Source organism: Phaenicophaeus curvirostris, chromosome 1, assembly GCF_032191515.1.
Source record: "Phaenicophaeus curvirostris isolate KB17595 chromosome 1, BPBGC_Pcur_1.0, whole genome shotgun sequence".
NCBI lineage: Eukaryota > Metazoa > Chordata > Aves > Cuculiformes > Cuculidae > Phaenicophaeus > Phaenicophaeus curvirostris.
In genome coordinates, this window is record NC_091392.1 from 175886012 (window position 1) to 175958100 (window position 72089).

The 72089-nt window shown below is 41.6% G+C and overlaps 1 protein-coding gene across 3 annotated transcripts; it reads right to left on the reverse strand.

The window, feature by feature from the left end:
- Nucleotides 1-14411: 14411 nt before the first annotated feature.
- On the reverse strand, nt 14412-38042 carry OLFM4 (olfactomedin 4). 3 transcript variants are annotated; one of them, XM_069880638.1, is made up of 6 exons: nt 37932-38042; nt 35816-35893; nt 31901-32053; nt 25585-25797; nt 24484-24637; nt 14412-15862 (listed from the first exon to the last, which is right to left on the reverse strand). In XM_069880638.1, the coding sequence occupies exons 1-6, from the start codon at nt 38037-38039 to the stop codon at nt 15069-15071; spliced, it is 1500 nt and encodes a 499-aa protein (XP_069736739.1). In that variant the 5' UTR covers nt 38040-38042; the 3' UTR covers nt 14412-15068. The 3 variants fall into 3 exon arrangements, with proteins under 3 accessions (XP_069736739.1, XP_069736745.1, XP_069736751.1); XM_069880644.1 differs by having other exon boundaries at nt 35816-35854; nt 37932-38040; XM_069880650.1 differs by lacking the exon at nt 35816-35893 and having other exon boundaries at nt 37932-38031.
- Between the last annotated feature and the right edge of the window lie 34047 nt (nt 38043-72089).

The following is a 72089-nucleotide window of genomic DNA, read 5'->3' on the forward strand; positions in this document are numbered from 1 at the left end:
CACTCTATTGTACTTGTTCTAAACTCCGCTTTGAAGAGCTTTTCCATTTACTGAAATACTACAGTCACAACAATTTACTTGCACTTCTATTGTGCTTGTCTCCCCTCAGAGAATATCAACACAAATTACAAACATCAGTGATTTTAGCCCCCATTCATTCCAGCAATACAATCCCCAGCGTACAGATGAGGAAACTAAAGCGTGACTTGTCCAAAGTCATATAGGAAATTCACTCCACAAATTAGTGGTGTCTTAACGATGCTGGAGGCCATAGGTTGTGTGAGCATGTGCAGCAGAGACTCTCTGTAAATGCAATAAGACCAGCTTCTGAACAAGGGAAGTTGCACATCCGAGTCTCCGGACTCGCAGGGACACTGTCCAGAAAGTCTCACCTATTTGGCTGCAGGGCTGCTTTGGAAGGAAAGGCTAAGAACCTGAGCCTTATGGTGCCATGATTTAAGACAGCACTGCCAAAAAAAAGAAACTAATTCCTACACAATTCCCTGCCTGCAGAAGTTTCAGGCCACAGTTAAGGAAGGAATGTACTCATCAACAGAAACTTTTCATTTGTATCTTTTCCCCAATTTCAGCAACATCACATCATGCAAACAATTCACTTGCACCCTGCAAAGCTTCTAATGCTCCCCTACAAAAGATCCCACAGATGAATGCTGCACTTCCACTGGGTTTGGGGTTCTTTTAGAGCAAGGAGAAAAAGTGACTACATGAACTATGGAAGACTCAGCTACCATTACAGGACCAGGTATGATATAGGAAGGTGTCTATAGTCCTTCTACCTCTAACGCTTACCAGCTGGCTGGAAACAGTATCGTTAGGCTGTGAGAGTAGAATCCATCTTGCTCCTCTTAAACCCTAATTTAAGCTTTAAATATTAGCCTTGTGGTGAAGCAGTCCTCCTAAATGAAGTGTTTCAGTACCTACACAGCAAATATAAAAAAGTGAAGGGAGATGACTTGTCCTACTCAAATGACCAAATGCAGAGGGAATACATTACCTTTCAGAGTTTTTTTCGGAAACACTTGTAATTCCCAAATATCTACACAAAGGGCACTCATACGAAAACTTAGGGAATTACTGTGGGTTGATCATTTAACAAGCAGCTTAAAATTTAAGATGAATTTAAATAGATAAGAAGGACCAAACCTTACCTTTATCTTATATGCCAAGTTTGGTTTCTTTTTGTTTTCAATTCAAGCAAAAACATAGTACAAAATTTTTTTTTAAGTCAAAATTAGTTTCCACTCATAGTCTGATCAGTAAAAGTCATTATATAGGCAACTTTTTTAAAACAAATATTGTGTGAACTGAATTTTCAGTCATTCTGACAGTCACAGAGAATTAATTGTCCTCTTCTTATGACTGAGTTCACGCTGTGCTAGTTTTATAAGTTGTCTGCTCACATATCAGAAACAGAGATATCCTGAAAATATAGGTGAATAACAGATTTGATAAAATATGTTGTTTTCACATGATAGAAACTATGTAAATTTGATTAGCATTTATTTGACATTTCATCTGAAAAAACAGGAATAAAACTTTCAAAATGGCATAACATTTCATTTCAACATTTTCAAAAGGAACCTTTTGCATTTTTTATTTTGAAATGGATTTTTCATATCAAAATTGACCTAATTTAAAAATAAGGGGATTCAACCATATGTGGAACATGTGGTTTTAATTGACAATACATTTTAGTTATGCCAGTATGGAGCAAATCATGTTATTTTTGGGTCTCCGCATTTCCCACCCCCCCAAAACAAAAAGGAGAAATGCTCCAGTTTGATGTGAGCTGAGCTATTTTTTATTCTCATAAATTTTTTGGCTCAGCTTTCAAGTTTTGAGCTTGTTATTTTCTCATTAGAAACAAAACCCTTGGGTCACCTTCATCTCATCCAACTTAATTTCCCTCATATACGATGGTGGAATTCAAACACACATAGATGTCCAGGATGCAGGTCTCTACAGACAGAGTGATCTTCCTCCAAAAGGCAAAATGAATACAGCCAGCAGAGTCTAGAAAGGTCCTGAGCACAACCTAGAGAAACACATACATCTCATCACATAAAAAAATCTCTAGTTTTGTTGACCGTGATGACCAAGGGACACATGTTCAGGGATTCAGTTGCTCACAATGTTAGCACCTGAGCCTATTTGAGATGCCCTAGAAGAGGTACACATATTACACAGTGGCTTCCAGAAATGTACCTCACTAGAGCGAATAGCCCTAAAAATATCAGGGTGGGCCACAGAAGCCCATGTGTTTAATCTAATCCAATTAACATGTTACAGTAATCCAGGGTATTATCCAGCCTATCTATTTTTGTTATTACATGTTTTTCCTAGAGGTTGGACTATACCTAACTCTTTCTATGGGTAACACATACACAACCAGCTTAGTGTAAATACATCTCATTGATTGATAAAGATGCATAAAATAAATTCCTCTCCACCTGATTCCTCTGGCTTTGCAGTGTAAGAGCAAATACGGACTTCAAATATCCACAGCAAACTCATCACATTGTGAGGACCATGAATGAAACACAGTCTGTCACAACAAGTACTCCATAAACTATGTTCTAACATTTTTCAAAAAGAAAAAATGGGTTCAGTGCTATAATTAGAACATCCATGCTGAATCATTTGCTCTGATAAAATGAAACTACTTGTTATAGTGTCATAGACAGCACTTAGTTTCACTTGTGGAAGCCCAGGCAGTGTTCTAACTGGCACCTGGGAGATTCACGTTGCCAGCTTTAGACATACCAACAAAGTGCCTGAATTAGGAGGCCAATTTCCCTGAGCTCCCTGCATAATCCACAGAGAAAGAACAAAAGGAAGTAGTTTCCCTAAATCTCAGAGAGCAATCCATTCTGCTGGCCTTAGAGCCCTTCCAGCCCTACAAATGCTTAAAATTGTCAATAAATTCACTTTCAATTGCTCTCATGGGGGTATTACAGACCATACGAGATACCCTTGGATATCATGGCTATCCAATAGGAAGCTGAGACCCCTCTGAAACATCTGTGGACTCAGGCACAGTACTATTATGCACTTTAGACAGCTCTAGACCTAAATTACATTAAGGTCTCAGTCTAAGTGACTTCCTCAAAATTCCCAGAAGTTTATCTTTATTTATCCATGCACACTGAAAAGGACCTCTGTTTTGAGGCTAAGCATTTATTGACTGCCTAAAGCTCTATTGCAATCCAGGATTAGGCAGACAGGTGACGTTTAAGAGACTAAGTCTTTTGGAAAGGCTCAGTTTATTCTGGTCTGGCAGAAATTCCATGGGAAGCCAAACATCCCTATTGCTGAAAAGGCTTTTTGGTGCAGCTGAGAAAGGTAATGTAACGATTTAACGGTAATATTTGAAATTCACTTCATTTCACTGTGTTTGGACTCATTCCCCCCACAGTTGCCTCCCCCTTGTCTGGACTGAACAATCCCCTTGATGTCACTGTGGAGGTCCTTGAGATGTGTACCATATTTGGGACAAAATAATGCTATTATCATACAAATGATGCTGAAGAGCTGCCTCTGTTGTGCAGGCTATACTAAAATATGAATGAAAAAAAGATTAGATTCTGTGAGATCCTTCCTTGCAGGAACAATGTATTGTAAAGCAGATTTGCTTCATTTCCTTCAAAATCCCTCAGATAATGCAGGACAACCCCTTTCAATGGTTCCCACTATAAGCACTGCGTGTCTAAGTAAATGGGAACATGGTACATTTCAGAAATCATTGTAAAGAATTACTGTTTATCTGGATAAGGAAGGGTAGTCTTGAGACCTGATTATGCCTACTGATCCGAATGTATTGAAAACTCTGTTCTCATTTTCACATTCCTCGAGTAGCAAAACTTGACATCTGTGCAAAAACTGTCCCACTAAACAAAAAATATGGCTGCTAGTGCATCTAAAAGGGCTTGAGTTTGTTGCTACTGAAACTTTCACCACATTTTTATCTGTCCTTCAGAGGAGTTTGCAGTTATTGTTTTTTTAAAGTTCCCACAGGAAATCTCAGTGGTTTTATCTGTACTTTGAGGGTCATGTAAAAGGTTGGGGTGTGTTTGAATGCTGAAGGAATTATTCAGAATGCAGATTTGTAAACGAGAGCAATTATTTACTCAGAACAATTGAGCCTGGGCATAAAAACCAGGAAGCACATATATATAGCAAGAGCTTTATGTTCTCACTGCCTGTCTGGGTTTCTGAGCAGCCATATCCACTGACGACATTAATGAGGGATGAAGATTTTCAGCATCACACAGGCATGACTGCTGTATGGCTATTTGCATAGACAATCCTGGCATCTGCGTGCTTGCTGTAGTTCATGGATAAATGGTAGCAGGGATATATCACCTTGCACCTGGACCTTTGCTCTAGCCTTAAATATAAGGTACTGGTTCTGACTGCTGATATTTGGTCATCTCGTTAACATTAAAGCTGCCACAGTCGCAGTTATCCTGTAAGACTTGACAGTATCCTGGCAACAATTGTTGTTAAGGGACGAGAACACTGAATTTTTCTAAACAGCCTTTCTGCTCACTGTATCCTCACTCACAAGCACAGAACATGATTGATATCTCCCTGGGAGTTTTTTACCTGTTTCTTGTAGAGAAATGCTGAAGTAAATCATTTGGTCATTTGTGTAGTGAAATCAGTCATCGACCACAGTAGGAAGAAGGCTGTAAACAGTGCTGATTTCATTATGCACAAAGAGCAGGTATTGAAATGATGGAGCATTCAGCTCTGCCTCCTAAAGATTCCCCACCACACAAAGCAGAGTAATATAGTTGTTAAGAATGGAGGGGTGCATTTTCAGAGTGCTTTCTCAGCAGATAATTCTCCTGACTCTGATTAAAGTTAATGGAAGTGATGCAGCTGAAACCCCATGGATTGTACATGGTGTGAAGACAAAATACAGCTGCAGACGAAGGCAAGATTGTGAAGATTCAGGTACAAAATGGCAATTTTTGCTCTGTTTAACCATCATCTCTTTTCTAGCTCTCAACACATTAACCACTTTTCTGCTGATTGTGTCTGCAATGTCTAAACGGTGCCCTTTGGAGCGCCCCATTTCAGAAGTAAAACTGAGCCCTTGTCAATGCAGTCACTAGTACCTATGGTACCACTTATCTTGCTCTTTGTTCCCAAAAGTAGAAGCTTTTTTACAATGTGGGCTAGTACAGGATGGTTTTCATCCTGTTGCAGAATTCTAGTATTTCCTCACCAAGATACAGGAGGGATTAACTCCTCGGAATGCTCTACAGGTGCTACCACTAAACCCTGTTGAGTGCATTGTTCGATTAAAAACACTTTTCACTGTATGAAATAAAATTGTGTGGTTTCTGAGTACTAAATAATTCTTGGCCAAAAGGTCATTGTGAGTGTATTTTACAAGCTGTAAACACACACTATTTATTTAAAGGAAAAATGTGCTAAAATCTTCTTTTATAAAGTATTTAAAAGTCAGGAAATTTTGGTGAAGCACTATTTCCCTAAAAGACTGTGAATTCAGAAACCCTGTTATCCATCCTTGTTATTTGTTCACCCCAGAATCCTTTCAAAGCCAAGCCATTCAAACCCCTTCTTTCTGTTTTGGTAACTTCCCTGCATTTACAGCTTTCACTTTGATCTTGTTAATACTTTGCACTGGTGAGACCGCACCTCAAATACTGTGTTCAGTTCTGGGCCCCTCACCACAAGAAGGATGTTGAGGCTCTGGAATGAGTCCAGAGAAGAGCAACGAAGCTGGTGAAAGGGCTAGAGAACAAGTCTTACGAGGAGCGGCTGAGGGAGCTGAGGTGGTTTAGCCTGAAGAAGAGGAGGCTGAGGGGAGACCTTATTGATCTCTAGAACTACCTGAAAGGAGGTTGTGGAGAGGAGGGAGCTGGCCTCTTCTCCCAAGTGGCAGGGCACAGGACAAGGGGGAATGACCTCAAACTCCACTAGGGGAGGTTCAGGCTGGACATCAGAAAAAAAAAATTCACGGAAAGGGTCATTGGGCACTGGACCAGGCTGCCCAGGGAGGTGGTTGAGTCACCATCCCTGGAGGTATTTAAAAGACAAGCGGATGAGGAGCTGAGGGACATGGTTTAGTGATTGATAGGAACAGTTGGACTCGATGATCCAGTGGATCCTGTCCAACCTATTGATTCTATGATTCTATGATTCTAATACCATCTTCAGACTACTTTGGTCACACTACTTAGGACATCAACCATAGACTAGCAGTGAAAAAACTTCTAGCTGATGTTTTCCTGATATATTTCACATGGAACCTGGTTTCTCAAGCTGTGATAATATATATCCATGACCTGCCTGTGAGTCATAGAAACCAACATACTGCACTAGCTGTGCACTAAAATAAGATACATACTACTAAAATAATAGAGGATGAGGAACCATGCTGGACTGCTGATCATCCACATGGTGTTTCTTTAATCCCTGCCTCCGTTCTGAACCTCTCTAACTAGATTTTTTCAAGACTTGGCTATGGAAGAACAGGAATTCTCACCAGTATGGACTAGTGTGAAGCTGTGCCACCTGGACTCAGACCTATTTCCATTACAATATAGACAGCGCCAGTTATTTTTCTGAGGGCTGCAGAGATGCATTTTTGTGATCTACTTATGAATCCACGATTCCATTTCCAGGAGGTGAATAGCTGCACTTAAAAGCCATTGATTTATGAATCTAACTATATATAAATGCTTTTGGAGAAGTTTCTTTGCAATGACATTCCTTGCTTATATTTCTCCATATGCAAACATGAAGGGTTAACACTGGATAAAACTCAAAATCAACTGAAAATCATTTTTGTGTCTTCAAGTTCTTATGCTGTGACCATCACAGCACTTATGGACCTCACTCCAGAAGATCAGAATAAGAAAAATAATTGCTGTCCTCCTTGAGCCTGATTCTGTGACTGCAGATACACCTCTGAATCTCTCTGGGCCATTTCTTTACTGCCAATACAAAGGGAAAAGCAGAAATTAGTCTGAGCTAGGGAAAAAAAGAAAATAGTTCCCATCTCCCACAGAGAACAGACACATAGTTAAAACCCCCAGGCTCTCAATAAGAAGACATCAAAGAACCACTTCCGAAACATAATCTGGTTCCCAAAGATTTGCACTAAGAAATCCCTGCAGAAACTGTCAATGCCAGAAGCTGTACCAATCCCCCTCCCATTCCTGCCCTGTGTGGCAGGCTTTAGTGTGAAATTGCAGAGACTGCACCCCAAAGTTTTTGAGGGAGTGAGGCTGTTTGAAGGGAAAAGACTCACAGTATTCAGAACAGAGATCAAGGTCCAGGTCTATGCATTTTGTTTGCCCTACAGAAACCTGACTGTCCCCCATTCTGCAAGACTACATATTCCTTAAGGGGAGGGAAGCTATAAAAGAAATGCTTTACAGATAAAGACATCTTTCACAACTTCCAGCTGACTTTTTGTCTTTCCTCATTTATAAAGGCATAGATTTTACCATGAATATGAGGAGTATCATTATCTTTCCTTTCTTCACATTCAGATTTCCATGCTAAATTACTGATCGTGAAAAACTCCGAGCCCCACAGATAAAAGACACCATACGAAGAGAGAGCATTATTATTCCCATTTAAAAAGCCAAACAAATCTCTTCCCCTCCCCTTTAAAATACACCAAAAAGGGAGATGAAGAAAATGTTAAATCAAGCTGCATTTGATGACTCCAAACTTTCCTGAGTTCCAAAGACCCAGCATCTTTAACGTCACTGTTTCTTGGGGGTATTTTTCATCATAATAAAACAATTCAGCAGAGAATGTTTCTATTCAAAATGTTTCCAAATTGCTTTCCTGTCAAATGTATAAAATGTCCTGCATTATGCATAAGAAGGATTTGTACCTCAGCTTTGCTAACATAAACACTATTTCCAGTATAGGCAACTAATAGAACAGGTTAATGCTCTGGGGTCTGTTCATAATACAGATGGTAATGATTTGTGCATTTTATATATGTGCTTGCCCCATAAACATCAGGAATCTGAGTTCTTTTACGCCAGTCTTTCAAATGCTGATCTTCAGTTGTACAGGCAATGGCAACAACCCTCCATCATCTTAGTCTTTCCAGAGCCGCCTTTGGCCTACCCTGATTACAGATCAGGAGCTAATTAATTGAGTTGCACAGATGCATGTAAAATTAGCCAAGTACTCAGCAGGTTAACAAAGCTATGACTTAGTAGGTAAAGGCACAAAAGGCATTGCCACATCCAGTTTCAGAGTGCCCATCACTGAGAAAACTGCCTGTCTATATACCCATATCACACCACACAGAGGAGTTTTTCAAGTATTTCTAAATAAGCTGGATCATTTCTACAGCACAGTGCTTGCACTTTGGAGGCAAGTTAGTCGCATTAGCATTGCATGCTAGCCAAGAGCTCATGTTAGCATCGTGCTAAACCAGCTATCCTGGTTTTCAGCTTAAAGAAGGTGTCCATACTGCCAAATGAAAGATGGCAAAGAGATATCTGTCCTTGGTCCAAGAGGCACTGCTGGCTTTACATCATGTAGGCTTAGGGCAACATTCAAGTGACATTGTAAGGAGTTGCACCGCTGGGCACAGACATATCTTTGGTTCTCCATGCGATCTGGTGAGAGACCTGATCTTCTAAGAGGAGGATGCAAGAACAACTAACACTCTGAGCCAGCCAGAGGAAATGCCAAAGACTGAAATCTCCTAGTCAGTTGCCACTACAACACTCGGAATCAGAGCCAAACCTTATACAAATCCATATATCCCTCAGCTATCATTACAGCAACAGCAGGGAATAATACAGGGCCTCGGGGTCAGGAGTGAGTGCAAATCTTCCATCCCTGCTCTGAAAACTGCTTTACCATGCAGGCGAAAATGGGACTGGCTTATGTACCATAGACAGCTTATGTATATGACACCATTCATGAACATGGGCATGACCTTGGGAGTCTCCACGTTCAGGGAAGTTGCTTGACCCAAGGTGTTACTTCTTCCTTTTTCTCCTTCCTGGTTCCTTAGTGTGTTCCTCTCAAATCAGATGGAGCCCAAACCCATCAGCAATAGAAAAGATGGTGCCAGTTCAAAGTATTATACATGAGATTTAGAGGTAACTGGTACATTCTCTTCAATAATAATGAAAAGAGTTGTAGGTCAACTGAAAGGAGAGATCAATATAAATTGTACAAGAAAACATGACCTAGGAGGAACTAGGAAAACTAGGGAAACAGAGCTTTCTTTATCTAGAAAATAGATGATATCACATATATATGAAAATGATTTTCCACCACGTAAATCGTTCTTACACAGAGGAGAGTTAACTGTGCTTTGAATCTGTCACAGACAGACCAGGAAAACATTCACAAACTTAAGACTAAGGAAGTCCAGTGGCAGGATTATCACTGCATCCTTCCTCTGCTCCTATATCTTTTTCTGAAGCCTCTGCTATTAGCCATTGTTACAGAATACTGGGACAGCTGAGCCTTTGGTCTCAGCAACACAGCTAACCTTCTTAAGTCCACTTAATTTGCAGCAGAGAAGATTTATGAAAAATTTCCTGATTTTGAGGGTAGTTAAGTGCCCAAAGAGGCCACCTAGGGAGACTGTGAAATCTCCATCATTAGAGGTTTTAAAGATCAGATTACACGAACAGCTGTCAAGGGCAGCTCAGACATCTGTGATCCTGCCTTCAAGCAGAAGGGTGGACAAGGAGATCTCCTGGGATCTCTGTCTAACATTCTGCCACTCTTTTGCACAGACCCAGTGAAAAGCAATGCACTCAGATGTCTTCTTCCAGTGCACCTTCTGGCATTGGTAGATCCACTAGCTGGATAGCAGTACTGCCCATCTCTTTCTCTCTCAAGCATAATGTATGCACCAAAGGCAGAGAGATGTATGTGGCATGAGGTTATGTCCTGTTACTCCCTAGGAATCATATATAGCAGGCAAAAGATAAAGAAGTTTCTGACTTGCTGAGCTGGGGACTAGGCCACCACTTTCCACACTCATTGCTGAGGAAGAGCAATGGTTTAAAGTCAGATTTTTCCCTCACCCATGGCCCAAGGCTAAGTACAGCCAAACTAGCACAGAGAATGCAGGCTAGTGGCAGGAGCCATTCCCTGAAGACTCACAAGAATGATTGCCCATGCAGCTTGCCTCACTTCATTTGCTTTCCCATACATGGCTAACAGATTGCAAACTGGCAACAAACCAGCAAGCAGAGGGGAAGAAAGGATTCCTGCTAGACACACACATTCACCCTCACACGTGCTCACTTTTACAAACATAATGTGGTAATTCCTTAATTCTCATCTCTTCAAACCCAGCTCAGCTACAAAGCAAGCATTTCATCCCATTAGAAAGAGAACTCCTAGTCCTGCAAAATCACAGGTGGTTTGGCAATATGAAATCACGGCCACAGGCTCTGAGCATGATGCTGTTTTGCTGTTGGTCTCTGGCTTTCAGGGAGCAACTGTTGTGCAGTCACAGAAATGCAAAGGAAGAAAGGAAAGACATAAAATATTTACAAGAAGAAGAGTGATCCTACACCACATGGAACAAATTTAGGGATGCATTGTAGCTACATTATGTGCACATAGCTACTGAAACGGTTTCCAACAGAATGTTTACACAGTTGTCTGAAAGCATATTGTTTGCCTACATTTCAAAGGCAATTTGTATGCAGCACACATAGAAGCATGCATGAAAATTCAGACAAAAACACAGATGCATGCAACAATCCCCGGACAGCTCTTGCTTCTTTTTATTGCTTGTTGCTCAGAAGTACCCAGGAGAGATGAGGAAGGTGGCAGTCCATTGTGCTAGGCAGTGTACTACCCCAAACTAAAAGACAGGTGTTTCCCTTGAGAAGCCCACAATCTCTGCTTAAGGCAAGATACAACAAGTGAATGTAAGAGAAAATGAGAGTGTGACATACGGGAATGAATAATAAGAGAATTTATGCATGCCAGCTTCATGTTCTCACGTGCCAGCTAATTAAATACATGATGAAAATAAATACCAGTCTCCTACCAAAGGCAACAAGTTAGCTGTAGTCAGTGGCAATTTATCAGGAGTTTCACAGAAGAATCTGGCCTTTGTGAGAAATTTGGAGCCACTTAGGGAAGCAGATAGATCTGTTTGGAGAGGGCATCCCAGACAAGTGTCAAATGGGAGAAGGAGAAGAGTGTGGGACGAGGGAATAGGAGGATGAAGGAGGCTGCATCACTTAGGCAGCAAAGCAGGAAGCCTTAGGTAACAGGGTTGCCGAGTTGGAAGGATGTGAAAGCCCGGGAACAAATGAAAAAGACCTTGTACCTAACTTGTTAAAGAGAAGGTGGGACCAAGAAGCACTGCAAAAAGGCAAAGGAGGATGAATTTGTCTCTGCAATTTGGGGCAAACAAGGTCAGTGGGTGCCAGGAAAGACTAGGTGAAAAATATGTATTATGTCTCTACAGGCAAAAGCTACATCTAAGAAATGGTGTGTAGCAACCAAAACAGTAACAGCCCATGCTGGAAAGCATCAGGATGAAGGCTTCTCCATGTTCAAGGAGGAAGGAGAAAAGGAAACTCCCTCCAAAGAAAGCAAAGGTAGAACCAGCTAGAGGAGAGGGAGCAACAGGGACAGAAAGTGAAACCTGCCCGAGGCTGTGTGCAATGACCAGCTCAAGAACATGCTTTGAATTTAACAGCCAGCTCTACTAAACCACCTTCATTCAAGGCTCACAAGGACATGTCTAACGGCAGAAGTGAAAAGATGTATTGCTTCTTCTTCTGGTAGTGCTCCTTTGCAAGAAAGTCCCTCTCTCCCCTTGTGCAGTCATTGCACAGACCAAAGTTGACTTTCCTACTTTAGGTGTCTCGAATTAGGTGGTGTGAAATCCACTCATCAACAAAATCGCATCAAAGTCCCTGTACTGCAGTTCCCTGCGTCGCCGCACTGACAGATGTCGTCTCCTTCAGGCTCTGTGGCGGGCACTATTTATGTTCAATATTGTTTATATACTCCAAAACCTTCCCAGGGAGATGCCAAATCAATAGGCCAAAAGCTGAAATACAATCATTTTGTGCCTTTTTTTTTTTCTGTTTTAAAAAGGATAAAGATCTTTCTACAACTCTGCAAAGCCTCTTATACCATTGACAGAAACACTGCCAGCTGCCAGGGCCCCACTGGCAATGGGGCTGCCCAGGACCCAATGTCAGGTCCCAGGGCTGCCAGCCTCTGCCCCAGCGAGGACTCCAGCTTCCCACAGCCCTGCCCACCCTGGTCCTGGGTCCTGCCAAGCCAGGTTCATCCACAGGCCCATGACCAAGCCCGACCTTGGCATGTCCTCATCCCCAGGGAGCTGCCCAGTGCCTTGGACTGGGGTTGCCTTCATGCCTCCCAACTGCCCTGCTTCTTGACGGGACAGCGAGATGGGACAGGCTGCCAGTCTCTGTCTTGAGAGACCCCAGGGGAGCCCCAGCTGCACCCTGGCACCAGCTACCCGAGAAATATTAGCACAGAACAAAAATCAAAGGACAAGCTCATCCTTGCCAGGATCGAAGCATAATGACCCAGCCTCACTACCTGACATATTTTGAGGTTTTATAAGTGCAGGGACATTTCTGCTTTCTTTATTGTACTAAGCTAAGTCTAACGTCTTTGTGGTTTATCTCCTCTGCAGCAACATCATGTAGTACCCTGAAGAGACGTCCACTGCCACTATCTTCCCACCCCTGGGCCACCTCTAGTGAGGTCCAGCTGGAGCCCAGTGTCATGTCACACACGGCCTGGGCCACATCACAACCAAGTGTGGTGGGCAACCATGGCATCCCCACCTCAACCACTGCTGTAGAAACCTCCAGTCCAGGCTGACTGCTGTTTACAAAGGGGAGAAATCTAGACCACAAGAATCTGTCCCCAGGGAGGACTTGAGAATCACAGTCAATTCACCAGAAGTGATCACATGCTAACATCAACTCCCATCCTAAACACTGGGGACCTGAGGAGCTTCAGGGCCCATGCTGATGGATAGCATTTCTCAATAATAAGTGGAAAGCTGCTCATCTTCCATGAAACACACACAGGTGTACCGGGGCAAAAAAAATTTTGCAGTATTTTCTTCTTCCTTTCTCAGCCAAAATCTTACCTGGACTGTTATGGGTTATTCACACAGCAACCCTGTCTGTGCTGACTGATCAGATTACTGCAGCAATGCCTCCACAGCTTTCAAATTCATTTCACAGGTTTCCAAGAAACAGATGCTGATACCTGATAGGTGGAAACACCTGGCTTCAAAATGTGTCATCAGTTCATCAGCCTTAGATATCTCGAGTAACATCTCAGCTTGGTGGAGAAATGTTATCCTCACCAGCCAGCATATTTCTGTGTGGGGAAATACAGCTCTTCTCATGTATTTGTTGAAGTACTGATTCACACGTTTGCATTGTTCCTGAAGCTGTTTAAGCATGTGGAGCCCAAGGGAGTGTAATGACCCTGTTTCAAACACTTGGTGCCACAGCTTCTTGTTGCACCCCAAAGGTTACCTATTTGCCACAACCAGCTTTGCAAGGTTCTATAACACAACAGTCATTCTTTGAAATTTTCTTTTTATTAAAAGAAAAACAATCATTTGCATATGTATTCATTTTGATTATCAGAGGACACAGACATGATTGTGTAGGTAACAGAAGAAAATGAACCACATGAACAGCTTTCTTCATCACTGTAGAGCTCCAAACTGCAGTATTTCAGCCTGCTGACATGATGAAGGTACATTGTGATGTTGATACAGTGCACAATTAAAAACTATTACATGATACACATTTTAAAAAAACCCAAAAAAAACCCAAAAACATGCATATCCAAGTAGTATAACCAGACTTCTGTTTTCCACAAGATCTGCTGTAAGACAGAATGACCCAGGGAAGAAATTGGATCCTACATTAACAAGACACTCAGGAATCTAATTGCAGAATGACAAAAATGCTGAATAAAGGCACATTAAATAACATGGCTGTCATTCTGTGGCAATGCATGATATATACGTAAAAGCCTTCTGTGGCAAATAAAGTCAATGAGAGGATTTGAAACAGCTTACAAAAGCATAAAGGAAAACAATGGGTTTTGCACTGCACTGCCAGGGAAATGGAGCCACGGTGACCATAAAACATGACTAGATTGCAGTAAGACCATTTGTAAGGCCAGTTCTAGGCAGAAGGAGGTGCTAATGGCAGCAGAGTCGGGCAGAAAGGAAATTGGTGAGAACTCTTCTGCCCAGCTTTGCTCTCAAAGTCACTCTGACAAGCCAGCCTGCTGCTGGGGCAGCTTGGTAGAGGGCTGAGCTGAGGAGGCACAACTGCAAAGGGAGCCCCAAGGGCAGCTGTCCCCACTGCATCCGTGTTGGCAAGGGCAGTGGGTTCTGTCCCTGCTCCAATGCCAGCTCTCCCTTACTTGTGGTAGAATTTCAAAGAGCAAAGAGCAAAGTGCATTTCTACTCTCTTTCCTGAAGTCTTGAGCCAGATACAAATGCTTCCACCTAAACCGGGCCGCTACCCTCTGATCAAGTCTACCTCCTATACTATTTTTGTCCTTTGCATAATTTCTCTGAGACCTCAGTACATTCTGATGAAGATCAGTGGAAATTCATTCTCAGCTTCTGGGTGACTTGCCTCTGTTACATTGACAAATATTCATCAGTGGGTAATTAGCTTCTCAGTGAGTAGACTGGCTGTGACCATCAATTTTTGTGAACAGAATGCTCTAAATCTATGTAATACATTTACTCTTAGAGGCAGGACAATTGTAAAGCACTGAACACTAATAAACACTAATCAAAACCTAAAGAACTCAGTACTGCCAGACACTGCTGCCAGCAATACTGCTGACCAGAGTGAGCAATTCCTTTAAACACTAAAAGCAATATATATGGCAGCCCCAGATACAGTACATCAGACCAAATAAACTCTAAACAGACAGTAGCATTGTCTAAAGGCATATCAGATCTCTCATTTTAGTTTCTGCCAGTTTTATCACCTGCTTATGTGACTGTGATACTAAGACTGAAGGGCCACATCGTATCTTAGAAGGTAACCATCATTGTAAACATACAATTTCTGATCTGCAGGACTATAATCAATACTCTGGATTGTATCTAACTTTTTATGCATAATCACACTAGTTCTACCTTCTTGGCCAGTACTTGTGTCATACATGTAGAAAATTTCCTCTTCCCTAGTGTTTACTGGCCTTGTGGCATACAGAACACCACATAACATGAAAGCGTTGGAAACAGATGGCTTGTACTGTCTTGTCTGCCAAGTATTTAGCACATCAAGTGTGGTCTCATTGAGTTTGCTAATCACAATGTTTCCCATGTTATTTTCTGTGGAATATATTACCCATAGTCCACTTTCATCCACGGCAAAATCTATACTTTGCCATGATACACCTGCATAAGAGAAACGGTTACCATAAACAGCATCTGGAAGATTCTTCCTCAAAACCATGGTGTTTGTTTTTATATCATGCTTCACCATATATCTTGAACCATAAGCATTATAGTACAAATAATTATTATAAAGGGCAGCACCACTGCCTTCACCATATGTTATTCTACTTTCATACGTGGGTTTAAAGAGCAGCAAATCATCAAAGGAACTATAGATTCTGTAGTATTCCAAGTATCTCCCATCTGTGTTCAATGGTGCAACCCAATAGACTTCTGCCTCTGGGTTAGAGGGAGAGTAATCTCTACCCCAGGAACCATATTTGTAGGAAAATCCTCTCCAGTTCAGCTTTACAACATAGGGCTGGCTAACATTCAGCAGCCCACGGTGAATGCAGCTACCTGCAATTAAAGAGAAAAAAAAAACAGGGTTTTCAAACATCATCATTAGGAGAGAGGTTTTGCATGCTGTAGTCTTTAGAGTCTGCTTACTAAGATTAGCTTTGTGGCAAAGCACAGATGTAAATGTATAGTTTCATGTGTAAAAGGCTCATTTTGGGCCAGTAACTGGAGTCACTAAGGGTTCCAATTTGACTCAGAAAGTTAGTTTAAAAAAAAAATCATATATGTTGCTATATTATTATACGTATTGTATTACATTATTATACATATTATATATTTTAGGGGAGGGGTGAAGGTGAAGAAAAGATACGGACATCCATCCTTACTCAGGAATAAGTCACAGAAAATAAATGCTCACTGTGCTGTTCCAGACAAGGGACAGATTTCTGTTTCTACCTGTGAGATGCATGCCAGCCTGGTGCATTAGGAAATCCCTTGGAAAATACAATTTCAGAAGCATTTTAGGTTATTTTCTACCTCACTGGAACTGCAGTCATGGGAGATGGGGAGAAAAGAAAGAGAAGCATCTGATTTCTGTGTATTTCACTGAGGAAGGGAAGGAAGGACCAGCAGCAGTAATTCCAGAGTCACATTTCGGATTAGCATTCTGCTGTCAGAATCACAGCTTTACAACAGTGCGTCACAGCCACATGGTGCCTTCTGCCTCAGGCCCTCAAAGAAATCTGCAGACAGCAACAATCACAGTCTAGGAAATGTTGACAGGTATTACTCCAAGTTTTCATGTGAAGCCACTCGAAGAGAATATAACTGCACGTTGAGCCAGAACAGCTCTGTTCCCACATATCAACTACAAAGCTGTTTTCAGGATCATGGAAAAAACCTTTTGCTACCCAACATCTTTAGCTTTTTGCACCTACAGAACATTTTTTAAGATGTACTGCTAGGCTGAGTAGAATTTTTTCCACACTTACTAGGAACAAACAATGAAGCAAAATGAACATTCAATTATGATGTTCACTCTTTGGAACAAAAAATTCAAATTAATTTAGACACAAGAAATACTTTTTCTTTACTCATGTTGAATTGTAGTGACATTCTTGTTTCCTGATAAATTCTCAACTTTGTAAGTCACCCGTGGAAAAAAATCCTCCATATAAATGTCCTTGGGCCTCTCATGAGTTGGAAGCTGCCACTGGCTAAAACCAGTAAAACGTTTCCAAGTTTAAAAATTAGCTTTTTGTGTTACTGCCACAAAAGTGTCCAAGACTTTTCATTTTAAGGATATGTTCACCTGAGGTAATGGAGACAGGTATCAAGTGACTGGCACTAGCTCACAGGCTTAGTGGTACTCCAATATTTTCCAATTCAGTGAGATGTTCTAGTCACTAGACAGCTTTCCTTATTAAAGACAGAGTATAGTACAAATAGACCCAAGTCTCATATGACAGTTAATGGATAAATTAATGGTCATGACTGTTTGATGCTAATAATACTTCCCTTAGCATAGGAACTCCATGCACCACCAGCTATGGCATCAATGGGGAAAGCCAAATTTATCTTTTGAGGTTTTAAGATTTTGCACAAGTATCACATCATAATTGCTTAGACCCTATATGACAAGAATGGCTGTTCATAAGGTCAGTCATATGAAGGAATGTCTAGCCTATAAATAACACTTGTCTTAGCTAAAAGAAGTAAAGATAAATACAGAGATAGAATTTAACTTTTGCCCTTAAAGCTGGTCATCCCTAAGAAAGGCCTGAAAATATTTTCAGAGCTGAACTGGAAACTCCTAAAGCCACTGACAGGAAAAGCCCAGGAAGTATCTTGTGCTCAAAGGCATCCGAGTCTGGCCCACAGATAGTGGGAAGTGTGGAGACAGACCAATCTGAAGTACTCTACTTGGAAAAAGACTTGGCAAGAAGGTATGTGGTGAAAATAGGCTGCTGCAAATGCAGAGAAATCTTCTTCTGATCTGCTTTGCTGGGGAGGATGGGGTGTGCTCTGCCTTTGGAAGAAGGAAACCTGTAGCCTGAACGTTAGAAATGTCCAAGCAAGAGGGTAACATTTGTGCCAATGTATAGTCAATTTGGGCAGCGAAGATCTACATCTCTCTTCCTTTCTCATAATGCAGAATTTCTCTCCCTTTCTCAAAATGTAGTATTTTTCTCCTTTCACTACATAACACCTTCACCCCTCACAGCCTTGTGCTGTCTCACGTTACTTACTTGAGGGACGTGATTTTCTTGCAGCCTCACCTCAACATCTATGAGGAAGCTAGGGAGCAGCTCTATAGTAAATAGAAACCACTAGGCTGAACTAAATAAGTGTGTCCCCAGGCCTCATTACCAAATTCCTTGGGGTAGGTATTGCCCATGGGAGCAGCTCTGCATCACTGAGCTCGTGGCAGAGACGATAACACAAGCTGTGAGAAACTCCATGTCAACCCCCAGTTCCTTCTGGATCCTGGAATTCTCGCAACTGAAACATAGGACGACCCTGGTTGAACGCTGCTTCCCTCCCTGCCACCCAGGATCACAACAAATCGGCATTCCTGGCTCAGAGCAGAAAAGCATTTAAGCATGCACTTAAGTGCTTTACAAAGGACAAGGCCCTGGAGCAGAAACCTCATTTCCAAATATAGCATAGAAGGAAGGCAACTGCTGTATGGCTAGCCAAGCTACATCTGTGGAAACATCATGTAGCATGGCTAGTAACATGGCCTCAGCACTTGGCACAGATACCTATGTTTGGAGGTGTTTATACCTCAGCTTATGCAAAGGGAGAAAGGTAATGCCGAGAGTACAAAATGGCTTGCAGCCTGGCAACTCCATAAATCAATTTGAATTGCGTTTTTTCTTATATCTCCATTAGGTATTGTTACCTCCAGCATGAGGGCTTCTTTCAAACTGGTGACACATTGAACATATTACTGTACTTAAATCACAATAAACTTATCTCAGAATTAAATGGCTATTAAATGCTCTAAAACTCTTGATTTGTTTAGAAAAACATGGCACTGAAGCTTGCAGGTAGTGAAGCACTACTAAGCTCATCTATATGCGACCTCAAATAATTTTTCATGTCATTAAGCAGAACACAATTCCAGATTTATTTTAATAATTCATACACTGTTTCATAAATAAAAAACAAACTTGTGTTCAGCAGAGAGACCTTTTTTTACAAAAGAAATAATAAATTATTATTTCTTCCCTTAAAGAGATCTCTCTGCTGAACACTTGTTTGGTTTTTATTTATGAAACAATGAATTATTAAAATAAAGTTAGAAGCGTGTTCCGTTTTAATGACATCAAAAATTTTCTATAGAGTATGTGCTTGATTTTGACTTCCTTGAAAACTCTCCTAGAATTACTATTTTTCTTTTACCAAAAAAACTTTGTGGTAGTCAAGGGGTGATCTGTCTTCTGCACAGGTTCAGAAGAATTCATTGTTGTTTATTTAATCTAAACTTGCCTCTCTGTCTGGATCTTGTGGGGAAAAAAATGCACAAAGGAAACAAAGTGTCATGTAATTTTGTAAATATTAGAAGGTACTTGAAATAAATCCATATGCATTATTCAGACTTTCAAGTTTTTAACTCCTTTCTCCATTGTTTTTGGGCACTGATAAATGATGTCCTGGTATTTTTGCCTTCCTTTGTTTAATGCTTATGTAGCAAATAGGCGAGGGGAGGACTAACATAGGCGCATACACACATACTACTTCTCTCCCTGCATAAAGAACCAGTATCTCAGCTCAGCTGTTTACTAATCCTTCTGATTCATTAATAAAGGAGCTGGCACTTAGCTGCCAGGATGGAAGGGAGCCTGACTTGCTTGGCTAACAGGCTACAGAACTGAGCATGAGATGCATCCTGTTGGGTCTCGCTTCACCCACTTCGCTCTGAAGCACTCACAGAGCGCATCAGCATCTCACTCCAACAATGTGGGTTTCAAAAAAATTCCATCAGCCTCCCCCCACCGAAGAGCTGCATCTGATTGCAGAAGAGAAGGGAACACAGCTACGCAGTTGGGGATCGTGAGACAGGGTGGGACCCACACTTAAAGGAATTCTCATGAGGCGCACAGAGACCAGGAGCAGGCTAGTGCTCTGCTCTCATACCATGCTCTGAAGCACCAGATGTGCACCCTCATCTCCCATCTGCATCCAAGTGTGTGAGCCTTTCTATAGACTGAGACACAAGAGACAGAGCTGCTCAGGGAAAGGCTCATCTTGTCTCCTACTGTCTCACTGACGCAGAAAGATCCACACAGACACTTCAGTTTTCACCAGTATCATGGGGCACAGACATAGGCTGACAGCTGCATCAGAGAAGACTTATGCTGTCAGCATCTAACAGGGGGTGAGGTGGAGGGCCAGAGTGCATCTGATCTACCTTCAGGCAACTAAAAATTCCAATGCCTCACCTAAGCTTCCTTCATTGCCAATGGAGAAAGCGTTTGTCTCCAGGGGCAGTTCAGGCAGTCCTGGTGAAGAGGCTCTGGCCAGGTCTTTTCAGGTGCATATATGTACACCTCTCTCTTTGTGTATGGACATACTAATTTCAAAACACAACCCAAACACTTGAAAAATGCAGACATCTTGGGTACATAAGAGGTAAAATAGAAGATAAAAGTGAAATCACTGTAAGACTATAACAGGATTGCCTGAGTTTCAGCATTGGGCTTCATCAGGTCTTCCTCCTGCTGAGACCTATTCACTAGTAACCTGAAATCCTTAATTTCTAAATGTGTAAAAGCCAGGGGAAAAAAACAGCTTTCCTCAGTTTTTCCTTTCTTTCCTTTTTTGCCTTTGAGAGTTTCATCTGACTTAGTTCTCCCTGCTGCCTCTCTTAAATCATTTCAGTGAGATGTGACAAAGAATCTGCTGCAGAGTCCTCAAAGAACCATTCTGCAGTCTTTTCTCTCTATACCTGTCCTGATGCAGCCAGACGAGATCAGCACACAAGAAAAATGAACAGGTAAATATTTCTTCCCACTGGATCAGTGAGGAAAGAGATAGAAGGAACTGTTGCAGATATGAAAGCCAGTGATGGCGATGAGGATTATTAAATGTGTATTTACTACACCCCATCATCAGACACTCGATCACCTCTCCAGTCAGAGAGAAAGGCAAATGGAGTCCAGTGATTTCTTTCTACTATGTAGTTTGAGAACAGGCCTGCTCACTGTGAGAAATACATCAGCAAAAGCCTTGGGAGAGAGAGTCAGAGGAGCTGTGTACTACAGCACTGAGAAGCAAGAATCTTTAATTAAACTTGCCTTTAGACTCATGGTCTTAGACAGCTTGGGGATTAGCCAAGCTCTCTCTAGTTCATGTTGCCTACCCAAAATATGCAAGAGAGAGGATGAAGGGGGAACGAAAAATCAGTTTGAAAACAGGACAAAGAGTCAGTTTAATACAAACATTATAAATATAAAATGAACTAAAAGCAGGGCAAGGCCAAATGGTTTGGCAGGAATTCAAGGCATTCAAGCTTGCAAAGAAAACGTATGGAAATTGTGTTCAAATGTGTAAATGACTACTAGAGATCTTCGGAGTCCTAGGTGTGAGCATCCATGCAAAGCCTCCAAAATGACCATCTAGAAAATGCAGCTCTCTCAGCTACTTACTCCATCTTCATAAGCAATAACATCTTCCTACTATTGTTTGTTTTCAGATGCAATCTACAGGACATGTAATTACTCTACAAAGTTCTCTGCCCACAGAATATTTGCTCCCTGCCAGGCGCACAAAGTCAGGATATGCCAGGCCTGCATGGATTAGCAGGAATCTGAGCCTACATAACACCTGGGTTATCTGTGTAGCCGGCTTTTCCCAACAGGCAGGAAACTTGCCGTCTCTCCACAGTTGCTCTGCCATTCCTTTGTGCCAGCCTCAGCAACCACCCTCAACCTAAGGATGTCCATGACAATGTGACCACACACATCCTCCAACCCCTCCAGCATTCCTGTTGCTGTGTGCAAGAGATAAACTCTCAGATAAAACCAGAGGATGTCCTCAGCTTATGTCAGTGGTGGTAATTCTCTGGAAGTCAATAAAGCTATCATTGTTCATACCATCTGGGGTTTTTGGCCTTCTAGGTTATTTTCTGCTTTGTGGTTCCCACACAATGCAGTGACATTCAAAGGTGCCTGAGGCAGCTGGCACACCAGTCAGGAATAAGGCAACACTAAAGTAATACCATTTTGGTCCCAGATAAACTCTAAGCATCTCCCTATCATGCTCTGAGAAGCAATGCTAAAAAATTCTATTGCAGTCACAGTCCTACGCTGTTACATTTATCCATCCCAGAGCTATCACCCTGCTCTAGGCATGATTTGCCTGTCCCTGCATGGAGCTGTACTGTGAAGCATAGACCTCTCTTTTCCACTCCATGAAGCATCCTACATCCCACAGACGCTCCCCTCAACCACCCAGACACAAAAGTAGCCCCTTTCTCCATCTCTCACAGAAGGACACGGTATTCTTGTTACATATCTCAGTACCTCTTCACCAAACAAAGGCTTGCTGTAGGCTTGAAGAGAAAGAGGCTGTTTCTTTCCACACACCATCACTCTCAATAAATCAACAAGATGCCCTTCAAATTCCTACAAAACATAGGTTTTTTTAATTGAAACTTTTTAAGCCCATCCTTAAGGAGCGGGAAACAGCCTTGAGATTTTGCAGTGCAGGTTTTTGTTTCAGATTTCTCTCCTGCGTGACTCCCTAGACAAGGTGTTATTTGTGCATCCTGTCAGAGAAGTGCGGTAGCTGCCTGCACCACCATGAAGCCCAAAGGAGATCACAATAGGTAAGGCTGCTGACCCACCAGAATCTTCTATTCCTGCCTCTCACCTTTCAAGAGACATTTGACCTAGCTCACCCCAAGGTGGTGAGAGGTAAATGCTGGTAGGTACAATATCAGGCTCCTTGAAAGCAGGACAGCGCTCCTCTTTTTTTTTTAAACTCCTCTGGATGATAGCTAACCAGCTTATGTGAGAAAGCAGGGTCCTTCCCCTGGGAACTGTATACAACAGAGCACTTTCTCTCTTACAATACTCTGTCTAAAGGAATCTCTTGTGTATAAAGCACTTAGGGGATCAACACAGTTTTATAAAATCTTCTGTCTGTTAGCAAGTGGCTTGTTTGTTGTGGCATACCTAAACTAAAGTTTCCTAAATGGCTTGCTTCACTGCATCATATCTGACAATCAAAATTTCTCAAACTGTGATTCACTCACAGTGTGATTTTTTTTTTAACTGAGCACATTATCAACATAAAAATTACTCCAGTTGTAAACTAATTACCACACACTATGTGACTGTTGATACTTTTGTATGTACTGCACTCTGGGAATCAGTGATCTAACCCCTGGAATGTAACCTTTCCTGGTTAAGAAAATGGTAAAATCATAGTTCTGCTGAAATCAGTAATAAAGCTCCCACTTATTTCCCTGAAACTAGAATTTCCCTGAAACTAGAATTTCCCCCCAAGATTCTTGACTTTCTGATTTTGAAGAATTTTTTGCCTATGAAGCAAAAGCAATCTTCGTGCAAAGCTACCTTCTGGAGTTCGCATACCGACAGCTTTAGTACATCAGGTGGCCAAGAAGGCCAATGGCATCTTGGCTTGTATCAGAAATGGTGTGACCAGCAGGTCCAGGGAGGTTATTCTCCCTCTGTACTTGGCACTGGTGAGACTGCACCTCGAATCCTGTGTTCAGTTCTGGGCCCCTCACCACAAGAAGGATGTTGAGGCTCTGGAATGAGTCCAGAGAAGAGCAACAAAGCTGGTGAAGGGGCTGGAGAACAGGCCTTACGAGGAGCAACTGAGAGAGCTGGGGTTGTTTAGCCTGGAGAAGAGGAGGCTGAGGGGAGACCTCATTGCTCTCTATAACTACCTGAAAGGAGGTTGTAGAGAGGAGGGTGCTGGCCTCTTCTCCCAAGTGACAGGGGACAGGACAAGAGGGAATGGCCTCAAGCTCTACCAGGGGAGGTTCAGGCTCGACATAAGGAAAAAATTCTTCACTGAAAGGGTCATTGGGCACTGGAACAGGCTGCCCAGGGAGGTGGTTGAGTCACCTTCCCTGGAGTTGTTTAAGGCGCGGGTGGATGAGGTGCTGAGGGGCATGGTTTAGAGATTGGTGGGAATGGTTGGACTCGATGATCTGGTGGGTCTCCTCCAACCTGATGATTCTATGATTCTATGACTCTATCAGCTGTTACTCATACATTTCCTAAGCAGTATTAGAGAAAAATTACCATGACACAGGTCACTTTCACAGGAACAACTAAAAATCAAAACTGGTCAGACAAAAAAGCAGTTTCCCACAAAAAAAAATTTAATATTTCTTCAAAAATAGTTTTGAAAAAGAGAAGGAGGGTAGAGATTCCTTTTTCACACTGCAGGTGAGAGGAAGATTACAACTTTTTTCAGTTGAAAACAGCTACTATTTCTGGAAGAGTTTGTCTCCTGCTCTCATTTTCCTTTTGAACCCACTGATGAAACATTAGGAGCTGTCTGCTCAATTTTTCAAGAGCTAAGTAGTAGTAGTATTACAATTGTATTTGTAATTTTAACAAAGAGAAATCTGTGCATTTGCTGTTCTATGCATGTATTGTGTTATCTCCTATCTGATATACAAGAGAAATGCTTACCTGGTGGGAAATAAGGAGGTTCTGTAGTTTTGTTTGAACTCTCTTCACACTCTTTCAATCGGGTCTGCAGAGACACAATTTGTCGACGAATTGCGAGGACATTGTTTTTGTCCAGTGACTCCAGTTGATTTACTAGTAGAGTCAGATTTTTGATCTAGAGGAAAAAAATAAAAAGAGAGAGACAGGGCAAGTTTAAATTTCTATCAACTTTTTTTTAGAGATATTTTTAGGCAGGGTGGACCATACATAGAAGAAGCTATGGAAATGGCTTTAAGAAATATCCCCAAGAATAGACCTTATCCTGCTAGCCTGAACTTTACATTTCCAGCAGAGCTATGTGACCACAAGGAAATTCTTTAACATTCATCTGTATTTCATAATGCAAAAATATAGCGTTATTTTATAAATAGTACAAAACTATCCAGTATGTCTTAGGCAAGCACTACCTATTATACATAAAAAGTACTTATTCCAACCCTACAAAAGGATCTGCAAATTTTATTTGCAAAGATAAATAAAGTTCTCAATCACCTATTTGATGATCTAGAGGACAATGGAAAAAAATGATATTTCACTTTCCACCTGAAGTAATTATTCTCTCTAGGTGAGTGATTAATTACAATTTTGAAGACGTGATTTATAGTCTGCAGGGAAGGTGATAGTCTTCCCCACTTCTTTATTTCATATTGATTGGGCCACTGCCCTAGCAACCAGAAGTGAATTTTTTAATTATCTAAGTTAAAGTACAGAGGCTTTCGAGCATCAGGGTCTATAAATTAATATATATTATAATAACTTAATCAGCTCATGTAATTAACACTATGCAAAACTGTTAACTTTCAGGCAGATAGTTGGCAAAAATAAAGAAGCTCCCATTTGTTTTCAGATTTCTTTGCTTTTCTGTGTTCTATATCAAGAAAAAAAAAAAGATGTTAATACATTTAAGGTCAAGCTTTCTTTTAATTTATGCTGACAAAATGCTAAAATAATTCCCCTGGCTGCAGTAGAGACCGGCTATATTTCCTAAACCTAAATACTAAAGAGAGAATAAACTATCTGTATATTTTAACTGTTTGTGGCTAATTAAAACTCTGGCAATACCTCCACATATATTTGTTCAACGATGGCATTGCTTCCAACAAGGCTGGATTTCAGCTGAATGACCAGTCTCTCTAGTTCAAGGATTTCCACTCTCAGTATCTCGAAGTCCAGCTCTGTGTAAGATACACTGCTCTTCTCCATATATTCCACTCTGACAGTTAGATTATGGATTTGCAGCTGATATTGTGCAATCAGCTTTGAGTACTCTCTGACCTTAAAGAAGAAAAAAAAAAAGGTATGTATTCAAATCCAGGTTAGCAAAAAAACCCAAGCCTGTTTGACATCTTTATCATATTTCTGAGTACCCATGCGTAACTTCCACATACTTGACATATATATGCTTCACGTAAACTACATAAATGGAATTCTCATCACATACATAACAAATGTTAAGTTTAACCTTCATTTATAGTTGGCAGCTCCACAAAGTCCCCTCAGGAATGCCTGGGGATAACTGAAGGCAGAATTTTACTCACAGTCTTCCATTTTTTAAGTTCTTTGCCAATATTGTCTCTGTGAGATAATTTTATCCTCAATATGCCAAGAACTTACATTGGTGAAAATTTTATTAGGAAATCTGCAGTGTATTATGTCACAAAAGCAACCCAAAGAGGCTGCAAAAGATAAAGGATTTCCAGTTTTTCAACTTAATTTCCTATTAACTCTGAATCCAAATAGGATCTTACCCTATATACATTTGAGTTGGGTCAAAATTTGGCAGAAAGGGTTTGGTGTTTGTCTTTGGGCAGGGGGGAATGTTTAAACACAGTGTTAAAAATCAAATCTATTTAAAATTAAAGTGAAAAATTTATTGCAGGCTTTTGCTACAGTAATTTACATAGTAGCCTTTTCAGCCTTTGAATCATTAAACAGTTGTCTGGATAAATATATTTTCGCACATGTATCTGCTGAGGTAAAGGTCACAGCACAAGCATTGTGATGTGGAACGTTAAGAATATTATATGGATTCAGAACGTTGCTTGGAAAATGTTAGTTCCCTGTAATTTAACACTTTGGGAATGATACATAATTTCTCTCCCATTCGCTTCATAAAAGCCATGTCTGTTTTCTCCTAAATCAATATAATTATATCACAAAATCTAAGAACCGAGAATACATATATTTCGTTTATTGCACCAGCAACTCCGTATTTATACTCTCAGATGATATTTGTAGTATAAGTCCCTCTCTCTACAGCACTACAATTTACATAATTTTTACTTCTTTAACCAAAATATTTTTAGACTACATCATCTCCACCATTCTTGCATTATCTTAACATAAAATGAAAGACAGTATCTTTCCCCGTTGGCTCTGGAACGTCCTTTAAAATCCTGTCATTGTGTGAAGACCACGAACTCCCTCTTCTTTTCTGGCAGCAGCACCTGGAACAAGGATCTCAAAAAAACACTCTTATCATGTAATTACTTTTAATTTTGATTGAATCCATTGTGTTCCAAAGAGAAGGTATGGAAGTTCATGGGACTGAATTTCATGAAGGACAGAAAGGTTCCTTTAAGATCATAAGATATTAAGTGATGTGGATTAAGGAGAACCATAAGTGAGAGACCCTTCTTTTAACAGCATAATTTTCAGTAGTAGCAAAAATACACCATAAATCTGAAAGAACTCAAGACCAAATCTCTGTGTGCTCTTACATAACATACACTAAAAACAAGCTGCTCAATCCTTCTCATTTAAACGGGAGTTTGAAACAGATCTTCTGTTCTAAACGTGTGCAGCCAGACTTAAGTTGCTCTGACATAAACTGGCATGTCTCCATAAGCTGTAGCAGAAGCACCTTGACTTATAACTCTGGGTGCTCTAGATCTCTCAAGTCAAGCCCGGGTAACTTCAAACTTAGGAATAAATAAGCCATTTATTACAATTTAGAGAAAAAGAACTTAATGGCAAATAAAGACTAAAACATAGATCCTTGTATCTGGCTGACAGACAGCTAGAACCCCTAGTCCTTGTTGTTACCATCACCTCTTCAGGAGGAAACAACAGGAAGGATTGGACAATGTTCTTGGAAGAGCCAGGTGCAGCTGGACCTCACACTTTCACTGATCATCCAATCAGTTTGGAGTTGGAAGATACGCCCAAAAAAATCTTTTGAAAAAATCCTTCAAAGGTCATTGTTTAAATAGTGTGCCTAGAGTTTATGCAACAAAAAAACCAAGTGTGTATGACTACAGTCTGAGAGATATAAAGCAAGCTCATATCTGAACAAAATTGCACTGCAGTGTATAGCTTTGTAGATTGCAGAGAAATTTGGAAATCTATCTTGGTATTAATAACCTTTCTCACAGTAATACTAATACTAACAGTAACATTGATATTACTAATAACAACTATCATAGAATCATAATGCTGCAATACAGATCAAATCTATGAACTACTAAAATGATCAGACTTCTGGAATTAGCCATGGCTACTAATTAGTGAGAAACCTGTGAATCTGGATTTTCTCCACGGTCCTTAGCGCCTGGACAAAATGTCAAGGGCTGGAACAAGGCATACGTAGTTATTTCAGCCCTGATTGCACGGTGCTACAGGAGACAGACCTGAAGTTCTCCTCCCACATCAGAGGGTTTTCACTCGGTCAACCATCTAGGTCATTTAAGGACATGTCAACACCATCCAGTAGCGTATATCTGAGCGATATCCATACTAGTTGAGCCTGAACTAGCCCCAGCATTTTGCAGCACTCTATCCAGCCACACTGGCATCACAATCAACTTAAGATGATAGCTCTCCTGGTGAATTGTTGGACAAATGTAATTTTCTCAGCAGTTCTGTACTACAGGATTGTACTACTTTTGCAGACAAATCCAGCATGTATGTCAAGCATTGCAGTGTCCTGTGTGGACATTCCTGCCTGCTCATAGTTGGCTCATGAGTTTCTTTAATTTTGAAATATCACTTGAAAAAGTAGCATGATGTTGCTCTGTTTCTTGGTGGATTGTAATCCTTGTTCTTCTACTGCATCTACCTGCTAGGAACTGGCTGTTGTCTCTTGAAAGACTGGCACAGAAATTCTGTGCATATCTCAGATTTGGGGATACAGACCAATAAATGGTCCTGATTGCTGCCCCATTTGTTGTAAAAGTCTGAAGTACAGTATGAAGAGTGCATAGGGTGTGTATTAGCCCTTTATAGGAAGAGAACGGAGCCATGTGAGGCATATGTAGGGAAACATTCCTCAGTTTCAGTTTTTCCTCCTTTCCAAGCATTGTCACACTCGTGGAATGAAAAGGGCAGGAAAAACCCACAATGCTCATTTACTGTGTCGTCTACCTGCAACTGGTATTTATCAACACAGGTTTTGCAGCATGCAAACAGACAATTCTCCAGCATGCAGCTGGAGAGCACAGAAGAGAGATCAAGGTGCAAGGTACAGATATGAAAGAAAAAAAGTGGGAGGACAGAGGGAAGGAATGAAAGAAAGAAGTGACAAAACCAGCAACTCTATAAGTCACTCGGCCCGGGACACTGGCTTTGGGCACGCCTGGTCTCTACAAACCCAGAAGGAGAATGGTTGGCAAGCAGTCTGCAAGCCAACACTAAGAATTCCACTGCAGGTTAACCTACTTTGAAAACAGCTGTTCTTGGCAGAGAGTAAGGATGCCTTTTTTCTCTCCTGTTCTTGTTACATGAGGATGTTGTGGCTGTTATGAGCCAAATTCTGAAAGGCGCTTTCTCTCCTCGAAATGAAGTGCCAATCCATCCCTTTAACAGAGGTGTCGTCTCCCTTTTCCTATTAAGAGGAGCAGCTAATTCCCGCTTTGCTTTGAAAGGTTAATTTTCTTCTGTAATCATCATTATGCTGGCAAAGGTTGATGTGACAGCGGAAAAATTAATCTGGTATTTGCAGCCTATGGTTTGTACTCATTTGGCACATGAGAGCATCTCTTTATCTGTGAGCTTCCTTGCCTGCTGATTCTATAAAAGAAACCCCTTGCTTTTTGAATTAGCTTACAATCAGGCAAAAGGTTAACGATTCAATCAGGTTGTTTATCTGGGACTTCTTACATATGGAAAGCATCCTTAAGAGGGTCCAATCCTGAAACTCTTACTCAGGAAAAGCTCTCATGAGTTTCAAAGGGTGTTTAAGAAGAGCAACAAAATCATGGGTCCTCAGAGTCAAAAAAGCAAGCATTCCATAGAAATTCTGTGCCCTCTGGTGAGACCAAGTTATGTTTGAGCATAATTCCCCAGAATTTTGCTCAGGATCATTTCTAATAATGATCAACAATGAAAACTGAGCTTTCCTCCATTTTATTATTTCCGTATTTCTATGAGGATTATCAGGACTAAAGCTATACACAGGATTGCATAAGGAGTGGTTTTTTCCACAGCTGGAAAGGTGAAGGATTTTTGCGCATGGAGACTGATGCATCACAAGATCTGTGATTACTTAAAATCAGATATCAATAGGGCAATGCTCTATAGCTTTCTTCTTTCTACAGAAAATCGGCATCATAGCTGAGAAATCTTGCACACATGGAGTTGCAGCAAAATGCAATCTGTTCATTTTCATTTCTGACCCAAACTGGCTCTTTCTCTATGTCACACTAAAGTACATGTCAAACTTTATCTAACTAGATGCATTGTAACACTGCTTGGTTGATCGTCCTTGACAGGATGAAATTCATTGAAGCCTAAGTTAGGTCAAGAATTTTTACTGTCTGCAGCAAGAACTGAAAACCAAGGTCAGTGTTTATACTGCAATACACTGCTGGGCACCAAAGGATGACAACACAGTTACAGCAGTTGACACCAGCTGGCAACCTAGACATTAAAGTCCACAGTGGGGATTCTGCCTGCCCTGACTTTAGAGGTGAGCTTCAGATATAACTCTGGGCACCTAATATTAAGTATCTAAAGTAACTTGTGTCTTTATATGAGCAGGATGCCTGAATTCAATGTAAATTTGAGGTTGTCCACACAGAGAGGTCAAGGAGCATTGAAGATGCTTGCAGATCTGAATGGGATTAGCAGATAGGTCACACCATTCTGAGGAACATTACCAGTAAAGAGTCTGGTTACACTGGGGCAAATGGCTTCAAAAGGTGGTACACAAACACCTTGAAGAATCAGCAACTTTTGGTGGGGGGGCAGACACCGGAATCATGCCCTGATACTGAAACAGAGCAAATAGCTTAAAAAGCTGGCACTGACCCCACTGGAACAGCACGGGGACCTGAAATCTCAATGATTTTCATGGATCATTAGCTCTGAGCTACACCTCCATTCTGCAAGGGATCCGGTAACTCCTGTGCTTGGAGGCAGTGGGTCTTCTGCCCTTCGTATCCCTGCTGACAGCTGAGTGTGTTTTGTTGTTAGCTCCAGTTCTTTCAAAACAAATTATTTGAACTAAAAGATCTTACCACAGGATCTGCTGCCTGTTGTTGTAGGTTTTTATGCACAACTTCTTATCTGTTCTTGATTATACCAGAGGAGGGTTATGAATATTTATGGTTAGAATTTATAATTTAATGCTGTGCCTTTTCTGCTGATTAATTCAAGGACACTTCATTTCTTAAAATGCTTGGTTCCTGAAGAAAACACTTTATGCTGGACACCTAATCTGACTCCTGAATATTTATCCACTATCAAAAGTCAAAGACGGATTTCTGTCTTCACAGGCAGCTTCACCCAGTGCACAGCAGTATGTGTGGGTTTGCTTGAGTTTCTCAAAAAATGGATCTGAATTCCTGCAACAAGCAACCAAAGTAATGTAAGGTGTGTTTGGCTTCAACAACAATGCATAATTCAGCAGTCTCACTGCCACAGCTTCAGATGTTGACAAGGAAGATATTTTATTTGACTTTCTATTTTTTTTATAAAATCTCTTCTAGAAGAAGTGAAGGGACAAACATTCACCTACTTCTTCACTCCGGGCTGCGGTGACCTTTCTCCTCTTTCCCTTCATTTCTCTTACAATCTGGCTGGCTTGATACAAATAATAACACATGAAAGAGGAGGAGGCTTGGCTTCCTATAGCTCTATGTATCAATCACAAAGAAAAAAAATGAGCTGAAAGAGAAAAAATATAGCCATTCTTCCAAAAATACCATATGCCTCTAGTTGTAAAGGCCTAAAAAAGAGACCTAAGGATATTCAAATATGTGACATGATGCAATGTCTAAGATTTGAGATTTAATCACCCTTCCCCTTGTTCTTACAAAGCCCTATTTCCCGCTGCTTGAAAGACAGGTTACAGAAATGCCCTGACTGCTGTAGTTTTTCATGGGCAACCATTTTTTGGCAAAGATACGGCAATTATATTTATGGTAAAAGAACACCTTACTTGAGAAAGCTCTCTCTCAAATTTCACCATGAGTGTTGTGGCTATAATTTCCAATTTCTCAGCCTTCTGCACTGGAAAGGTGGTATCCGGCAAGTACACAGAGCACTGACAGGTTCCTTTGTCATCCACAGAGCCGGACACATTGGCAAAGAGCTGCAATAACAAATCAGTAAGGAAAAAAGTGTCAATATTCTTCTCTGGAATTAGTAGCTAAAGCCTGACAATAATAAAAGCTGTAACAATCATAAGATCAACAACTTTGTTACTAGACAACCTTCACCTTTTTTCTTCCACAGTACTCTAAATATCTAACAAACTTTATGACTCAGCCTTACAAATCTTCCTGAAAATAGCTAAATATTGTGTAAAGATTTTACCATTGGAAGAAACAGAGGCATATAGTAGTTCTTACTTTCCTGGTCTTGTGGACAATATACCTAAGATAATGAAATAAATTTTCCAGCAGATGGAAAAGCACAACAGCAGGAAAATGATAACTTCATAAGTTAGGCCTTAGAATTACTATTCTGTTGTTCTGAATTGAATTGATCAGATCATCTACTCATTCCCATCCACAGAGATGAAAGCACCAAAACAGAACAAGTGACAGGGAAATTATTGAAAAGAAAAATGTTTCATTTGTGGTCTCTCAGTCAGCCCCAACAAATAGACATATGCATTTAATTATATGCCACTAAAAGATGATAAATTAAATACACAGGCTGAGCCTAAGGTAGAGATACTTATTTTGCTACAAAATACCACACCAACATCTGCACATCACAGCCTGCTATGTTTGTGGGTACTTTGCCTATGCCATTAGTATGAATCACCTTGTCCTGGCTGTCTGCATGTTTAAACCATCACCATCACAGCAATATATATGGTGTATGGAAAGGTCAGGGCTGGCAATTCATGACCTTGCCATGATTTACAGCCAAAGCACATCATTTTCTATAAACACTGGGCTGAATACTGAGTGTCTTTGAAGCAGTTATTTTTTGTTTGTATAAAACATTTCCCAGTTCATAAACCGATTGCAAATTTATTAATAAAGAAATTTTAAGTTACTTTAAAATATTCTGGCACACATTTCTATGCTGCTGCATATTTTAAAACTAAAGACTTGCTCTTTAAATATTCTTTTTTTCTATAATGTCTCCTCCTGCCTTGCAGGAATGCCAGTTATTCATGTATTTTCTCTTTCTCTCTCTTAAAAATAAACAAGGAAACAACAACACTATCTGCTGAAAACTGACATTTCAGCACTTCTTCCCTCACTTTTTCACAGTGATTTCAACTAAATCCCTTGGTGGTAAACCAGCCCAGAACATGTAGGCATGGCCAGTAGCAAAGCTGTCGTGATCTGCAAACCCAAGAAAAGAACAGCAGAAAGCCAAAATGATCCCAGTTCACACTTCTGGCAACCTCTTTATCACAGCCGTAACAAACAGCACACACCTCATTTTGAAAAAGAGCAAGAAAAAACATTTTATCTGTTTTATTCAGGCACCATGGGCCTTAAATTTTCACTCATAGACAGATCACTGAAGACATTTAACATAAAAAGAAGTAGAGAAGTATCTCATGGCATCCCAGAATATCCCAGGACTTAATATCTATTGATTTTCCTGCAAGGTAGGTTACCAAAGCACTTCTGAATATCCCACTGAGAATATGCTGCAAGTTTCCAAGTACTTTTGAAGATATGCCTATTGGTATCTGAACTACTACAGAGAAATAGGTTCCTAAGTCACTTAGATGCTTCTGCAGCTCTGAATCCTTTGCATATGAGTATGACTGGGATGGAAAGTTACTCAGCAATAGCAAAGGAAACAGATAGGGAAACAAAAAAACAAGAAATAAAGGTTGTTTAGTGAGTACATAAGACTTTTGATTAGACTAGCATGCTAATTTTTGTGTAGAAGGTATTGTATTCTACCCCTTCAGTGTATAACACAAATATATGTGTGTATATGTATACCAAGAGAGAGTATACTATAGATAGTGTAGCATAATATGCACTGTACATATATATGTTTCCATATATAGTATAGTGCAAGTTACACTCTGTATACTCTGCTATAAACTACACTCCTGACATATATAGCCATCAGTTTTTCTAGAGGTACCATGCTTCCTCCATGTGCTAAATAAACCATTCATGAATGTATTCAGATGATCTCCCAAAAAAACCCTCCAAGTTGTGCATTTAAACTCCCTATTCAAAACAATCATTGTATTTTAACATTTATGTTATGAGAGAGCCTTTAATTGAAGGCAGAGCTTCATTGCAGTAAGTACAGCTTATTTCTAAGCCAAGAAACAGTTTCCCCAAAGGAGGAGATAGCCTGAGCAGACAGAACTGCTTCCATTCTTCCATTAACATTAGAAACACTGGGATCATGATGTTCATGAGACCAAGAAGCATTGCTTAGTTAAAAGTCCCTTGAGCCAGCAAGTGCTTCAATCAAAATGTAATACCAGTGAAATGATAAACATATAATAAAAGTATCTTCCTTTGTCCTGTACAAAAATGCACACAACAATCTGTTACTTTTGATAGACTTGTATGTTTTTGAAGTTTAATAACTTACACTGAATGCTTGAAAGAGAGCAAACTGTCCAGGCCTACAGCAAGGACTTGACATTCGCTTTGTAAAATTAAGCTGTTACATGCTATGAGAAATGTTCCTTTTCTACATCCCTTCAATTTAAGAAAGGGAGTAGGAGCCAGCAGGTACTTGATTTTCTGAAAACCAGGAAATGTATTCAGCTGCCTAAACATGGACATAATGTTATATCCTCAACACAGCCTAGTCATTTCAGTGCTGTATTTCCAGCTACATCATAGCCCAGTGGTGTTCACACCTCCGAATTAGCTACCTGCTCTTCCTAAGATGAAGAATGGCATTCACAAAAACTCCATGGCTTGGACAGAGTCTACATCAGCTGGGCAAGGAGATTGATGAGAACTGGGTCCTGCTACTGCAGACTTAGAGATATAAATATAACTCCATTTAAATTTAACTTTCTAAGCCCTCAACTGGAGGCAAAGGCTTGACTCTCTCTGAGATGATGTCCCTCCACACACCCCAGGCGCCACACAGGGCTAGCCTGGACAACAAAGACTTGCCATCAAGCTGCCTACCACCTCTGACCTGATCTGGAGCTGTGTTTTGGACAAACCCTGTTCCTGATATTTAGGTTGCAGGACCATTCAGAACGAGTGTATTCCATTGAGTCTGCTCCAAAGGACATGTATTATTAAGTAGTCACTAACAGAAAGAGGAAGAGAAACCAGATCCTGAAATCTCCAGACCATGGGCTTGAGCATTGTAACAGAAGGCATGGAAACCAGATTCAAGTCCTTCTATCAGCAAATTGTTGAATAAAATTTGAGCTAAGTAGTACAGGAAGAATCAAGATTTTCTCACTTCTAGCAATTACAAGTGGACACTTCTCAGAATATAATTTCACAGCCCTGCTTTGGTTTCCATGGGAAGACAGATCTTAAAAGAAGCCTTCCCCTTCCTATAGCAAGGGTGTAACCACCAAACTGTTTGGTAGATTGCTATTTCATATCTGGGATCCATTTCAGTAGTCACAAGAGCAATGACAGAGCTTTGGATGTGAAGGACATGGCAGCAGCACTGGTGATTTGGGGAATTTGCTACTGCCTAAAATTGCAGATACACAATACTTAAACAACTTTTCCTGGACAGCATAATTGATGAACATGTAGAATCATAGAATCACTAGGTTGGAAAGGACCCACTGGATCATCGAGTCCAACCATTCCCATCATGTATCAAAGTTAAATCTTTGAGTGACTGAGTAGCATCCAAAAAATGGGACATAATTTCCTAATTTTGTTTCTTTCTGGACTTCATTGAAAAACAGTACTGGTCATACCTCTGGAGAACCATGCAGGTCACCACTTGTGTAGCCAGGCTGAATCAGAGATGGAAGCGTGGCACTGAGATGAGAGATCTAAAAAGCAAAAAAGAAGCCTTTTTCAATGTGACTTTCTGCATGTGGCACTGTCCCTTTCCCACCAGCTAGCCCCCGTCTTGCAGCTTCAAAACACTTTGATTTTACAACTGTAAAATTAATTGGCTTTTCTGATCTGCTGCTGAGGCAACTAAGTTTCCCCAGGTGCAGTGTCACTTCATAGGCATCTCTTCCTGAAGAAAGGCTCTGAGAGACCAGTTCAAGGTAGGGGATGCTCAGCCTGCCCAGGAGGTGTGAACTGGGCTTCTGACAAGCAGCCCTGGCAGATTGCATGGCAGTCTAAAATGACAGTACTGTGCCCCCCTGCCCTAAATCTGGAGACTACTGTCCTCCTGGCAGGGGCATCTGCTCTTTACCACTCCTCTCAGCACCAGACTCAGTGCCCCTTTCACACCAAGCTGTCAGGCTGTGAGCTCTGATGGCTGGGACATGCATCCTGCTCTGCTACTAGCACCGCAGAGTTGGGGGCAGCCTCCTTCCATTGGAGGGGGCACTTGGGGGAGCTGCCACACTGCCAAGGATATAGCCAGCTCCACCTTGGGAGTCTTTAATGTAGTAAAACTATATGCATCCCCTTTAACGTTCATCTCTGGCTGGAATCTGCCTTGCTGTCCCAGCGCAGAGAACCGGTGTCACCCTGACTCTGTACCCTGTGTCCTAAAGGTCAACTGTGTCCCCATGCAGTGTGCAGAGCACATTGAAGGACACCTTCAGTGTCAAATGGTGTAACAGACAGAGCACCAAATGGGCTTTGCCCACAACAGGACACCTACCCCTGGGTCTTTCTGCATTTATCAAATGCCAAACACATCCCCATTCCTGAGCCAGGGAATGGTATGGAAATCCAAATGGCCAGCAAAGGGCAGGTCTATTTAAGGGCACAAAGTAAACAAGCTTTTGTGAGACATTTTGTCAAATAAACCCATCTGAACAAGCATTTGTGTGCTTATATGATTACACAGAACATGGGGATGAGGGGAGCAGCTAGAAGCAATTAACAGTAGTAGGGCAGAGAGCATCACAAATGGTGTAAATTACACAAACTCAGGACTAGCTTGAAGCTAAGCAGACTGAGGAGAAATGTCTCCTATATTAAGCTTTCCATTCTCAGCTTATCGACACAGATTTACACTTCCAGCTTGACTTTTTCAGCATTATATTCCTTGAGCGGATAAATGCACCTTTCCAAGAGATGTTGACTTTACTGCCTGCATCCACAGTGCTCCCAAACTTCAAAAAATACAACTAGGGGTGCACAGGATTTTTCTGGTTGGTGACTAAATCAGACAAATCAGAAAGAGACATTAGGAGACCAAATGGGGTTTTTTTTCTAAATTTTAAATAAAAAACAAAATCAAAATGCTTTGTTTCATTTTAAAGAGCTTTTAAGCTATTAACAATTTTTTCTTCAGATAACTTAAGCATAGTTAAAAATTTGAAAAGAATGAGGCAGTACAAAACCAAGTCAAGTCTCTCACTAACATGATTTTTACCTTTTTTTTTCCCAAAGTTTTCTTTTCTCCCTTCCTGGATTTGTTGGTTTGGGGGTGGGGGTCTGATTAATAGCTTTGATCTGAACTAATCTCTTGCCCAAACAGATACAGGTTTATGAGGAAGAGAGGTCACAGAATATGACAGAAATCATGCAACTGGGAAAGCCCCCACTTTCCAACTCCATCCACATCAAAGATGTGGTTTCTCTCCTGCTATAAGCCCTTGCTAACTAATTAGAAGCTACATAGAGTATTTAACATCCACTCAGATTCTCACTGGGAGTTGCACTTATTAACCAAAGGCAGAATCTGATTTTAAACCTGTGCCTCACTTTTATATTTATTACCCAGTCCCTGTACATTAGTTGGGGGGAGGATGGAGAAATACTTTAAACTTTCTCCATGCAGAGATCTCAATGTCTGTCAAATAATTTTCCAGCAACCTCAAAAGACTTTTCAGCAATCTAAATTACATGAGGAGATAAGAAGGCACCAAAGCTCAGGTTATGAGACCCCCATCTTACCACTTCTGTTGTTGCCATTGTTCCAGTCACAGCAGTCACACTTTGCATGAGGAGCAGCACAGCCACATGCGTGTGCTTCATCTTCTCTGTCAGCAGATGTGACAGCATAGGAATAAGGGAGATCTTTTATAGTAGAGTCTGGGGATTTCCCTAACCAGATCTTAACGGACTTGCATGATATTTTTTTCAGTTTTTGGAGAAGTGATGTCATGAAGTCATATAACAATAGGTGCCAAATAATAACGTGCAAAGAACATGCAAGTTACTCACCATCAGAAATTAACTATATCCAATTTCCTAACTGGAAAGTTTTCCCATACAGTGCATTATCTAATCTACATCTTGTTATGCAGAACGTTGGGTGCTTATTTGCTAGGACAGGTAGGTAAACATTTCCTCCTACTGTAATTCAACCGCAAAGATTTTATTGAGTCCTTTTAAGTTATGCAGATACTACAGGTTTGGTTGGTATTTATTACTTCTTATAGGAACAGAGAAGAGCAGGTCACATACGACAAACTGCCTCCCCTTATTTCAAAGGGCTAACCGACCTTTGACATAAGTAGAATTCACAGACCTCTCTACAGCTCTTCAGTCCCCTCGGCTCTCAAATAGCACAGGTGGGACACAGACCATCTCGCTCCATTTCCTTTCCAGTAAGCTTATGTCTTGTGCATTGACACTATGTACCCATTAATGCTTACTTTTGCATTAACACCATGTACCCATCAATGCTTACTTACTTGCTGTCTTTTCATGGAACAGCATGCCATCTGACCACAATGACTCACTGTCCTGCCTCTACACACAGATCCAGGGAGAGGTAGAAACAGGTCAGAGGCAATGTCTAGTGTGACCCCCACACTCCCCTGCGGTACCACAGTTTGGTATGACAGGCAGTAATTTGCTTCCAGTTCCCAAGAAACTCTCCCAACAGGAACTCCACACTTCCAACAAGCCACCACCTTGGTGGAGTCAGCTACAAGCCTCCACTTGGAGGAAGAGAAATTAAAATTTCTCTCCAGGCTTTTGTGGCTCACTGGGAAAATGAGCTTGGTGTTTGGGAGGAAAGTTCTAGCTGGGACTAAGGGGATGGCCATGTCTGTGCACTTGTGAAAGAAGTCCAGAAGTCCCTAGAGCAAAATATGTCATCTCTTGTCCCTTCCTGTGCCTGTATCAATTTTGTCAGACTTATTTCTTCCACTGGGTCAGCAGCAAATGTCTGCAGTTACGTTTAAGTGGAGAAAGTGGAGACCCATATTCCCCTCCAGTGTTTGAGGGCAGAGGCAAGAGCAGAAGCAGCAGTAATTGTGAGCAGCAGCACTTCTGAACAGCAGTACTGCCTCATACGAAACCAGTCTCCCAGCTGAGGAACTCAGAAGGCTTTCTTGTGTTCCCACAGCACTGTGAACTCCAGGTATCAAACTGGAAAGCTGAGGCCTAGGGCAGATCCATATTAGGAAACTCTTCAGAGCAGTGAAATCCATTGGGGTGACATGTTTTACCACAGCTTCACGTAAGCATAAGCCTCCTGACAGATTCATAAGGCTGGCAGCAGCATCCTTTTTGAGGAGTAACTCATTTTGTAGGGAATGGATATTATATGTTCTTGCAAAACCACTCTTTTTTTTTCAGAGCAGAAGCTACATCTCTACTGGAGGATTTAATGGCTAATAATTCAACTAAAGATTAACAAGCCTTGGAAGGCATGTGATAGCGTCTAAGCAAAAAGAACCAGAGCCATGGTGGTAGAGCAAGAAAACAAATCCAGGCATCTTCCTTCCAGGTCATAGTGGTCTACTTTCCTGGGATAAATCACAGACAGTACTTCCAAGGGAATTGAGAGGCTGGAGCTGTAATTACAGTACTTTTGTAAGGGCTCAGGCTCTGAGTTGTAGTCAAAGAAGAGCAGACTGGCCTGTGTCAGAGCCGCTATAGGCTATCAACTATTCTCTACATGGTTAAGAGAAACACTTAGGCCACTCCAGAGCAGAATGCAGTTGCAAACCAGCACATACATATTGCAGATAACTGGCAAGCCTAAGGTGGCCATCAAGTTAACTCTTTGTTTTCTTTCAGCTTGTGATGTTGCATAATTACCACTTCCTTCCACAGAATCATAGAATCATTAAGGTTGGAAAGGACATCTAAGATCATGTAGTCCAATCGTCAGACCAACACCACCCACATCTACTAAACCACATCCCCAAATGACATGTCTACCTGTTTTTTGAACAGCCCCAGGGATGGCAACTTCACCACTCCCCTGGGAAGCCTGTTCCAATGCTTAACTACTCTTTCAGTAAAGACTTTTTTCCTAATATCCAATCTAAACGTATCCTGATGCAATTCAAGGTGCAGCCTCACCAGTGCCAAATACAAGGGCAATACCACTTTCCTGCGCCTGCTGGTCATGCCATTTCTGATACAAGCCAGGATGCCACTGGCCTTTTTGGCCACTTGGCCACACTGCTGGTTCATGTTCAGCTGGCTGTTGACCAACAACCCCAGGACTTTTTCCACTGGGCAGATTTCCAGCCACTCTTCCCCAAGCCTGTGGTGTTGCATGGGGCTGTTGTCGCCGAAGTGCAGGATCCAGCACTTGGCCCTGTTAAACCTCATAGAATTGGCCTTGGGCATCGATCCAGCTTGTCCAGGTCCCTCTGCAAAGCTTTTCTGCCCCTGAGCAGATTGACACTCTTGCCCAATTCGGTGTCATCTCTAAACTTACTGAGAGAGCACTCAATCCCCCCAGCCAGATCAATTATAAAGATGTTAAATGAGTCTGACCCCAAAACTGAGCCCTGGGGAACACAGCTTGTGACCAGCCCCAAATTGGATTTAGCTCCATTCACCACAACTCTCAGTTCAGCCAGTCAGCCAGTTTTTTACCCAGCAAAGAGTACACATACCTAAGCCAAGGGCTGTCAGCTTCTCTGTGAGAATGCAGTGGGAGACACTGACAAAGGCTTTACTAGAGTCCAGGTAAATAGCATCCACAGCCTTTCCCTCACCAGCCAAAAAAGCCTGCTTTTCCCATCCTCTTTTTCAGAGTGAACCAACTGATTTTCTCCATACAAAACCAAGAAAAGTCCTGGAAACAGATCACTCCCAAAAGGTAGCATTGATGAGGGTTTCTTCCTTATCAACCCCACATGGTCCTAACTAGCCATCTAAGAATAGCCCACTAGGTCTCATATCGACAAACACCTGCCACAGGCCTCTGTATGTATTGAGGCCCCAAATGTGCAGTTTGCTGTATGTCCAATCCATACAGCAACACCTTAGCAGCTTGCAAACTACCTGAAAGCACCTGGCTATGGCATGTACAAGCCCGCTGGCCCTGCTAGGGCACCTGGAATCTTGCTGGCTACAGAGAGAGCAACCTAGCAGCACATGTGGCCGCACTCACAGGCTCCAGCGCATACCAAGCAAATGCAGTTTTGAAGGAAGCTTTGTGGAATCAGTATAGACAGCATGTGAGTTTGGAGCTCAGATCTCTAATCAGGAGAAAAATGTATTACACCTTCCAAAGACTGGTACTGATAACCACCCACAAAGCACAGTATTTTCTCAACAGTTTTTCTTTTATGCTTAAAAGCCAGTTCCGAGATAGGAAGCAAATGTTAGCTAAGTAATGATAGTTAATCAGTTGCTTTGGCAGTTTTTCCGGTATTTCTGTTTGAACATGACCTCCCAGAGACAATGGGGACCTACATCTTTATTCCTCTGCAAAGCAGAATTACAACTAAATAGACCTATCTGCTCTAGGTGTATGTAGAGTCCTTCATCTGAAAAGTCAGATTCACTGTCTGCATTTTAGAGGAGAGAAACTTTAATTATATGTCATACAGGAAGGCTGCACTTATTTAGGAACTTTCTTTTAGGAAAAGAGCAAAACACAAGGGTTCTCTCTTTGTAGAGCTATACCCATTAATACTTCCCTGTTGTGCAACAGATCTAAGGGAAAGTCAGGGTGAAGTCCCTGGGGTGTAGACCTTCTCTTTAATCTCAGTGAGAATTATACATCAGGATACCTTTGCAAAAAAACCCTTTGTCCCTCAGAGATCTGTTTAGCAGAGCCCTTCTCAAACCCAACCTAACTTAGCCAATGTGTTTATTAAAGCAGAGATTATTGTGATTATTATTCAACAGAAGGATAGGTGATTCAGATCATCGGCTCTCTAAAGCTGCTGGTTCTATCCAAGTTTATTGGAATCAAAAATTATTTGATCGTGCTTGATTGTATGAACATAGCCCTCTACATTTCCCATCTACATTTGGAAAATATAATATTTCCCTGCCTGAGAGGCATGTTTTGAGATTAGATGCATTAACAAGAGTAAGAGGCACTCAACTATATCAGGAATAGGTACCACATTAAGCATGTAAAAATAAAGGTGAAAGAAAGGATATAACTTGTCTCAGCTTAGTAAGCCAATGATGGGATGAAGATTTGAATCCTGTTTATGTATCTTGGTTCTATCTATCAAATATTCATCAACTAATATATTTGTTCTAGCTTATGTGATATTTTCAAATTCTCTCTGAACTCTTCTGGATGTTCCCAGACAAGCGTATGACTTAACCTTTCATAAGACAAAAAAAACCCAAAACAAACAAACAAAAAGAATATTTAAAATAAGGTGTAGTATCTAATTGTGCTAACTTGACAGAACAGTTCAGGCAGAAAGTACTGCACTGCACATTACACTTTGCAAGTCTAATGTAAAAACATTTCTACTCTTTGCCTGCAGACGTGATAAGACTCTGAGCCTCATGGAATCAGCATTCCAGTGCATGTCGTCCGGTACCTTGTATAGTGTGGATTTAGCAAAGCTTGCCTAAAGCTTTTTAAATCCCACCTCCCACCAAACTATATTTCTGAAGTAAAGCCAAAAAGATGGAGAAAATATTAATTCAAATTCATCCTGTGATACAAGAACAGAAAAATATTCCTTTTTCTCCCAAATATCACTGCAAAATGATTCTTTCTGAAACTAAACAGCCTGGGATTCTTTGGGTTCCTGTAGTTAAACAAGGAAGTTAGGTTGGGCAGTTCTCTTCTGTAAGATGCAGTGCAACATCTGACACCAGGAAATCCTACTGTGTCACAATATCAATGTCCGACATAGGTCTGTTCTGCTCTGCTAATCTCTTTACAAATTATTTGCACTCTTTCCCCCTCCAAGTGATTCACATTCTTATGCAATATATTTTGGTGTCATCTATCATAAAGCCCATCTTTTTGGAAGACATTATGCAAATACTTTCATTTAATCCCTTTATCAGGAGAATGTCAGGTTAGTGTTTTAAAATCCATCCCTCTGGGTCAAGTCCAAAATAAGAAAGTGTATGAGAAATATTAATACCTAGTTTAGAAAACTGTGTTAGTAAAGGTTAGCCTCAGTTATCTGAGACTGTAGGAAAGAGGTGTCTTCATGCACCAGAATGAGAAACTGAGTACTATTTGCAGACATGGCAAAATTTCCTTTACACCTTTAAAAATGCCACTGAAACAAACTGAGATGCAAAGAAAAAAAAATATCCATAATGTCAAAGAAAGACCTTTACAAAGAAAGACATCAGACCGCAGGTAAGCTACACGCCAGAGAGAAGGACGAGAAATGATCGGCCACCAATTCTGTGGCTTGGCAGAAGAGCTTGTTATCCTGAAACAAAGCAACCTAGAGACTCTTGGATAAATTAATTGCGTCCAGCCATAATCTGCCTGTGAGCTCAAAGTCAAAAGAAATCAAGGACGTTTAGGCCTGGTCTGCAAGAAGGAGAAGACAACAGGCAGAAGGGAGAGAGGATGGCAAAAAAAGGAGAAAGCACAAATTAAAATTGGCACACTTTTTAGAGAACATCAAAATGCTTGAAAAGTAAAATCTAGAAGAGGTGTAAATCTGTATACATGAAACATGGACAGCAGTACTGTAAGATGCTGGGGTGGTGAGTAAGAATGAAATTCCATTACAGGAACACTTAAGGAAAAGCAATAACTGCTTCATTAAAATAAACAAGAAAAAAAACAGAGTAGGGTATATTCAAACAGCATGGCAAAGAAAGGCAGAAGAAAACATCTGGGAGAAGGAGTGTCAGAGGGCAGTTGGGCTAGGAAGGAGGTGTACAATTGCATTTGGATTATAATAGATTTACATGGACAGCTAGCCACACATACAAAGGCAGGAGAAACATATATGCAAATCACAGAATCACAGAATAACCAGGTTGGAAGAGACCCACCGGATCACCGAGTCCAACCGTTCCTACCAAACACTAAACCATATCCCTCAGCACCTCGTCCACCCGTGCCTTAAACACCTCCAGGGAAGGTGACTCAACCACCTCCCTGGGCAGCCTGTTCCAGTGCCCAATGACTCTTTCTGTAAAGAATTTTTTCCTAACGTCTAGCCTAAACCTCCCCTGGCGGAGCTTGAGGCCATTCCCTCTTGTCCTGTCCCCTGTCACTTGGGAGAAGAGGCCAGCACCCTCCTCTCCACAACGTCCTTTCAGGTAGTTGTAGAGAGCAATGAGGTCTCCCCTCAGCCTCCTCTTCTCCAGGCTAAACAACCCCAGCTCTCTCAGCCGCTCCCCATAAGGCCTGTTCTCCAGCCCTTTCACCAGCTTTGTTGCTCTTCTCTGTACTCTCTCCAGAGCCTCAACATCCTTCTTGTGGTGAGGGGCCCAGAACTGAACACAGTATTCGAGGAGCGGTCTCACCAGTGCCGAGCACAGAGGGAGGATAACCTCCCTGGACCTGCTGGTCACGCCATTTCTGATACAAGCCAAGATGCCATTGGCCTTCTTGGCCACCTGGGCACACTGCTGGCTCATATTCAGTCGGCCGTCAACCAACACCCCCAGGTCCCTCTCCTCCAGGCAGCCCTCTAGACAGACCTCTCCCAGTCTGTAGCACTGCACAGGGCCGTTGTGCCCCAAGTGAAGGACCCGGCATTTGGCCCTGCCAAACCTCATGCCATCGGACTCTGCCCAGCGGTCCAGCCTGTTCAGATCCCTTTGCAGAGCCTCCCGACCCTCCAGCAGATCGACACTTCCACCCAGCTTAGTGTCGTCCGCAAACTTGCTAAGGGTGCATTCGATGCCTTCATCCAGGTCATTGATGAAGACATTGAACAGGGCTGGACCCAGCACTGAGCCCTGGGGAACCCCACTTGTCACTGGCCTCCAGCTGGATTTCACACCATTTCCCACCACTCTCTGGGCCCGGCCATCCAACCAGTTTTTTTCAGCCAGGAGAGTGTGCGCCTGTCCAGCCCAGAGGCTGACAGTTTCCGAAGCAGAACGCTGTGAGAAACTGTGTCAAAGGCTTTGCTGAAGTCCGGGAAGACCACATCCACAGCCTTTCCCTCATCCAGTAGCCGGGTCACTTTGTCATAGAAGGCGATCAGGTTAGTCTGGCAAGACCTGCCTTTTGTGAACCCATGTTGACTGGGCCTGATCACCCGGTTCTCTTGCATGTGCTTCATGATAGCACTCAAGATCACCTGTTCCATGACTTTCCCTGGCACTGAGGTCAGACTGACAGGCCTGTAGTTCCCTGGGTCCTCCCTGCGGCCCTTTTTGTAGATGGGCACAACATCAGCCAGCCTCCAGTCCAGTGGGACTTCCCCAGTCTTCCAGGACTGTTGGAAGATGATGGAAAGGGGTTTGGCCAGCACATCCGCCAGCTCCTTCAGTACCCTAGGGTGAATCCCGTCCGGCCCCATAGACTTGTGACTGTCCAGTCGGGCTAGCAAGGCTCTGACCACCTCCTCTTGGATCATGGGAGCCTCATTATGCTCCTCTAGCTCCTGGGTTTGTACACAGGCGGAACGACCCTCCTTACGACTAAAGACTGAGGCAAAGAAGGCATTAAGTACCTCAGCCTTTTCCTCATCCCCTGTTACTGTTGTCCCTTCTGTGTCCAATAGGGACTGTATGGTCTCCCTAGTCCGCCTTTTATTATTTATATATTTGTAGAAAGATTTTTTGTTATCTTTCACTGACTTGGCCAATCCAATTTCTAGCTGAGCCTTAGCCCTTCTGATTTTTTCCCTACACAATCTCACTTCCCTCCTGTAGTCCACCCAAGAGGCCTGTCCCTTCTTCCAGAGGCCATAAACATTTCTTTTCTTCTTGATATCCCTCAAGATCTCTCTATTCAACCAAGCTGGCTTTCTCCCCTGCCGGCTTTTTTTCCGGACCACGGGGATGGCTTTCTCCTGAGCTGCTAGGACCACCCCTTTGAAGAGCTCCCAGCCCTCCTGGGCTCCCTTGCCCTTGAGTACTGTCTCCCATGAGACTTCACCAACCAGCCTGCTGAAGAGATCAAAGTCTGCCCTCTGGAAATTTAATGTTACCGTCTTGCTAACCACCCTCTTCACTTCACCTAGAACAGAAAATTTTATAATCTCATGGTCGCTTAGTCCTAGGCGTCCACCTACCGCCACATCCCCTACAAGGCCTTCTCTGTTCACCAACAGGAGGTCCAGGAGGGCACCTTCCCTGGTTGGTTCATTCACCAACTGTGCAAGGAAGTTATCTCCCACGCACTCCAGGAACCTCCTAGACTGCTTCCTTTCTGCTGTGTTGTACACCCAGCAGATATCAGGCAGATTGAAGTCTCCCACCAGAACGAGAGGCATCGATCTAGAGATTAACCCCAGCTGTTTATAGAAGAGCTCATCAGCTGCTTCTCCTTGGTTGGGTGGTCTGTAACAGACTCCCATCACAAAATCTACCTTCTGGTGGGCTCCTCTGATTTTGACCCACAGGCACTCAACCTCCTGATGGCCACAATCCATCTCAATGGAGTCCAAGTCCTCCCTTACAAAGAGGGCTACCCCACCTCCTCTCCTACCCTTCCTGTCCCGCCTGAAAAGCTTATACCCCACCATAGTCGTACTCCAGTTATATGAGTCGTCCCACCACGTTTCCGTGATGGCAACAACATCATAGGCCCCTTGCCCTACGACAGCTTCCAGCTCTTCCTTCTTATTTCCCATGCTGCGTGCATTGGTGTAAATGCACTTCAGCTGAGCTGCCGAGCCTTCAGCCCTCCTAGAGGGAACAGGGTTCGTTCCCAACTGCCTGGTAACTGGATCAGTTGACACCAGAGTGCCTGCATCTCCCTTAACACCCCGAGGTGTGTTCTCCCCCACTTTTTGTGCGGTGAGGTACTGGTGGTCCTCGCCCGCGCACCCTCTCCCAATCACCAATTCCCCACATCCAGGCTCATTCCTGTCTAGCCTGGGCTCAACCCCCTCCCCCTTCACATCTAGTTTAAAGCTCGATTTATGAGCTTGGCTAGGTTTCTGGCAAGGGCTTTAGCCCCCCTAGGAGACCCATGTGTCCCGCCCTTAGCGAGAAAGCCTGGGGGTGCGTGAGCCCCCCCATGATCAAAAAAACCAAAGCCCCTCTCCTCGCACCAGGCTCGGAGCCAGGTATTAATCGAATTCTTCCTCCTGGCTTCCCCCTCCTCTCTATTTAGCATTGGGATGGAGCAGAATACTACTTGTGCCCCAGAGCCCTCCATCACTTTCCCAATTGCCCTGAAGCCATTCTTGATGGCTTTGGCCTTTTTGTTTGTTAGGTCATCATTACCAGTTTGGACTACTATCAAAGGATAGTAGTCCGTCTCGTGAACCAGGGAAGGAAGTTTTCTAGCTACCTCCTTCCCTGATGCACCTGGCAAGCAGCAGACCTCTCTGTGGAGCGGGTCCGGTCTGCAGATGGGTCCCTCCGTTCCTTTTAGGAGGGAGTCCCCTACAACAATCACCCTCCTCTTCTTCTTGATGGAGGATGTTTTTATCTTTTTCTGAGAATGGTGCAGCCTAGGGAAGGATTCTAGGCTGTGGGAGCCACCATCCTCATCCTCAGGGCTGGATTCCACCTGCAGCACCTGGTACTTGTTCACCAGGGGGATCTGGGGCTTTGCTGTATGGGTGAGGGGAGTAGGTTTCCTTCCTCTGGCAGGAACTTGCTGCCATTCCCCATCTCTCGTAACCCCAACCTTGCAGCTTGCAGGTGGATGATGTTCGGACACTCCAGCCCCAGCAGGCTGCTGAGTTAGTGAGAGGGCCCTGCTCCACTGGTCAATCTCCCTCTCACACTCCCTGATGGTCCTCAGTCTCTTCACCTCCTCTCTTAGCTCCTTCACCATGTGAAGGAGTTCCCCCACTCGAGCGCAGCTTTCACAAGTGGGGCCAGGACCAGAGGCACGAGCCGGTGTGGGAGGGGGGCACTGCCTGCAGCCCAGGGTCTGGGTAGCTGCATGCACCCACTGTGGCTCTGTCTGGGTGGCAGCATCCACCCTGCCTGCTGCAGCACACGGAGCAGCTTTAGCCTTCTGACGGGTGGCCACCATGGTCTTCGGTGTCTTGTCTCTAGGTCCTCTCTGCGCCCTGCCTTCTCGCCCTGCCCGCTCGAACTGCCCCGCTCCTCTTTGCCGTGCTCCAGGTCGCGGTGCTCCCAGGGGCGCAGTTTAAATCTCCCGCGGTAGCTGCCGGGACCGCCCCCTCCCGTCAGGCACCGCGCGGGACCGGCGTGTGGGGGCTGTCAGGACCCCCGCCTGGGTTTTTTATTTTTTCTGGGATTTTCCCGGCTCCGGGAAGCTCCCACCGCCTCAAAAAGTCCACCCCACCACAGAACTCACCGTCCTGCTGCTAGATGCTGCCGAAGAAGCAGCATCTAGCGAAATGTCTCTAAAGAAGAAAGAATAATTTTTCAACAATAGCCTGGAGCAATGACAAGACAGGGGTCACATTGCTGACAACATGTAACTGCTTCTTCAAAAGCCATCTTGGAAACAGAGACAGCGTAACACTGAAAGGAATTATTTACTTTGGCATTATATTGCAGATAAATTGATTTTCAAAAGTAAAAGTTGGCAAACAATTAGGAAAGACCCCAGCTTAATAAGGGTTGCCTTCTAATCTGAGAAGCTACTTGTTTAGCACTTCTGTACACTGCAGTCAAAACTCTGTCTTCCATTTAGTTCCTGTCCCATGTCCTAAAAGCATATCCAACGATGAGAATAACTACTCCCTCAAAAATACTTCTCCTTCATACATATGTCACTAGTCCCAGAGAACAGAGAAACATGGTCTGGATATGGTCTGGGTCATTAATACCAATCCCAACACTTACAGGCACTTTATAATAAAGACTTAATACAGAAAAGTCCTTGGAACATCTGCTTCACATAGCACCACAACACAGGTCCCAACAACAATAAGACCTTTATTAGAAAAACAAAAGGCCTTTGTGTACTGCCTGCACGTGCCTCCATTTGGTAAATATAAATACAACCACTTGGCCAGAGGGAGAAGGCTCCCAGTTGCTTTTATGACACTGCATGTTCCAGGCAAACTGCTGCCTTAATCAACTCACAGAACAGCATCAGCCTTGTGCACTGACAGCCCCAGATGCTCCATGAACAAAAAATGTGACTGGTCAAGTCAAGAGGTGGCAAGCGTTTAGTGACCACTTGACTAAACATGCACGCACTGCATTGTGCAGAGTTAGGGGACAAGAAAGAAAAATATTCTCCCCGACAATAAACCCACATCTGAATGATGTGGTCCTCTGCTTTTCATTCTTTCTACTTGTTTTGAATCTCAGCCTAGGGTTGCTTTGAGCAGCCTAAGCATTGAGCATTCTCTTGATGAGAGAAACAGGTTTTCACAGCAGTTCTACTAATACTTTTCTTCTCATAGATACAAAGAGAATCTTTTCCCTCTGTGTGGTCCAAGTGATATGAAGTGCAATATGTTCAATCACATCAGAAATCTTAATGACCATTTGCTCTTCAAAAAAAACAAGAAAGGCTTGGCTTGGTAGCAAAAAGATCCTCCTTCAGGTCTTCATCTTCCATCAGATATCACAATGAAGAGGATATAGAAAATACCTGAGTTGGAATAGGAGGTGAGGAAACACATAGACTATCAACTAGATACAGCGCAGCTTTATTTAGCCATTATGGCTGTGAATATTTTAACATTAATATTAGATATTCCTCCTTAGGGATATCTAATAACATGTATTTCAAAGGCCTCATTGCTGTCAGACAAGAAGAATATCCTCATGCCTTTCCTGCAGCATGCACACAGAGTTAAACCAACCCTACACCTACTCAGTCTCCTTGAAGTGTTGAATCATCAGAGCATTAATATATCCAGGATCAAGGTGTGGCCATCGTATCTTCAAGCAGCCCAACATTGTGCAGTGCTGACATGCTGCATTCGTATGTGAGATAGGCTATGTAAGAACTTGACTATGATCGAACAAACTAGATGAGCAACCATTCATGGGTAGTCCCTTCTCTTCAGCTGCATTCATCACTCAGGGATCAATGAAAAGAAAACGCACACCCAGATAACATGACCCTAGAAAAGAAAATTATCATTTGTTTAATAAACTATTCAAATGTTCTGGTTTGCTACAGACATGGACATGTGCGCTTTGGGCTTTGCAATGGACACAAGAATCCATTATAAGCAGATACAGGCTTTGTCAAATGGTAACTGCAAGTATGGCCAAAGCAGCCCTGCTCTCCTGGAAATAAATAGATGAACCACAGTACAATGTGTATATTGGGCCGAGCAAAGGAGAGTCATGCTCAGAGAGGTCCTCTGCAGTTAATTGACCTGCTCTGTAACTATAGTGGCAAGCCAGATTTCTACAAATCTCAGGATGGGATAGGCTCTGCATCACCTGCAGTAGCTATTATAGAACTCAGCCTGCTTCTCAGAGCAGATTAACATAACTGCTTTCAACTTTTGAGACAACTGAAGCAAAAGAGCCTGAAGAAAATAGAGTGGCCCAAGCTGTCCACCCTCTCTCTGCCCTGGGGACCCTTGAGCAAGGAAAGCTTTCCTACAGTACTTCTCACACTATAACATGCATGCTGATTGCTTTCTTCACTATTGACTACTGCAAGCTTTCTACAGGCTCCAGAGTTTATTAGCCCAATCCATCCTCAGCTGCAGCGGGCTTAATCCAATCATAGAAAGAGCACAGGTAATGACCCCTCTATTAAGGCATTTACCAGGGCAAATGCCTCATTTCTCCTTCTTTGCAACACACCCACATTTCAAGAGTCTGAGCTCAGTGCTTGCCTTAATGTTTTTTTAAGGCTCAGGAAGACCTGAGCTGCTTTGAGAACAAGGTTAAAGGAGAACAGACAGTTCTCCTGAATGCTATTTTTCAGCAGAATTCTTAACAGCCTCACTGGCTCTCAGAGTTACCTGACATTCAAATGAACCTAATGCAGGGGCTGAACAGCTCTCTTGTTGATCTCAAGAAAAATCCAATCCAATTTGGTCAAGTTATAAATTCATCTTTCATAGAAAAATATCAGAGATACTATGCAAGGTCACTCAAACAATAATGAGGGAAAGAACATGAGTCTATAATGTCCAGACCCCAGGGTAAGCTATTGAACCACACCAGTTCTCAGACATCTTCTGATGAATCTCTGCACCTATTTAATCTCACTGCAGCAGTGGAAGATAGTGCTGCATCCAGCTACCCCCCACAACAGTTTAGCACCCCCAAAACAGAGTAAAAGGAACAGAAGATGTGCCCTCATCCACATCCCAGTTCACAGTCCACTTTAACTCATGAGTGAAACCAAGTCTGTACTATGACGGCATCCTTTGAACTGGACCGGGAATACTTGAATGAGCCCATGCTCCGGGCTGCTGTTTGCCATCCTGGCAGGAACTTCTGAAAGAACCGCTGTAGTAAATAGCAGAACAGGTGCATAAGTGATAACATCTTGAATTGCTGTATGTTGAATTGCACATGAAAACGAGTTGGGAGTTCTCACAAAAGATTCCAAATGTCATTCAGAAGACATGGCATGTTCCCAAGGGCTTGTTTACATGACAAAGTGTATTTAGACTGAGATAGTGTCAACTTTAAAGAAAAATAAGTCTTTCATCCATCAATTTACTGATAGGCTCTCTTATTTCAAAATAGAAGTGCCTCAGTCTGAATTGGTTTAGTCCACTCTGATTTAAACTAAGCTAATTCAAAGAAAGACATGCTACCGATGGAATTAGAGCACCTGCCTGGAGAATGAATAGCTATTAATAGATCTCGACATAGGCAAGTCCAGAGCGATATCTCAAAACACATATCAGAAACAGTTAAGAATGTAGCACCAGAGGAAAATATGGTAAAAAGGAAAGAGAAGCAGAGTGAAAATCCAGGTTGTATGAAACTGCAGAATTATAATCTTTACTTAGCTAGCCATTAGTTGCTATAAATGCATTTCACATGCCTTTCTGAACAGTCAAGCACAGTATCTGCAAAAAAATATGTTTTTTCACAGATCCTGCCTGTGGAACCTGTTTCTTCTTTACAGTTTTGATTTCAGCTTCTCCCTGAAGGTAAATGAGTTTCATGCCATAAACTTGACAAGGACCCATCTGCAAATCTACATATTAAAAATTCAGTCCTCTTCCCATAAGACATACTCCCAATCGCCGTTTTAGTGGAACAGAAGCTAATTTCTAATAGCCCGTGGAAGTTTGCCATTGGATTTGGAATTTCCTGCCAGGCTGGTTTCTGCTAGTTTGGGAGAATATTTGTGCTGCTTTACCATTATGTTCTTACTAGGAGTCTGCAGCAAAGGTAAAATGTATTTACACAGAAATAGACCTTGTTTCCTCACAAATATACTACATAACATCAGAACAGTTCATTTTGCCCACGAGAAAATTAAGTCAACCATCATAAGTTATTCTGTAAATTTCTTTATTATAATCATAAAAGAATCCTCTAGATTTTCTACTTCAGCAACCTTTTTAAAGAGTAGCATTGACATCCTAGCCAAACAGGATCTCAGTTCTGATATCTTTAGTTGTTTAATTAAAAAGTAGTTCTTCACCTCTCTTACATATTTGGTTATAAACTCAAAATTAAACTAGAAAGTCTGCCTCTCCTTTAAAATACAAGTTTCTCAACTCTTTAGCTTTTATTTTAATTGAAGTAACGTTGCTCCCTAGGTTGCTTAAAAAACAGTGGTGAAAATTCCATTTCCTCATACTCCTTGTTCAGTATCAATCCATCTGGACTCTGCTGTCATTATCAGAAGTATATCAGAGGGACATAAATACAGCTTCACCTGTGCAGATCTGAGGAGACAGGAGAATCTGTACATACCAAGACTACCTGAAATCTCAGATAGACAAGTTCTGGCAGTTCTTGGCACGACACTTCCAGAGGTTTCTGTCTCCAACTGTCCACCACATCACCCTGCTAGCAGTGCCACACAGTAACACAGCAGAATATGTGACACTCCCCAAGTCTTCTCTGCCTACACCTCAGCATCTCAGCTTAAATGGGTGGAGAAGGCAATACCTGCATGCAAGATGTACTACCTTTCCCTTTGCTTGCTGCCTTTTTGGCTGGAGGGGCAAAGCAGAACATGAGGCAGCACCAGCAGTGGAGAAGTGTCAAGGACTGCAACGCCTCTCACAAAGGTGGCAGCAATGGACACAAGTGTCTGTGAAACTGGGTGTGCAAGACAGGGAACTGGAGCACCTGAAGCACCACAGCTCTCAGAAGACCCAGGTGCAGTGGGAAATGAGTCTTAGAAAGGGAGGCATTTCCCCAGCTGGTCCAGGTGAACTCAGCTGCACTAACCGAGCCAGGGTGAAGCCACCTCACCCAGCCCAGTAACGTTGCTCTCCAGTGACAGAGCGCATGCCAAGCATCAGACCGTAAAAGTGCGAAAGTACTGCTGAGAGATGCTTCCCATTTTCCTGCTATATTCATACCAAATGCTGTATAGATATCATACAAATAGCTTCCCTTCTGTTGGATTTGCTTGCACCTGTTATAATCTAATTAGGAGGAAATTGTACTTCTTTTGCTCATATCATAAACAGAGGCAACATAAACATATAAATCTTTCTCTTAAATTCCTTTTTCATCTTTCTGAAATGCCAGAAGACTGCCCTGTGAACCCAATGTGTAATTCTCTTTTGCATAGTGTGATGAATAATGGATCAAGCTTTTATCTACCACAGATGAAAATCATGCCTTTCTGAAATCCATTCACTGTTTCACGGCCCCCAAATCCTCTAGGTGCTATACATTTCAGCTGTCATAAATTCATGTAATGTTCCTGTGCATGACACTATTCATTTAGACCACCAATTTAGTTAAAATGACAGATGTGAAAAAAACACATGTAACCAAACAGCTCCCTAGTGATCACACAGCTGCTGATGCTGAAGGGACTGTGTGTTTTATTCAATGATAGTCAGGCACTTCCATCCACATTTACCACCTGCTGTCAATATAATGTCAGGTGGAGCTGTGCAGTTCTCACTCAGCTTACTTTTATTCAAGCTGTTCTCCTTAAGGTTATTGCAGCAAATTAAGTGCAGTGGGTGGGAACCTGCACCCACTGCCCCTCTGGCTCGTAGGAATCTCCCCACTGCTGGATCACGGCCCAGAGGCTAACTCTTAAGGGTGAGGAAACCTAGCAGGTGTTCCTTATTTCATCTGTTTCTTTGCAAAAAGCCCTTGTGTGTATCAAGAATAATTCAATGTAAAAATAGAGAACAGGGCAACACACTAAAGAAAGGATATTTATTACGCTAATCTTTAAAGTCTAGATCCTGCCACTCACTCTACAGTTCAACAATTCTTATTCTTTAGGTAGTACTGGGCAACCTCAAAGTAATTTAGGGATCTTGTCAAACTCAGATAGATAAGGTATAGCAAATCAGGCTATTAGGACCCTATTCAGCAATGCCCTTAAGCAAGTGCTTGTGACCCCTTAATATAAGTATCCAAGTGCTTTGATGAACAACAAGGAAGTCATATCTCACAGTAGAACCGTGTATCTCTAAAATGAACATATGGCTCCTAATGTTTTCTGAAAGGCTCTTGTTTTACAATATGTATGGATTTATTGTGCAGTACCCAGTTTTTCTCAATATTTAACATAATGAGAGTCATCAGAAAAAAATAAGTTTGCTTTTCTGACAGAATGAGCGAAATGTCTTCACATTATTTTTCTCTTTGGCATTCGACAAAGAACAACCGGAGGATGTGCTTTCTTCACAGACAGTTCACCATTGTCTTGATATACAATGAGAGAAATATATACTTTTCTGTTCAAATAACTATAAATTATATTTCATCATGGACTTCGTGCATAAAATTAGCTTGCCCAACCATGTAAACAAATAAATGAATCAACTTAACATTGTTTTTATAAGGCATATTGTCATCATTCATTAGTAATTTAATTCTGCATGTGTTCTGCAGTTTGATAGACAAGTTGTGCATGGGGAAAAAAATAACATTCTTAAGACTTTGGCACCTACAGCTAAGCTATTAAATTCATATTAATGCGTCAAAATAAGTAATCAGCAACTCTGAAAATCAGGTCATTCATTTTTGTGCCTAAATATAGGTCTAGATGACTAACTTTAGGCATTCACAGTAGAAAAATGTTCATCCAAATGTGTCATCAGGGAGAGTTGAATACATTTCTAGAAGAAACACTTGAGAGAAAAATTCTAAACGATAACAATTTAGATGATAAACAGTATTATAATTTATTATTCATATAGTTCTATTGGTGTGCCTGGCATTCTAAAGGCAAGAGAAGAAATACAGCTAAATATGCTATTCTAAATATACTTTAAAGGCTAAAACTGAAGCTATAAAGTTTTAGAACACAATTACTGGTGTTCAGCTGGTTGTGGTGTTTTCTGAGGAAAGGATTTATGCACAGATTTTTCTCCTCTGTCCTGTGAAAATAAAAGGTAAGGCAATATTTTTGAACATAGAAGAAGACAGAAACAGCATCAAACAAAATTTTCCAGCTTAGACCAAAATCCATAAAGGTATTTAGATGCTTAACTTCTATATCAACACCCAACTTTCCACTGACATGAAAGGGAAATCAATGGGAAGCTGAAGTGGGATTCATCCCTCTAATCAGTAGTGAGAAAGATAATTCCAAAGAGAGACTTAAATGACATGAAAGCATGCCTTATAAAGGTTTGTTCTGTGACTCTCTTTCTGTTAACAGGAGTGGAAGAAAGACAAATAATTTCAACTGGGCATCTAACTTTCAGAGGTGAAATAAATCCATTTCTTGGTGCCTATATCAAAGTTGTATTTCCATGTTTCTTTTGGATTGAAGCATTCAAAAATTCCGGCATTAGTAGATGCTGAAATGTAGGAATATTCTGTACCCAAAAATCCCATGGCTTTGTATAAAAATGCATGATCCCTCATGACCAAGAAGAAGGTATTTTAGCAGAGATGTTAAAAGCGCCACAAAACTTTTGCAAATGGAGTAGTCACACTCTTGGCAAAGTGAAACATGCTCCTTTGAACAGGGGGGAACAGGTACAAACACTGAGAAAAGATATGCTTCTTTATAACATGTGTTAAAATTCATATATTCCTGGTGAATCCCACTCCTGGCAGGCTGTGTAGCAAGCAGATAGTGGCCAGCTGAGTTTCATTCTGTGCCAGGTTTTGTATCTGGCATCCCAACCAGTTAGTACAATGCATTGCTCTTCCTGAGGATCCAATAGCATTAATGAAGAGCAACTGATCGAGTTTAAATGCAAAAGAAAATACTTTATAGCAGGGGCATTTACAGAAATAACTCCAGAATAATTGCCCATTTTGCAAAGAGGGAGATGTGTGTTGTTTTACAGGGTCTTTGTTTCAATAAAGCACTCATTTCTGTCCCTCTAGCAAAATGTGTCATCATATGCTACAGAGAGCCCATTCCTCCTGTGTCTAGGGAGAAAACAGCTTTAGTGTAAAAATTGCCCATGAAGAGAGCAATGAGGCCAGAATCTGGAAAGCACTTTAAATGTGCGCTCCTGGATTACATTTAAGAAAAAATCTTTATAGATTAAATTCCGTGCTAACACTCCCTGACATGAAAATGGCAGCAAACCACCTCTTAGGTCCATTTTCAGCAGTGACACTTGCATCTTTTTGGAGTGTTTCAGTGTTAGACAGTACATCTTTTTAGACTGATCAACAAAGATGGCAAAGATGAGGCTCATGCTCTGCTAACTATAAACAGTGCAGCCAACAAATTCTTTCATAAACAACAGAAATATGTGATGGATCAGAGAGGGTCAAGTGTATTGGTAAAATACAGGTCTAGATGGATAACCTCTCCCCACTAGCATTAGAGTCGAGAAGCAAGTTGTCTAATTAGTTTAGGCTAGACACCTAACTTCTAGACAGTTTCTTTTAGTTAAGACCAATGCAGGGAATAGCCTCCAACAGGGAGTAATTCTAAAACACCAAGATCTAAATGATGTGCTGAAAGTTTAAATGAAGCTGGTTATGTGGAGTTAACTTAGTTCTTTGCTACCCCATCCACAGATTTGCCCTCCTGGTTCTGCTGTGGTGAGCCCTTCACCCTTAGTCCATGAGAACAGAGCAAGTTCCCTAAATGGTCAACCAGGAACATATGTGATTTCCACCTGGATCTAAAGGCCAGCCAGAGCAAAAATAGCATCTTTGAGAGATGTGTTTTGCTAAAACAGAAGTAATTCTTACTATCTGCTGCTGAAACAAGAACAGTGATAAAAACACAGGCAAACTACTTCAGTAGCAAGGCAAACCAATACATGAGAAGCATGTGTTTAACTAGCTTCACCACCACAAAACAGCATGAGAAGGCCTGTAATCCTTATAGCACAGCCAAACAAGCCATGCATCAGCTGGTATCAAATCTGAAAAGTAGGCTGCCAGTGTTTTCCTGAGATCTCTAAACTTCTGCAGGACTCCTACCACACCAGTGATGTCTTTGTCTTTATTCAGAGTCTCCCACCAGCAGGTCATACAGCAGTACAGTTTGGGGAGGGTGCAGTGGGTAGAGTTCCAGCTCCAGCAAAACTGACTACCTTTCCACTTCTCCCAAGCAGTCCCTGATGAGGAACTCCAACTGGGAATTGTCATTGTGACAGAAAGAATCAATGACCTCCTTTCTCCCCCTGACACCTCTGGCAGAAGTCCCACTCTTTCTTCTATTGTCTCTGCACATCCTTAATGAGAAATATTAAACTCCCACATTCTCAAAGTCCTCCCCACTCAGGCCCTCCTTGTAGTGGGATGAAATAGCAATAATGAGACTTAATAAATCTCTGATGCAGTGAGTATCACATTCCTTGATTCTGCTCAAAAGCAAGCACAAAAATAGGTTTTCATCCTGCAGCTTCCATCATCCTCATGTTTTAGGTCCAGATAATCTAGACCCAGAACAAATATCATGTGTCAAATTTGGCAGACCACCTTCTCGCCATGATAAAATCAGTCAGATAAACAATTCATCTCACAAACAGAAAACAGTTTTTGAAAACTGTAATGATATGTTTGCCGCAAGCCTATTAGGGAGAGCGTAGAGAAGTTGTATTTAATTATATTATATGTTTTACACTATTTTTACTAACTTTTCTCATTTTACGTACTGGATAATTTTTGCCAGTTATGAAGGCAAATATTCTTCCTTAACCTACTCAGTATTGATGGGAAAACAGAATAAAGAAGAAGTTTGTAGTTTATGAGTGCATCAGATGATGCTGCAGCTCATGAGCCAAATTGATATTATCTGAGTGCCATCTACCACCAGTTAAATACAATCCCCACAGTTCTCATGTTAAAGAGCTTAAAACTAGGCATATTTGAATCAGTGTTTTAAATTTAGCCCTTCTTGTCTTTCCAGCCATTTGAAAAGAAAATTGTTGTTTATAACCATAATGAGTTACTTGTTACCAAGCCACTATCAAATGAGAAAAGACAACTCTCAGTCTTCCAGCTTTTAACTTTCAGCACTTTGAATCTAAAATTAACTCAATTTTGAGCATCTGGTCTTTTTAACTCCTTACATTCAAAGGTCATTTTATCTTTCAGTAGTCAAGATTTGTCATATGACAAACACCATTTCATACTTACTGAAAGTGAAGACCATCTCATGATATAGGATATAGGCTATAGTGGGGTTGTGTGACTTTCCAATCCTTCTTCTTATTTACAATGTCATTGAAATACTAAAAAATAAAAAATAAAAAAAGCCTACCCAATTGTATGACACCTCTTCTAGCAAACATGCAGAATGGTGCATGGCACAGTTTGCGCACATTGATGAGAGTTACCACTTTACAAGTAGCTCAAGGTGTCTTCTGTCTTTCCTTCAAGCATTTATCATTAAGGTTAGTTTGGTGTGACTGATTTGGTTTGATCCACTGCTACTTCTCTAACTTGGTTAGGTGCTGGCACTGATGAGAGCAGGTTTCTGCTGCTACTGAAATCAATAGCAGCGTTCCGAGATCTTCACCCTGTACAACAGAGAAACAATTGTGTCTCTGTATTTTCACACTAATATTCTCTGCAGAGATGAATCCACCTCTCAGAATCCCAATGCAAAATTTAAAATCAAACTGCCATTCATCTCACCGATATCGGGTATAGTGCATTTGATTGGATCTCTGCTCAAGATAAGTGACAAAATCCAGGTTTCTGTCCCAGCTTTTTCAGATATGAAGCTTTCTGAAACAAAGTCTGGGTGTCTTATTATCTGAAACTCATTTTAGGTATATCTTTAATTCTCTAGTATTATAAAAGTACTTTTGTGACTCTGCTTCAAACACTAAATAAGGCAACTTGAATATCCATCCAGCTTGACTGGAAATGAACTCTTCAGTTTATATTATAAAGCTGGTAACTGTAAAAGATCTACCACTCTTACAAACATTAAGGCTTTGTTTAACTAACTCACTGAAGTCAGTTGGACTATTCGGTACACAACACAAAGCACTTGAGTTCAGCATGTTATTTAGAAGGCTGGGAAAGAGGTGGGAAAGAAAGAACCAATTTCACCTAATTTGAGAGAGCTCGCTGAGGTAATAAATAGGGAATTCAGTAATCTTAAATGATTGTATACAATGAATAAAGCAAAGAAGATATCTCCAGAGAGCAGTTCATGTTAAAGCACACTTAACTGGCCTTGACACTCACCCCTAGCCCAATACTTCAGTGCGATACTCATAAATAATACCAGAATCAAGTCATCTTTTTCAGTTGCTTCTTGATTACCACTCATACAAGAATTAGCATATCAAGGTAGGAAGAAATGCATGAATATTTATTATCTCCATTCCTACATGGAAGCTTAAATGAAGAATTTGCAAAAAGTGAGGGACAAGCCTACAAATACTATTTATATGCTTAAGAAAAAAATTTAATCTAAAATTCTGATGGCACAGTGATGACTTTGAAGGAGTGAGAAAGCCATGTCTATGAGCATGTTATTTTTGTGAGATATCACCGAAATAATGGCAACAATTACCCTAATTGGCTGTACCAACAATGAGTGCAATCCACAAAGCCCTTGAAAAAAGGCAGCTAGGAAACAAGGGGCAGAGCGCAGCTGAAGCTGGCTGAACAATGACAGTGCACATGAGCCAAACAGGCAAACGTTGCTTGGGAGATGTTTTGGCACTATAGGGACAAATGAACATGCAGGACTTTCTTTCTTTCACCCTGAAAACTTTCAGTGGCAAAATACCCAACTGCTGCCCAGCAGCTCCTCCCTCACAAGCCCTTCTTCCCCCTAGACACTGGCCCAGGTGACTGCAGGGAAGTCTCAACCAGTGCCCTCCCAGGCATAGGTCACAAAAACTTTTACACTCAAGGTTAGGCAAATACTGTAATCATACTGGATCCCACATCTAAAAAATTCACAGGGGTACAATAAGGTTTTATTACATGATTTATGATTTTCCTATCATGGAAAATCCCTAGCTGATTCTTGCATTTTGCCTAGTAGCCTGTGAAAGAGCTAAAAATAATGGTATGCATTCACCCCATCTAAGCAACGAGTCTGCCTCAGATCCAGCAGCATCTGTTTGGTTCCAACAGTGGCAGGTACAGGGAGTATGAGAAAAGAGTTTTCTAGGAAGGAGAATGAAAGGGAGGAGAGGAAAATCAGAACAAGGAGGGGGACATGAGAAAGAACATCACTGAAAGCAACTTTTAGTGCAGTTTAAGATTAATGATCATCCACAAACACTCTACAATCTGAGGTAAGTGAAAATACTGGAGATGTTACTCAATAGCTGGTGTAGCCCTCTGCAGACATAAAAAACAGTACACTGATGTTTTCACTCAGACATATAAAACCAATACGTGATGTATGTAGCTTTTAAGTGTTGGTGTGGTATAAAAGTTTTATTGCTTCTTTGGCTTCAAGAAAGCTACGAACCTCAGCTTAGGAATCGCAAGCCCCTGTAAAAACAGTTATGAAAGGTATTTTTCCTAATCATGTTAGCAGACCCTTCTCTCCGTTCTCCCTCTCATTAAAAAGCTTAAATATTTTACAACTATAGTGTGCGGGCTTATGTCCAGATTACCCTTCATTAAATGACTTTTACAGTAGTTGGATACAAGCCTTTTCTATTATTATACACCAGCTAATTATGTCTCCTTTGTTTTCATTTCATCATTTTAAACAAAGCTTTCAGGGACCCAGCCACTCTGTGAGAGGTGCTGCCAAGCTGGAAGCATTTCCAGCAAATCCCAGCTGGGCTGCATTCATTTCATCTGATGATCTTTGCAACATGAACTAGCTTTCAGGAAAAAAAAATAAAAGAGAGGAAGAGGGGGGCAGACAGGGAGAAAGAAGAAGAAAAATAACAATATTCAACCTATAGTGCTCTTACAGTGCTTTAGTGTGAAGATGACTCCTCACTGGGGAAAAATCTAGCAGGATGTCACTGAAGAGTGAAATGTGATGAACAGTGATTCTAAACAACACAGCCAACCTACGTGAAGAACCAGTTCTATCAGGCATTTTCTGATTTCTGACAGCATTGCTGTTTTCAGATTACCCCGGTAATGTTTCCAAAGTGTATTATTATATTCATGGCAAGAAGAAGGGGAGGAGGCCTGAAAATTGCTTCCCTCCTGGCAATGAATTGTCATTTAGGTCCCACTTCGAGCCAGCTCTTTGCATTGCCTGGGAAGCCAAGGGAACCAATAGAAATATATTATTTCCCCAGAGCTGGGGGGACAAGGGAAATGATCAGGCATCTGATGTCTCCCCAGGGTACGAAGAGCAATAGTAAAAGGCTTTGCTAAAGAGAGATATTTTTCAGTATCTGTGCAAATAAAATCTACATTTAAATATTATTTTAATTACTCATTCTCATCCATGATACACTGAATAAGCAAAATAATCTTCTCAGGAATGACAGTAAGATTTGTTATGTTTATCAGCATGTACAAGACAGTATATAATTCTTTGTGAAGTGTATGTAAGGTGCTTGGCCTTGCTCCACAGAGCCTAAAAGACCACGTGTGACACGATACAGAAGCCAAATGAGAAAGGAAGCTGCACACTACTTCATAAGAGTCTCAGATCTTCTCCTTTTCCCATAGACATTTTGTAACTCTCCTTTAGCCTTTTTTTATTGTTCTTCAATCCTTCATCATGGTCTTCCTTGACCATGTAGCTTTCTAGCCCTCCTTGAGCAGATGGTATTCAGCTAGCTCATTGATGGAAGTTTTGCATGTTCCTGTTATTCTTGGGCTTGCGAGTCCCAGCCTTTACTTTCTACATCTTTGCAGTTTCAGCCACATGTAAAGCCTTCTAGTATTTAGTGTGTATAGAATCCCGAAAGATGGTAAATTTGAGGATCTTCCGTTGTTATCAGTCTAGAAGTTTACAGGATTATTAAGGGACTGTGCTAACCTATCTGAAAGATGTTAGAAAAGCATGTCCCTGCTAAGGAATTTAGTAGGAAACTCAAAAGACTGAAAGCATGACATTATCTTTAGAGATTATCACAGGATGGTTCATCTTCTATTAAAATCTATGAAATTTTTCTGTGATTTACTTTGCCATTGTATATTCTTAATATATATCAAACATCACCTATTCTTACCATGTATCAACTATGTCCTTCTTTGCTTCCTAATTGCTTTCCCATGTAGACAGGGGAAGAAATGAGCCAGCAAAGGCAGCAGATAGAACAGCCTTTCTTCAACCTTCTTATCTTGTAAAAAGTTTACGCATGGGTGTTTGTCTTCATGCTTCCCATCCTAATACCAGGTCATTCTTCAGCTAAACAGGATCCAGGCTAACCACTCATCCTAAAAATTAGCTCCACCAGCCTAAGTAGTCCATCACTACTCTTCATCCCAAATATTACCAAAGCAATATTACCAACGCAATATTACCAACACCCTCACAAGATCAACAGTCAGTAAGTACTCTGTATGCACTCTGCTCCAGAAACTCCCATCTTCACACCTACTTCAGGAACTCTTTCTTCTAATACCTAACTTGATGGGCTGTTTGAAAAAGACCTGTGAGGTGAGAAGGCACCTTTATCTCCCACCAACAGAAGGCAGGAAGCCGCCTCCCATCCTATTAATCCACAAAGCTCCAACCCCGTTTGCCTTATACAAAAGCAAAAAGTAAGCACAAGCTCCCTCCTCATTTTTCAAATGCATGAAATGTAATAGGAAAATGAAAAACAGTCTGGCAGAAATGTAGCTCTGCAAGCTCCCTAGCCAGGTTACCTTTCCAAATCATGCTTGTTTTTCAGAGATAATTATTCATTGAATAGAAAAATATGGAAAACGCACCCACTTCAGTCCATGTAGGTGTTGCCTTCATTTTCATCTTAAAAAAACCCACATAATAAAATTCTTCTCCTTTTCTCCTTCAAGGAGGGATGGCTAATCAGGTAAGGGGACCCCCAAAAAACAGTGTTCATGTGGCTCTCCCGTGGCAATGGCAATGGCAGCAGCACAGCAGGGGTCGCAGCAGCTGCCGGAGAGACTCCCTGCTTGCCTGGCTCTGCCTCTGCTCCTGCTACTCTATATGCAGTATAAATAGCAAAAAGAAAAACCTGTCAAGCAGACCGGTTCCCATTATTTGGAAATTAGCGACCTTTATACTGTTTCTAAAACAAATTGCTTCCATTACCAGAATATTGCAATGCTATATGCATCCACAAGAAATCGCCACGCAAATATATTTCTGGCTTTAATGGGGGGCAGTCTGTGAACAATTTGCCTTCCTTTTTGCTGAGATTTCAGTCAACAGAAATATAACAAAATCTCAGGTACAAATAGACTCTGCAATTATTTTCCTGCGCCCTTCAGTACCAGGAGAACAATTTGTTCTCTTTAATTTCAAAAGAGAGCAACAATTAATTAAGCTAATGAGAATTACAGGGGGAGAAATGGATAAAAAAAATGAAAGTACTTCAAAAGATTTCTGACCTATGAAAAAAAATCTTATTTTTTTCCTGGTGCTAAAAAAAAATCTCTTTTTCTTTGCATAAATAATCTCACTGAAGCTTTATCCTTAAAAAGTATTCCCAGGATTGTGGATTTGCCAAATGTGGGCTTCAAACTGCAGTTGTATTGATGAACAGATTTTGATATGTGCATTTGTTTGTAAAATCCTCTGTTAAGGGAGAATATTATCACCAAGTTAGCAGCTAAGACGTAAGCCCTTGATGCTGCCCAACAGCAAACTGGACAAACGTTTGCATGTTTGGCAACAGCACACAGACATAGACTTTTTGACTGTTTCTTTATTAAGAAGAAGAAGAAGAAGAAATAAAAAAGTGCATTCACTGGTTCAAATATCCCTCTGAGCTGAAAAAAAGCCTGCAGGGAAAAAAAAAACACATAAAAATGCACTGAAGCAAAGTAATGCTCCTTGAAGCTGGCTGTGCCCCTAAACTATGCTCCTGAGATTATATCCCGAGGCAGCAGGGGGCATGGTTAAGAGCAATTCTCTCCGGCTCTGAAAGAATGAAGGCAAGTGTCAGCACTGCCATAAAATCAATTCATGGATGATTGCTCCCAGGATGACTCGAAGCAGCAATGACGGGAGTCTGGACATTGTGCTGGTGAGGAATCACCCCTAATGGCTTTCCATCTGACCCCTGGCTGCAGGGGTCGGTTCAACCACTACACCAGCACAGGGCTGGAACGCAGGGTCACAGATCCTATGTGTCAGCGTGCAGCCAGCTCGTGACAGTGACACTTGTTGCACTGTGAAGAGAAGGTGGCCGAACAGGATGGTGGAGCTTAGGATGCCACACAAATCTGGCAGGCCTCCTTGTATCCTTTTAATCCACTGCTCCTGTGCCTTATAGAGCTCTTTTATGTGTAGCTTTCCAGGTTTTGAGGTCTGTATTACAGCTTGATCATCAGATCCTGTTAACAAGGGACAGCTTAACATGTACCATCATAATATAAAGGGACTTTTCACCTTTATATTATGGCAATTACCTTGTCTCTGATGTTCTTTTCAGTATATGCTAGTCTGCTCTAGAGAGCGTGGACCAGTCTTACATCCCACTAATGGCATCTCTCTCCTTACCCCCAAGGAGACTGTGTGCTTGCTCACAAAATTTGCACTAGTATAATTAAAATTGGTTTTTAAATCGATTCAGCCTTTAGCTAGCCCAGCTTCTCTGCACAGGGACACTTTCATCAGCTTACCATCAGGTTGCAGTAGCTAGTTCAGGATTCACTCCCTTGAAGCATTCAAGATACCACTGCTCCCTTGTTGCCATCTGTCAGCTGAACCATGACAACAGATTATAAACCCATTCCTGGCCTGCCCCTAGTGCCCAGTAAAATGCTCTTTAAAGCCCCACTCTCGCTCCTCTGACCAGCTTCTCAAGACTACACAGCACACTGGGGCGTGCCAAGCATAGCTGAGACTTCTCAAGCCTGCTCTCAGAGTCAAAACAGCAGCTCCTCCCATTCCACTTACATTCTGCCAATATGATTAGCACTTCCAGCTCTTTTCTTATTCTCTGCACTATGCAACAGACCTGAAAATCAAGCCTTTGATGGATGGCAGTGGCAATTAAGAGTCAATGAGAATTATAATTACAAGCAGTCACATTGTGAAAGGGGTTAATTTCCCTACACTCCCTGAAGGACATCAGGAGGTGAAAGTAGAAAGACATATCCCAAAATTCCAAAAATGGCAAAAAATAATTTCCTTTCTCTACTGTATTCTGCCATTCCTCATGACAGACATGAGAAAAACAGGTAAAGCAGGGGCAGCAAGGGGTAGGTAACTACACTGCATGTGTAAGTGGAAGGTGTGTTGTGGGTCAGTAACAAGCCTTCTGGTCTTTTTCTCCTACTACCTTTCTGTATTCTCCAGTCCCCCAGCTTCTTGATTGTTCCTCTGGCCACTCAGAGTAGCCATTGTTGGCAGCTCAACCTCAGGCAGCGGTAGAAGCAACTGGAGCCCAAGGAGGAGTATCAGGGACAAGAGACAAGCTGTTTGTGACAGACGGTTCTCACCATTTCTTCACCATACACATACTATATCCCTCAGCACCTGAAGCCACTTCTGATACCCCAGCCTGCTGTCTGCATAGCAGCAGGTGCCAGAGGAACTGCTGGAGAGGAGACAGGAGCAGGCAGCAATAGGACAGTGGCATCTGTGCACTGCAAGTTGTGCAAGTGAGGAACCACATCCTGTGCACTGAAGCAGAACACACATTTCAGTCACAGAAGCCCATAGCAGCTACACACAGAGTACGTGCCACAGTATGTCATATAGCTAGTGTCATGCTACCTTTTGTCTAAAGCTGCACTCCATAGTTGCAGTGTAGACTTCTAGAGCTTCCAGCATGTGCTCTGACATGGAAAGTGATAATGACAAACTAGAAAACTCATCCTGCTATATATTATACTGAAGATGGATCTATAGTGGGATTCTAACACGATAAGTTAAAATCAATAGAACCTTTTATCTTTAATTAAAGAAGCAGTAAGTGTGGCTTAGGTGAAATATTCACATTCTTTTTACTCATGTGGGTAGACCCATGGGGCTGGAAGATCGCATTTCTCATGCAAATCAGCAGCAACTTTTCCATTAATATTATCTGTAATTTTTAAATAGCAGTACCTAGGTGCTAAGAATGGGATTCAACCCCCTTCATGCTGAATGCCTAAAACCAAAGTGTCTAGTCTGAGCTCATTGCTCCAGGCTAGCCAAGTCAGTGGGAAGAGTTAAGCTTTCCAGTTGGGTGAGTCTTTACCCATACAGCAGGTGTCCAAGACATGCCCTTTGGCAGTGCCAGTTTCTTTTTGCTGACGATTACAGGAGCCAAATGTGACTAGCTCAGAAACAGACATCATTTAAACTGCAGCTTTCCAGAGGCAGGTAAAATGAATCCTATCCCATATATTTAAACGATTGGACCCGAGTCCCTTGAAAGCTGCCCCTCTAATATCAAACTTATCTGCTTTGACTCTCTCCAAAAGGACAATCTAATATTAATGATAATTTATCTATGGAATTACATCAAGGTGCTCAAAATTTTTGAAGCGGAAGAGGTTTGCAGAGCAGGTGTTCCTGCCCATGGCAGGGGATTGGAACTAGATGATCTTTAAGGTCCTTTCAAACTCCAAACATTCTATGATTCTACGATCTACAGTATGTTCCAGCTCACTCCTATCCAAATGACTTTTCTTGGAGACCCTGCAAGCATTTACCTTTGGCATTCATACCACACTTCCTTGCTTGTGACAGCAGAGTGCCTTAGGCACATCCAAGACGGTCCTTATAGGCTTAAAGCTCTGCTTAGCAGCCAACCACCCACTGAGCCCACTTCTGATATAATATCCAAACATGATATACAACCGCTGAATGAGAAATTGCTGTGATGCTCTACAAACGTTTCCTACAAAAACACTAAGAAATAAAGGTTTTCCTTCAGAAATGCCAGAGACATTGCACTAAGCCGTGTCACATTACCAAACCTACATCTGACCATCTACATCTGGTCTACTAAAATCTCCATCACGTCTGAGCTCCTCTTTCTTTCAGAGACGTGCCACAGCACCATAGTGGGAGAGATTTACTTCCACTATCCGCCAAAGAATAAGGCGTCAACCAGTTGCACTCTGGCCATTCTCCCTCTGCAGTGACTGAAGAGAGTCATCCTTGGTGTTCACCAAAGGCTATTGATCTTCTCTTACATGCTTCCATCAGGACAGAACACACCACAAATTGGAGAAGTCCGTTGTTCTTCATTGACTAAAAGAAAGGCCCACATGGCTATCTTATGCTAGCTGCCTTTTGGGGTATTTTTTTGAACAGCTAAAGCTAGTTGAGGTGAATCCCACTTGAAATTTGCAAAGCAATTCAGCAAGATTTGCTACAAGACCAGAAACAAATATGATATTTATTATTCTGTGTTCCCTAATCTCTACAACAAAAAGAGAAACTAATGTCCTCTCTTAGTTATAGGAAGTGGGTACCTTCAATAAGAACATAAAATGTTAGATAAATACTTAAGACTACTAATTTTCTACTTATTTTATTTAGTCATTTATCGTAAGAGTAACACTCAAAAATTCTCACTCTGTTCTCTGGCATATGCCTGTATTTGTTTTCATAGGCTTTCAGGGACAAAAGTACTTCAGGATCACCTTTGCAGAGTTACGGTTTTTCCAAGCAAAGAATCACTACGCAAACAAAAACAAATAAACAAACAAACAAACAAACAAACGTTATTTCTAAGAGGGAGGATGCATTTTTAGGAGCAATCTACTATACTTAAGATAAATTATGCTTTTACTGTTTTGTAGGGGAATTTCTGATGCAAGACATTTTAAGATCACAGTTTAAAGACCTGCAAGTGAAGAAAGGTGAGACCAAGCAAGACATAAATCAGCCTACCTGAATTAGCATTCTCTTCTTGTCGCCTACCTTCTTACTCCTAAGAGAGAGAGTATCTGTGGATCTAAGACAGTCTGAATTGCTAGCTGTCTAACTGCCCAAGTTAGTCCCCTGCAGTATAAAAACAATGAATCAACCCACACTGAGCCCAGTGCTGCAGCAGCTATCAGTTTCAAAGGCAATGTAGGTCACATTAGCTGTTTTGAAGGTAGCTTAGGTATATCACAGGTACTTATTAAATGCCACCAAGATATAAAACCACTGTTGGTGTTGCATTAGAATTCTTATTCCTCATGTTTACCTTTGCACCTAGAGTTTACTAGCCGGAATCTATCCCCTGATTAATTAATACAATTACTCTTTAAATCTGTTGAATTACTTTTAGCTTTAATAAGTTTGAGGGCTTTGAAAGGACATCATGTTCCTGCTTTTATTGTTTTTTTAATTAGATTAGAGGTAAGTTTTGTATTCAAATGAAGAGTAACAGATGTAGCTCTGTGTGGTAATACTTAATCAGAAAGTAATCGTAGAGCAAACAGGCTTTTTGCCAATGTTGACTGTTCCAATCAAATTGTGATACATGCATTTCTAAATTTCATTGTCTCAGTTCCCTTCACTTTGACCTGAATATAAATATTGATCATGGATACTTTGATTACTCAACTTTTGATATGTTGGCTGGTTATAAAATCTCTTAATGCCATTAGAAAAATTCATCTTTCAATGTGATGAGTAATTTTTCACTTATTATTTTTACATTGAATTTTTGGATAATGGTTATAATTAGATGTTTTCACCTCTGCTACAAATTTACTCATTCTTGGATCCAGTCCATTTCCAGGGTATTTAATTCCAAGCCAAGTTCTCTCCCCAGAAGCCCACAGCCAATACTGGAGTTTGGCAAGTTTTTGCCTGAAAAATGCACATAAACAAAACCATTTGAACCCTGCTGGGAATGCTTTTTGAGGCATCAGGTATTTAAGTGGCAGCTAGAACAGACAACACAATCTGCAGAAAGAGGCGCATTATCCTATCTTGGTTTCTTAAAGTAATAGGTTTGTAGACAATATCATGAATGTACTCTGAAAGCAACTTTGCTCAAATTCCATCCATTCCAGTTGCAAACATAAAAGTTAATTGAAGTAAATGGAATTGCATAGACAGGGATGAAGGAGAAACTTCAGCTTAGCTCCTGAGCCTTCTTAAATATTTTACCAAGTTTCCTCCATTTGTGGTCCTCATCCAAGGCTTGTTATAGCTTGTCAAAAGGTTTCCACTTTCACAAAATTCAAGAGCAAACCTAAATACATAGGTTACCATCTGTAAAAGTACTAAGCACATACTTGCCTTTAAGGAAGAAAGTAGCCCCACTACAGTCAGTAGCATTACTGAAAAACTTAAAGGCTGGCTTGTGTTTCTATGCCTGACTGAATCAGGTCATCATTCCTAATTACAGTCCTGATTATTTTCCTGAACTGAAATCAGTGGGAATAAGAGCAGAGAAGTGTGTCTCTGGAGGGTTACATTGACATAAGAATTAAATCAATACCATGCAGCTCCACTCTAATGAAATCACTGGAGTTAGCACCAGCAGATATTGGAAGCACACAGTGGTAAATCAGAACCAGTCTGTTACATGGTTTTGACTCATACTTCAGTTTTATCAGAAATCCAAACACAAAACTTAGCGCTTAGAAACATCAGAGGATTTTAGACACTCCCTGAAGGGCTTTGAGTACTGAAATCACTGAATGGATTGGAATGAACTCACCTACAACTGTAGTTTTTCAGCTGTGACAAATAAAATATTGATAATGGTCTTCATTTTGCTTAACTCTTTCCCATTCCTTCAAAACATCATGTGTAATAGACCATAGCAGGATGGAAATTACTTACAAAAATGTGAGATAGGTTGACAGAGTTTCACAGAAAGCAGCAATGACTTTTATTTCCCCAGAAGACGTGCCACATACCATGAAATGCAGCAATATATATTGCAACAGGCTCCAGCAATGATTGGTCCAGCACAGGGATTACTGATGGGCTGTATCAGCTCATAACTCTAGCATACATAATTGGGTTCTTCATTTGGGGATTCATTATTACAGTAAGTATAAGAGCCTCACCTAGCCATGAGGATTCTCTTACCTGAATGCTCCCCAGGGCCACTGTGGCTTTACACACAGAGGCTCACAAAGCCACAGTGAGAATTACAAAGGGGGTTGAGGGCCTTCCAGGAACCTAAGTGCTGCCAGTGGATTTACCAAGGACTTACCTAACTCCTAAATAATCTAATACCCTTGAGCATTCAAAGCCTCCTGAAAAACAACACCATGCATGTGCTAAAGCATCTTCTTCAGGCATGGGCTTCACAGCTCCACAGGGGCACTGAAGCTTTGTTGAACCCGAAGACCCCCTGCTGCTGAACATGACAACATTAGAGCACCTTTGTGGACCTTTGAGGAGGGGAGACCTCATTGCTCTCTATAACTGCCTGAAAGGAGGTTGTAGAGAGGAGGGTGCTGGCCTCTTCTCCCATGTGACAGGGGACAGGACAAGAGGGAATGGCCTCAAGTTCCACCAGGGGAGGTTTAGGCTGGACATTAGGAAAAAATTCTTCACAGAAAGGGTCATTGGGCACTGGAACAGTCTGCCCAGGGAGGTGGTTGATTCACCTTCCCTGGAGGTGTTTAAGGCACGGGTGGACGATGTGTTAAGGGGCATGGTTTAGTGTTTGATAGGAATGGTTGGACTCGATGATCCGGTGGGTCTCTTCCAACCTGGTTATGCTATGATTCTATGATACTCCTTCAGGACTAGTCCAAGGTTATTCAGGAGGCTGAGTTGAAGCCAGGTTTCCTCTGTGCTGCCATCCTTACTAGACTCCAGAGGCATCTGTGGGATGAAGCAAAACTGACGTTTCTCAGTACAGAAATAACCACATTTCCGTGAAAAGTCATCACGCAGGAGACGAGGAAGTGAACTTTGGATTGTTTAGTCCACTCAAAACACATTGTAAGAAACACCTGACCACATCTAGACACCAGAGGCAAAATGGAGAGACAAGTCCATAACCATAGTTTCAGAGGAATCGAAGAGCAAGACTGGGGTAATGCTGCAGTGCAGGTCACTAAGAGAAACAGGGCAGAATTTGCGAGTTAACCATGCTCGTCTTCAAAAGCACAAGATGATTTTTTACATTATGAATGACCAGTCTGTCTCACAAAATTGTCACCCTCTTTCCATAATTCTCATCTCTTATTCTTTCAAACAAACTGAGCTGAGAAACCAATAGGGAAATTAGTATAAGATAAATAAAAATCTTATAAACCTTATTCCGATCAATTTCAAATGCATTCCAGACGCCTCTCCTTAAGGCAGTGTAATGAAGTTTCGTTGCTCTC

Excerpts from the sequence above, each read along its gene's own strand:
- OLFM4 (XM_069880638.1), bottom strand. The coding sequence starts at position 38,039 with ATGCTGTCACATCTGCTGACAGAGAAGATGAAGCACACGCATGTGGCT. Across the intron at positions 24,638-25,584 it reads TTGAACAAATATATGTGGAG|ATCAAAAATCTGACTCTACT; the intron begins GTATTGCCAGAG and ends TTTTTCCTCTAG. Across the intron at positions 15,863-24,483 it reads ACCTCCTTATTTCCCACCAG|GTAGCTGCATTCACCGTGGG; the intron begins GTAAGCATTTCT and ends CTTTAATTGCAG.